General features: G+C 42.2%; 2 protein-coding genes across 2 annotated transcripts in view; one reads left to right on the forward strand and one right to left on the reverse strand.

Annotated features, from left to right (window-relative positions):
• Positions 1–30649: 30649 nt before the first annotated feature.
• Positions 30650–57436, forward strand: rgma (repulsive guidance molecule BMP co-receptor a; the record flags this gene model as incomplete). Its single annotated transcript, XM_083894290.1, has 5 exons — positions 30650–31144; positions 42997–43037; positions 49263–49378; positions 52728–53245; positions 56756–57436. The coding sequence occupies 5 exons, from the start codon at positions 30650–30652 to the stop codon at positions 57434–57436; spliced, it is 1851 nt and encodes a 616-aa protein (XP_083750416.1).
• Positions 57437–67940: 10504 nt separating this feature from the next.
• The window catches only part of chd2 (chromodomain helicase DNA binding protein 2), a 22474-nt gene continuing 18325 nt past the window's right edge, over positions 67941–72089 (reverse strand). The window contains exons 27-38 of the mRNA XM_083893257.1: positions 71999–72089; positions 71775–71913; positions 71530–71680; positions 71010–71132; positions 70798–70917; positions 70325–70465; positions 70020–70136; positions 69767–69945; positions 69576–69675; positions 69304–69496; positions 68934–69180; positions 67941–68852 (exon numbers count right to left, since the gene is read on the reverse strand). The exon at positions 71999–72089 is cut by the window's right edge and continues 49 nt beyond it. Of these exons, the coding sequence (XP_083749383.1) occupies positions 68567–68852; positions 68934–69180; positions 69304–69496; positions 69576–69675; positions 69767–69945; positions 70020–70136; positions 70325–70465; positions 70798–70917; positions 71010–71132; positions 71530–71680; positions 71775–71913; positions 71999–72089 (1887 nt within the window). The 3' untranslated portion in view covers positions 67941–68566. The remainder of the gene's footprint in view (positions 68853–68933; positions 69181–69303; positions 69497–69575; positions 69676–69766; positions 69946–70019; positions 70137–70324; positions 70466–70797; positions 70918–71009; positions 71133–71529; positions 71681–71774; positions 71914–71998) is intronic.

Below are 72089 nucleotides of genomic sequence, written 5' to 3' on the forward strand. Positions count from 1 at the left end.
CCTAGTTCCAGTCAGTATCCGTGCTGCTGCATTCTGGACGATTTGAAGGCTTCTCAGGGACTTGCTAGGACATCCAGACAGTAAGGAGTTACAGTAATCCAGCCTAAACTAATCTGCCCAGACACAATCTTTCATGCTCCAGGTTTCCTGCTCTGTTCTCTTTTCTTTGAAGCAATCAGCAAAGGCGAGGAGAAATGCTCCGCTAAATATCTTTTCAAGCAATTAGCGGAGAAGCCAAGCGGGCGCGTTCCTTAGCGTGCAGCTTGCAGGGGCACAGCAGTCGACTAGAGTAGAAGTATGCGTAATCGTTCTCCAGTTCTGCAGGTAAAGGTGGAATAACTCCAGCAACTGCAGCACAAAAACAAAACGAACAGGGATGGACAAAGGAAAAATCTTCAGTTCGGCCAGCAAGGATTAGACGATTCTTGAGGTGGTGATCACCTCCATTAACACAGACGGAGTCAGGTTGGAAGGGAAAACATTACGTGTGTTCATTGCTTTTATTGTCTTCACAGACAGGGGGCGCAGCATCCTGTGACTTCCACCAATGGGTGAACAGTTGCCTGCTGTTGATGTCATGCTCCGTGGCTTGTGGGGAATGAGTCCATCACAGACTGGACCCCCTGGTGGGTCAGGATTTTCCTTTCAGTTTTCCAGTCGGCCTAAACTGTCTATGGCTGGGCCCAACATAATGCCCAACATCTCTATAATCTGTTCTTGTGAAGATGTCTCTAATTGAACATTTTTTTAATCAAACATGAACTGTGTTGTTGGGAGCTGTGAAGGGTTAATCTGCTACAGTCATGTGCTGTCTGTATTTCACCTACATTACAGCAGTCTCCCTCTGGCTGTATCGAGTGTCTGCTGCTCAGGATGTGGTGCAACAATAAATCCTCAGATTGATTCACTTCTTATTGAATTGCCCCCAAACTCAAGCTGTAATTCAACCTGTCTGTGACGGTCATGGCATGACCACACAGAGCAGCCCTCCCCGCGGACTGTAACACACACACACGCACACACACACATACTCATTCACAAAAAGAAAGACGTTGACAGCCCGCTCCGGAAGGGAATGCGGGGCTGCCGCTTGAGCAGGTGCAGTGAGCACCTAGTGACGAAGAGACACCGGGGATTATCCGCGATGCCGCGGACCTTAATGTGCTCAAGCAGGGGCGCAAGCTTGAGCACAAAACAAGCATTAAGCCGGATACAACTTACCGCGTATGCCGCGAGTGTTTGGTTGTGGGCCGCCGTCTGGGCGTGTCTGTCCGGCAGCGAAAGGGAGCCGTCCAGAAACAAGAACGCATTTATTTGATTCCGACCCTAATTGGCCTAGTCCACGGCGATTATGACCATGGGGAGGAATGAGGTGGGTCTGTGCAGTGTCATTCCTACAACTTAGGAAAACAAACTGTATTGTGTTTATATTGTAAATCTGCGTATATGGATATTTAAGAACGTGTACGGTTGTTTCCGAGTCTGTCCTGTTATATATTTGTTAATTGATTGTTCCATGTTCCCTCTATTTGTAAATGGCCACCTGATATATGTTTGCTCGTCCAGTCTATGTAGTTAGTCTCGTCTATGTTGCGTGTCAAGCACTGTGACTCTGGGTACTATGTGGCTAGTAGATTGTCAATTTGGCCGACATTTGAATTTTTGTGACATTTTGATTTCTTTTGTTCCTTTTGTTTTTTTTCTGCTATTGCCTTATTTGAGTTTTGCCATGGACACCTAATGCTTGTTTTCACCTTTCAAGCCAGAAATTAAATTTTATTGTCCATCAATTCACTCTGACTCTGATGTTTTTGGCTAAACCCACTTCCACTTGACAGCGCACCCTCGGCTACCTTCACACTGTCCTTGTTAATTCTAGACCCTGCCTCACACACAACTGCAAAATGTAGCTACTGTTCATCAGTCAATTTTAAGTCACATTTGTTACAGCTGTGAGTCACTTCCTCTTATGTATAGTCAGTGGAACATTTTGTATTTTGAAGCCACCACAATGGCCACTGTATGGCTGTAGTGGGGCCACCAAACTGTGTTATGTCAGATTCATGTAAATTAACAAATGTTTGTTCCTGGAAGTATATTTCCTGTTGCCATTAGGTGGAGCAATGACTGGCTTTACAGGTTATCATGGCCCGATTGGCGTTAATAGAATATGAAATGAATAGAAACGGGGGAGGACTGCTGTGTGCTATTCCTGCAAACAATTTTGATCTCTACCATAGTTGACGCAGTAACTCACAAGGTATATAGGGCCCTATGAAATCTGTTTTATTTTTTCCAAATTCTGTTTTTTCCGTTTTAATTTTTTTGAATTCTGTTTTTTTTTTTAAATGTATTCTGTTTTTTACCTTTTATATTTACTTTACCACCAGAGTGTGTGCTTTTTGTGTCAGTGAATAAAATGTCTATTGAAATGCAACTTTCTTCTTGAATCCACTGACTTCTCAATTGTTCAATTGTTTTCACTTAAGTTAAATCCTAATTAATTAAATTACAGTGAATCTTAAAACAAGCCATGCAATGCTGTTCACATTTAAAAGTAAAATAATGAACATACATAAAAAAGTGGTGGTGCCCCCTCATCTGGTGCAGACAGAGTTCTGCGCATCTCCCCTGCGCTGTAATGTTCTCCCTCTCCTTCGCCGTGCGCTTCTCCGTATCCGACTGGATCATTTCTCTACACGCAGTTTTACCCCTACAACGCTGCAATTAAGGGAATAACAGATGCATCAGATGAGCCGATCTCTTTAGTTAACTGCTCAAAGAGAGAGAATGTTCTCTGGTGTGATGTGAATGTCGCGGGGAGTTCATAAGTTTCACATTTGCGTAAGAGACTTTCCAGCATTTAATAGGCGATGTTCCACAGTTTACTCGCTGTGTTTCGGCCGCCGATTTATCGGTGCATTCCTAAATATAACATCTTTATTGACAATAACAATATAACCATAATAATGGCGTATTTGATAGTGTGACTTGAGTTTCAATCGGCAAGGGGACGCTTACATGCAGGCGCATCGCACTTGTTCCCCAGTTTAGAAAAATGTGGTGTATAACAAAAAATGTATAAGTGTATAAAGTAAATAAACAAGCACTGGTTTGTGAGGAGATGCACGGGTGGTGCCACGAATGAGCGGTCCCTGGAACATTTCCCCAGACAAACGTTCCTTCTCCTCAAGATGACAGCATTTCAGTCACATTTTGTCAATTTCCGAGATATTCCGCGTTTAACATTAGATTCCATTTTTATTGGCCAATTCCGTGATTCCGCCTGCGATTCCGTTAATGCGGAAATCATAGGGCCCTAGATATAGGTGACGGCAATGTCTGTCTGGGCAGAAGCCTGCTGTGTGACTAGTAGAAACACAAATGTGTTTTTTAAAACTCAGATCACTCTAAAACTCAGTCAGATTACATTTTTTGCAGGTCGTTTGATAGGTTTTTGTGCATAAAAATGAGCCAAGCAAACTTTGATGCATGAAGCCATGAAATGAACCCTTTTGCAAACCAATTGTCTGGGAGGCATCATCATCCCCGCTCACGTTTGGACCCTAAAAACCCTTACCAAAAAGAAGCATACTTCAAGTACATTTTATTGAGTATACTTAAGTATAGTTAAGTATACTTCCAGAAGTATACTTTTATGTACAAAGAAGTATACTTTTGTGGGACTGAATTGGCCCACTTTTAGTTTATGAAAGTACACTTTGAAGTATATAGAAAGTTGTCTTATAAGTGCACTATTAGTTTACACTTCTAGTCCACTTTTAAGTGCATACAAGTACACTTTGAAGTATACTGAAAGTAACCTTTTATTTATCCTATTAGTTTACTAGTAATAAACTTCTCGTCCACTGTTTAATGTATAAAATCACATTTTCAAGTGTAGCCTACTGTTAGTAACCCTTGAGGCATCCTATTCTGTTAGTACTATACTTCAACCCCACTTTCAATGCTGAGTAAGGAAATGTTAAAGAAAGATGACAAAATAAATGATCCAAGTATTTTATTTGGCTCCACCAATTAAAACAGTTCCAACAGGATTAAAACTGCTTGGTCAGAACTTACCGTTGTACAGTTCATACTACTGCACCAACCTTCAACTGAAACAAAAGTGGTGCAAAATAACAAATTGGCAGGATCTTACAATTTATGTCATGTTTATATGTCCACATTTCTGTCCATGGTCTTTGCAGCATTGCAGCAGCCTGCTTTGTGTAGCTTTCGCTGTTGCATTTTTTTCGTATGATTCTCCTGACATCTTGCATGCTTATGGCAGGGAACTTCGACAGAGCATGGCCTGAGAGTTAAAAACACATACACACAAAAACAAAGACAATATTAAACATTTTATTCTACCCACAGCTGCACGAAAAGTCAAAAATGGAAAGCTGTAAACTATTTTATATCTTTACTAGAGCTGCAACTAACAATTTTTTTGTAATCTATTGATCTGTCAATTGTTTTATAGATTAATTGTTAAAATGTTAAAAAACGTTGATCAATGTTCAACATGGAAATGACAATATACTCGAATGTCGTTTTGTCCACAAACCAAAATTTTTTTTGTGAAGCAAAGAAACAAAGAACATATTCACATTTAAGAAGCTAAAACAATCAGAAATCGTGTTTTAATCATAAAAAAAAGCATCAAATCGATTACCAAAATAGTTGACGATTAATTTAGTAATCTATTAATAATCGATTCATTGTTTCAGCTTTAATCTTTATGTTATTAAATTTCATATGGCTTTTCAGTATCAGACATGCAATGTCGCACTCCGAGGTGCCTCTTATTTTCACATTGGATTTCAAATTATTTGAAATTGATGACAGTGATTCAGCTCAGTCACTTTCACATCCAACATACATCATTCTGTAAAAACTAGAGATTATGTATAGGAATTTATTTTAGAATTAAAAATAATTAAATACACTCACCAAGAATGGCATCGTTTTGTGCCATGGAGTTGTGGTTTTGATTCCACGTCTTTGTGTGCTCCTAACTATCTCCCTGTCAAACTTGAACCAGACAGTGTCCCTGTCGTAAACAAGCACAGCAAGGTCTCCGATGTAAACTGAAGCATTTGTCATTCGCAGAGAGTTAAGCTTATGTCTGGGGACTTTGACATGAGAGCATGGCACAAGAGACACCTGCGAAACAATTGAGTGATCAGTCATTTGTCATAAAAACACTACTAATGAGTCTTGATTTTACAGTCCTGGAAAATATTACATTGCTCCTATTTCAGGTTTTCTCTTCTGTATTCCAATTTCCCTTTGATTGTTACAATTAACAAATTTGCTGATTAATGCCTATGAGATTGGGAGGCATTTTAATTAGGTCAGTCCCACCTAGTTATGGCACATATGTAGCCAAAATCCACCTCAAATGGTTTAACAGTTAAACAAAATTATTTGTTATTATTATTATTTATCCCGTGGACATTTTTGTAAACTTTACCACCTCTCGTTGTTAGACACAAACAAAGAGTTATTATTCAAATCATATTCATACTACTCATAATAATATTCAGGTACCCTTTGCATTCTCTTCTTCTTGGCCATATTATGAATCTACCTGTCGTAAACTCTTGGGTCAAGGATTCTAAACCGAGGATAATTCTTATCAGCCACCACATTTATCAACACTATTGCTGTCAAACTGTCGTACATTTGTATCTATTCTCAGTCCCTTGATTTCGCTTTGTCCCATTAATTTTTCCCATTTTAATGCTCTTATGATTGTGTGTTATAGGCATTGGTGGCAGATTTTGAGGATTTCAGGATGGGGTAAGGGGTTGACATCTTTGAAACAGAAAAATGCTATGATTAATGTATGCATGGCCAGGATATAAAATCTAAATCTAAAATTAAATATTACAATTTAAAGTAGCCTCTTGACTAAAATGGAATATGCAACAATGAAACTGTATTTACTACAAACTGCAAATTGTTATAACACACATTTCAACAGAATAACCCACTCCCCCTTTCGATTTAGTTTTAAAGTTATTTAATTTGAAATGTTAAGAGGTTATCATGTCCTGTTTTTCATGTATTGTATATGTAGTGTTCTGTGTATCAGTGTAGCTCACAAAATAGTATTTGTGCTCCAGATTCTGTGATGAGAATTAGCCATAATGAGGTGTTTTTTTCCTTTTGGCCACAAGGTGGAGTATCAACTAAAGTGAGCACTGCTCAGGAGTTAGTTAAGAACAGTTTCCTCCTGGTTCCATGTGATAGCGGTGCACAAGAGAAATTTAAATTATATATTTTTTTCAGCGTGATCAATACAATGTGTGGTGGGAGTGCGCGACAAAAGACCGAAAAATGTGACTGTCACTTTCCACGCTTGTTTGATAAATGAAGGCCAATGCCGATTTAGTGTGAGTTTTGCAGGACCAAAACATAGATAAACACATAAATTCTTTCATAAAAAACTTTCTGTACCATGTCATCAGACTCCACTTGAGGAGAGGCATGTGCAGAATCTGGCAAGTCTACAGATCGTGTGCGTGTTGATACAGCAGATGCATGGCTTGAGGTTGAAGTGATTTCCTCAATAATGTTTTTTAACATCGTCACAACTCCTGGAAGTTCTGTTAAGAAGTTCCAAATATCATGATCATTGATTTGCGGTTCGGCATTGTGTTTACAAGATGGCGGGAAGCAGACGCAGAGCTGGAAAGCATAACTCTTGAAAACTTAAAAAGCGTTGTGTGGAAAAATGTTGGATTTCCATCAGGAGAAATGGGAAGCTGTAAATCGTTAAAGTACCACTCGACTAAGAGCAACATGAGCGCACACCTACATTCAATGCATTAACGTACAGACAATAACGTCTGTACGTTATTGTCTGTATTGTCATTTACCAACACATTTCTGGCCATGTGTTGGTAAAACTTCTTGCAAAAGTTACATAACAGATGTGGTTGAAGTGCCCTCTAGTGGAGGCAGAAGGTATTGCCTAATAATAAGCTGGTATCAGTGTATATAATGATGTAATTAAAAAAAAATATGAAAAAAATGTATTATTCAAATATTTAACATAAGAAACATTAGAAATTCAATTATGATTTGAGGGGAGGATTGACAGCCCTACAAGGCACACATTTACAATCATAAAACATGAAATAGTCTGCAGGCGATGTGGCATAAGTCAAGCTATTAGTTCAATTCAAAATGACTGACTTAAACACTAAATCTTGTAAACATTTAAAAAAAAATGTACCTCTAAAGATAGTTGTTGCACCATCAGATCCTTTTTCAAGCCTTCAATCATTCGGTCTGCAGCCGGGTTAGGGTTACAGTTATAGATTAATAGCAAGGACGTACATCAACGTTGGGGTTTTACTTTACATTATGACATGAATGATGTGACAAATGAGTACAAAAAAGTAATTTCTACATTGAATTATATGCTTTTCTTTTCTGGAATCACTTCAAGAGCTTTCATACAATCTTCTCCAAACTGTTTATATTTACCTGTTTTTGTTGTCTTTGAGTCTCCCCTTCCACATTCTCCATCAACCTGCTGTTGGGCTATACCTTCCTCTTTACTGTTTTTTCCAGATATCTTCACCCTTTATAAATTCTTCCCACTTTTTGCAGAGGTAGGTGTAGCTGTCTATGGAAAAGATTTTTGGTAGAATGAGTGCATAAAAAGTTACATGGGAAAAGTTACACAATGCATTCTTCCATTCAAAAATAACATTTTACATGCTAGAACAGTCCAGCTATCCCCACAACCTTGATAAGACTGATACGTTTTGCTGCTATAAAATATTATGTTATTCTCAAAATGTAGGTCAGAACCCACATATGTGTTCTTATACAGATTTTATTTGGATCAATTAAAAAAGCTCATTGTTCTGCTTTACTTATTCAAGTTAATATATGCTAATGTGATATGGAATAGTAACGTCAACAAACATTCTACATTCGGATATAGAGTATGTGAGAGAGAGAGAGAGAGAGAGAGAGAGAGAGAAAGAGAGAGAGAGAGAGAGAGAGAGAGAGAGAGAGAGAGAGAGAGAGAGAGAGAGAGAGAGAGAGAGAGAGAGAGAGAGAGAGGGGGGGGGGGTGGCTTGGTCGAGAGGTAAACCGATAGAGTGAGCAGCATAGGGCAGCAAATTGGGACCATGGATGTATTATAAAATCTGGATAGAGCACCGCCCCTTTGGCTCCGTTCATTCCTACGGAGTTGCTCATTCAGCGCATTCTGCCAAAAACGTTTTGGACTTCCTGGTTTATTCCCAGATTGAGTGGCCCATAGAGCATGCGCAGTAGTGTTACTCCCATAAAAACTTGCAGACTAATGATCATATTATTAGGATCAGTAACAACGTGTTAGTAGTTTTATAACTCTAGATTATTTCACTCAATCTTCAACTCTAATTCATGTGTTCATCACATTTATCAGTAACTTTATGAAGTGAAGATAAGACAAACAGCCTCCCCGGGAATCAGTGGTCAAGTGAGCGCAGGTCTCAGTGCATCACACGGTCACAGCTCCCCAGTCCCAGACCGTCATCAGTGTCACGATGTCAGTATCTTCTCCTCAATAAATCTACACAGCAGCTCGTTAATACATCGATAATACATAATAATAAATAACTAAAACCTGCTTTGTCGTAATAGTTTTCCAAAAGAAAGCTCCTCATTACCTTCATTTATTCACATTTCTCATAAAGCTTTCACATCCACATGACCACGCTTTTGTGTGCTCGTACACAGCTGTGACGTCACCGGTAAAAATGATTTTTTCGGGGCTTTTTATGGCCTTTAGAAAGGTTTTACAAATATTTCTGTCTATGCTCTATCCACTTCTTATAATAAAACCATGAGTGGGACCAACATAAAACTTTGAGAGACACTGAATGTCATTATCTGCAATGAGTTCCCTTTTGAACCAACTTTGAATTTGACAATTTTCCAAAGCACACCTGACAATATCTCAATGGTTATAGTATTCGGTTAGGCACGACGCTGAAGTTAGCCTCCGATTCGGCACTTCGGGGAAGTTAAGGGGAAATAAACTTGATGTGCAGTGCGACTGTTTGCACACTGGTTCTCTGTTTTTTGTGACACTTTTTGATGTGAAACCATTTTAGACATGTTAGGTAAGACATTAACCTTGCATGACATCCACTGTTGTATTTGTGAAACTTTTATTTTATTTGTGAAAATGCTAAAGGGGAGATTTCACCGTTTTTGTTTTATACCAAGACCTCATTAGAACAGGTCTGGATCCGAAACTACTGTACCTAGACTTCTCAAATGTGGACTAGATTAATCTACAGACCCTGGAGATTCATAAAAACACAGTCTAATTTGTGAAACCTTTATTCTATTTGTGAAAATGCAATAGGCACATTTCAACATTTTTTCAGCATAAAGACCACTTTGGACTAGGTCCTGATCCAAAACCACTGTACCTAGACTTCTCAAATGTGGACTAGATTTAGATTATCCTACAGACCCTGAAGATTCATAAAAACACACTCTCTGATTTGTGAAACCTTTATTCTATTTGTGAAAATAGAATAGTGGGCAACCATAACCCCTCCCACTCCAAAAAAAAGAAAGGGGGTAAAAAAAAGAAGAATGTTGCCAGGAAAATCCTAAAATCCATCAAATGACATATCCCATGGATATAAAGTAACATATCTTTGAAATTATTTTAATAAAATAGAGCTGTTTTGCTCTGGTATGCATTTTCAGCAGTGCATAAGTGGAATATGTGATATTAAACAGGTTATTAGGTTATTACTAATCAGGTTATTATAGAATAGAAATATTGCCTAGTCAAAATTAAAAATTAAAACAGCAAATTATGTTAATTTAAATATACATTTTTACTTGTACTGTCCAATAAAGATTTAGGTCTGTAGGATAATCTAGTCCACATTTGAGTACAGTGGTTTTGGATCAGGACTAGTCCAAAGTGGTCTATATGCTGAAAAAACGTTGAAATGTGCCTTTATTGCATTTTCACAAATAGAATAAAGGTTTCACAAATCAGAGACTGTGTTTATATGAATCTGAGTATGCAGATGATGTGTGCCAGCCCTTGCTTCTGATTGGTTCTTCTGGTTCCTGCTTGGTCTTCGTCCACCATTCACCTGCCTGCCTCGGTCTACTTGCTCTTCTGCGCCGTGATTGGGTTGCCCTGCTCCTGCTCACCTGCCCAATCCTCTCCTTCACTCGTCACCCTCACACCTGTATAAAAATCAACAGTAGACAGTCACCTGTGGGCACTGTGCTTCACTTGAGCAGTTGACCCCATTGTCGCTCTGTGGGGGCTCGTCCGGGATTTGAAAAATTAATCCTAAAAATCTAAATTAAATAAATTAATAGGTAGGTAAATGTATTGTGAGTAACCATGGCAACTGAGACTCGCTACAATTTCAGTTTAGAGAGCTTTGTGGTCGATCCCTCTCACGAACAGATTGATAAATGTCGCAAGTGTGACTTGCTGCAAATTGCGAATCATTATAACCTCAACCCCCCCAAGCAAATTGTTAAAGGAGCTTAAGGCTCAGGTTGTGGATCACCTGGTGAAGTTGGAGGTGATCAGCTTATCCGATACCTCTGGTGCGTTGGCCTTGTCTTCTGAGCTTTGTGGTGGCGCCCAGTCAGTCAGTGAGGGTAGCCCGGTGGGAAAAGTACCACCTACTCCTGAGGCCGCAGGGAGTGATGACGAAGGTGCGCGGATGAAAAGTCCGTTCACGCTTCCTCGTTTTGATGCTTTCACCCCCAGTGGTGGCTCTAGCTCCCACGATGCGGCGCGGCTAAAGGTACGCCTTGCCCCCCTGCAGATCGAAGCCTAGGAAAGAAAGGAAGCTCAAGACAGACAGCTGGAAATTAGAAAGTTAGAGATTGAAGCTGACAAAGCCATACAGTTGCGTCAATTAGAGTTGCAATCTCAAGCTCAGGTCACACCTGTTGGTTGTGTAGCAGCGCCTCCATCTTCTCTCCGATCATCCACTGATAGTTTTGACATCACTAAGCATGTGTCCTTAGTGCCAACATTTCGGGAAAGTGAGGTCGATTCATACTTTTCAGCATTTGAACGCATTGCTATGGCGTTACGGTGGCCGTCTGAAGTTTGGACTCTGTTACTCCAATGTAGATTACACGGAAAAGCTCAAGAGATTGTGGCTGCCCTTCCCCTTGAACAGAGTCTAAATTATGAAAGTTTCAAAACTGCCATTCTGCAAGCATATGAGCTGGTTCCTGAGGCATATCGCCAAAGGTTTCGACAGAAAAGGAAAGTAGTCTCCCAGACTTATGTTGAATTTGCTCGGGAGAAGTCTATTTTATTAGTGGTGTACGGCATGTAAAATAGATACGTTTAATTCTTTACGTGAACTAGTTCTGTTAGAAGAGTTCAAAACCTGTCTACCTGAGCGTATTGTGGTTTATCTAAATGAACAAAAAGTCACGTCACTCACCTCAGCAGCAGTTCTAGCTGATGAATATGTGTTAATCCACAAAACATCTTCCACTGCAGCCAGTGAAAGATCTAATGCTGTATCAGCTGAGGCCCAGATGACTGTTAGAAACTCCAGTCCTAAGAAGGAAAATAGAGAATGCTTTTATTGTCACCGCACTGGACATGTCATGGCAGATTGTTTGACCTTAAAAAGAAAAAACCAAGAAAGTCCTGCCCCATCTAATGGGAGTGGTTTAATCCAGGCAGAGACTCCTTGCCATGTCCTCACTCCCTGCGCCGTCGAAAAGCCCGATAGGTGCTTCCGACCTTTCATTTTTAAAGGTTATGTGTCACTGACAGGAGAGTCCACTGACAAGAGCCAAATATCCATCTTGCGTGATACTGGTGCTTCACAGTCAGTGATGTTGACTAGTGCGTTGCTGTTCTCAGAGAAATCCTTGTGTGGATACAGTATTGCATTGCGTGGCATAGAAATGGGTTATATCCCTAGGCCAATGCATCGTATTTATATTCAATCACCTTTAATAACAGGTACCTTTCCTGTTGCTGTTTGTCCTGCTTTGCCCATAAAAGGTGTTGTCATGTTAATAGGAATTGATGTGGCTGGTGGTAAAGTGACACCTGCCTTGGAGCTGCTGGATATTCCTGACGTAGTCGAGGAGCCCACTTCCTCCGCTGGTCTGTATCCCGCGTGTGTAGTCACTTGTGCACAATCGCAAAAATGTCCTGAAATTTCTCTGAATGACACTGTGATGATGTCGGCTTTTTCAGATGACGCCCAGCTAACTCAACGGGTGGATGTTGACGCACCTCGCGCTCTGCAGGAGGAATCGTTAAAGCCCCCTGCTCCTCAACCTCCATCCGCTGACGGTACAGTTCTTCTTGTCACCCGTAATCGGCTGTGTGCTGCGCAAAAGACTGACCCAACATTGCAGAAGTGTTTCGCTAGTGTGGTAAGTACAGAGCAGGTTAACAGGGATAAAGTAGCTTATTTTGTGAATCAAGGCATACTGATGCGTAAATAGTCACCTTCCAGTGATGATACCTCAGATTGGGACATCGTAAACCAAATCGTTATTCCAGGTGGTTACCGACAGCAAGTCTTGTCATTAGCACATGAGAGCCAGTGGTCCGGACACCTTGGCGTTACAAAAACTTATCGGCTCCTGTTACAACATTTCTTCTAGCCAGGATTAAAACAGGATGTCTTGCTTCTGTCGTAGCTGTCACCTCTGTCAAATCACTGGGAAACCTAATCAGAAAATACCACCTGCCCCACTGCAGCCTATTCCTGTAACCGCCCCCTTTGACCGCGTCATCATCGACTGTGTTGGCCCTCTCCCCAAGTCAAAGTCTGGTAATCAATATTTGTTGACCATTATGTGTGCTGCAACCAGATTTCCCGAAGCTGTCCCATTGCGCCAAATAACCACTAACCATGTTATCAAGGCGCTAACTAAGTTTTTTTTTTCTACGTTCGGACTCCAAAAAGTTTTTCAGACTGATCAGGGCACATATTTTCAGTCGCGAATCTTTAAAGAGGTGGTTAAAACATTAAATGTCCAACATGTCCTGTCGAGCGCTTACCATCCAGAGTCGCAGGGCGCGCTGGATCGGTGGCATCAGACGTTAAAGTCCATGCTGCGGAAGTATTGTTTAGAGATGGGGAAGAGCTGGGATGAGGGTGTCCCATTATGTTGTTCGCTGCTAGAGAGGCTGTGCAGGAATCCCTCGGTTTTAGTCCGGCTGAGCTTGTTTTTGGTCACACTCCGCGTGGTCTGCTCAGAGCACTAAAGGAGCGCTTCCTGTTGCTGCCTGCAGAGTCGTCGGATAAAACGGTGGCAAAATATGTCAGTCATTTCCGGGATCGTTTGCTTCGAGCTAATGCGGTTTCCAAACAATGTCTGACCCGTTCGCAAATGGACATGAAAAAACACTATGATCAGACCGCTATAAAGTCGGGGATAAAGTCCTTTGTTTTACTCCCTGTATTAGGTTCAGCTCTCTCTGAAAAATGTTCAGGTCCCTATGATGTCCTCAATCGTCTTAACGAGTATGACTATGTTATCGGTACACCTGACAGACGGCGTTAATCCCGTGTCTGTCGAATTAACATGTTGAAACTGTATAATTCCCGAGAGAACGCATCGCATGAGTCTGTTAAACCATCACCTTCGGTTGTTTCCTGTGCGTCAGCAGTAGTGAGAAGCCCACCTGAGTCTGATGGTGCACCTGTTAATGCGGAAGGGTTGCGTCCATTTCACCCTGTTGCGCAAAATGCTCGCTTTCCAAATACAGAAATGTTAGAAGTCTTGCCGACAAAACTCCATCACCTGTCTCCCGACCAGCAGGATGATGTGGTCAATTTAGTGACAGAGTTCATATGTCTGCTTAATAATGTTCCCACACAGACCACTCTCATACAGCATGACATAGATGTGAGGGATACGAAACCCATAAAACAGCATCCCTACCGCAGCAACCCAGTAAAACGCGTGCTAATGAAAACAGAAACTGATTATCTTTTACAGCATGGGTTGGCAAAACCCAGTTCAAGCGGGTGGAGCTCACCCTGCCTGTTGGAGACTAAATCTGATGGTTCGTCTCGCTTTGTGACTGATTTCCGTAAAGTTAATTCTGTGACATTCCCTGACTCATATCCTTTACCTAGGATGGAGGACTGTGTGGATAATGTGGGGAATGCAAATTATGTCAGTAAATTAGATTTGTTGAAAGGATAGTCCCTCTCACTAAACGCGCTTCTGAAATATCTGCTTTTGTGACACCCGATCAGGTTTTACAATATAACGTCATGGCATTTGGCCTATGTAATGCTCCTGCCACCTTCCAGCGACTAGTAAACCAGGTCCTGGATGGCATTACTAACTGCAGCTTGTATTTGGATGACCTTGTTGTGTATACTTCCACTTGGAAGGAACATATGAAAGTTTTAAGACAAGTACTCACACGACTAGCTCAAGCCTCTCTCACTCTCAATCTGGCAAAGTGCGAGTTTGGGAAAGCAACCATGATTTATTTGGGACATCAAGTGGGCCAGGGCCAAGTACGACCTGTAGATGCAAAGGTAAAAGCCATCACTCAATACCCGATTCCCACCACCAGGCGCGAGCTGCGCAGGTTTTTAGGAATGGTGGGTTACTACAGAAATTTTTGTCGCAATTTCTCCACAGTCGTTTACCCTCTTACCTCCCTACTCAGCCCGAAGGTTGATTTTAAATGGACTCCGGAGTGTCAAAATGCATTCAACAATGTTTTGTCACTCCTCTGCCATGCTCCGGTCCTCGCCGCTCCTGATCTCTCTCGTCCGTTCAAACTTGAAGTTGACGCTAGCCCTGTTGGGGCTGGTGCTGTACTGCTCCAGGAAGATACGCAGGGAATAGATCACCCTGTCAGTTATTATTCAAGAAAATTCAATAGATACCAAGCTAACTATTCCACCATTGAAAAAGAAACCCTCGCTCTGCTACTCGCACTGCAACATTTCGAGGTATATGTTGGGTCCAGTTCTTTGCCAATTCTTGTTTACACCGATCATAACCCACTTGTGTTTTCGTCACGCATGTATAACCATAACCAGCGTCTCATGCGGTGGGCTCTCCTGGTCCAAGATTTCCCCTTAGAGATCCATCATAAAAAAGGGTCTGAAAACATATTCGCAGATGCCCTGTCCAGAGCATGAGTATGTATATATGTCATATTTTGGTTTGTGTCAAACTTGCAGTGTTGGGGAGTAACGAATCACATGGAATGACGTTACGTAATTTAATTACAAAATTTACGTAATTGTAATCAGTTACATTACTGGGAGAATATATGTAATTGAATTACAGTTGCTTTTGGTAATTTCAATGATTACAACTTAAGTTACATTTGAAAAAAAAATCACCACAAAAGCTCAGATTTATCAGTTTTTTCTTCCCCATGGATTCATGTTTGTTTTTAGTTTTTTTCAAAACAACATCCCCCTTCCAAAACTGACTCTTGTGATTGGCTCTCTCTGGTCATGTGCCATTCGACTCAACCGACAAACCGTACGGCGGCAGTCAGACTCAGCAGTGATAATGTCGGCAGCGCACAAGATGTTCCTGGGCTGGAAATACAAAAAATACTTCATACAGACAGAGCAGAACCTGGTCCCGACCAGTTTAATCATAACATCGGCTATAAAAGCGCCGCTGTGTCACTATTTAACTCATTTACAGCTGGTGTCACCAAAGTCCAGTGGAGCTGGATCAGAACGGAGCATTTGTACGGAGGGAGAGAACGCGCTGATCAGCTGCTGTTTACTTTCTCTCTGAGCGCGTCTGCCTACAGATGTTCAGCTGAGGGGATACGCTGCTCAGCATCAGGAGGTCATTTATTAGGCTATAGCCTATTTACCTTTATATACAGTCACCACTGAAAGAAGTTGTGCGCTCGCAGCAGGACAGATAATTTAACTTAATGTTGCCATGAATAAATGAATTGTTTCGCCTGTTATGTGTTGCCCAAACACAAATCTTGAGTAGGTCTACTCTGTTTTCTCACATTTAAAAAGGTCTTTGTACAGAGACAACATGAGATTTGCTTGTAGCTACAGCACCGAAAAACCCACCGTAACCTATTTTCATACGCACACCCAGCCTCGATTTCAATAAAACACACACTGGCATTTTATAATTGTGATCAGTGAAATATATGAAAACAATATAAAACACAGTTTAAAACAACAGTTGTTGTTGCTCTAAAGGTTCATATTTAAAAGCAGCTCAATGTACAGCTGTCAGAAGTTAAAATCAGCCTCTTGTCATATTTGCAGCAACACTGTTGCTTCAGGCTTTTTTGTATTGCTCATACTCTCTCCATTAAAACAATCTGCTCGGCTGTAATGCCCATCCTGCTATTTATGTATGTTTTTATATTTTTTATTGATTTATATATTTATTAGGTGGTGTGGGAGGACCGGGCCGCACATGGGGGTGGGAGTGAGGGTGGGTAGACCGACAGGGGAGGTGTGAGAGAGATGGGGGGAAAGAGAGGGAGGGAGAGAGAGAGGGAGAGAGCGAGAGAGACACTAGATAGAAGTTAGTAGCATAACACAATAAGGCAAAAATAACATAACATTAACATCACTGATATGCGTTTGTATAAGTACAGTACCATTAGTATTTGTTAACAACCACATATAGAAAAGGTGATCTTGTTTACAACAGCTGCATCAGTTTATATTGGTTCCAGGGGTCGCGTTAACCGAATATTTTCCGTCATTGACCGTTTTTTTAAAACGGCAACGGAAAAATCTGAGGGCCATCCGTTATTTTGACAGATTGCAAAATTCACACCCTTGACCACTTGGTGGCGAAGAGCATATTGCAGTAATTGGCTCTAGTAGAAGAAGAAAAGTAGAAAAGAAGAAAAATGTCACGGCAGTTGAGTGTCAGAAGTTTCTTTAAAAAGCCCAATAACGATGTTGATAAAAGAGGTGAAAAAAGAGGGATAGATGCAGATGAAGATGAAGGACAAACTCAGCCCTTGGCCTCGGAGGAACCCTGATGCCAGTATGTACTTGTGTGACAGGATGGGGTATGTGACCTCCATTGAAATATTGAAATTATTATACAGAAATCACTCAGCCATCAGTGCGTAATGACTGTGCAGCGCCGCCCACCGCTATGTATATGGGCAGGAGACTGCGCTTCAGATGCGCGCTACACCCTCTTTCCCTAATCAGCGTCATGCTGTGATCGCCGTTTGGTGTGACTGACCGTGGCTGTTTGGCGTGGCGTGACTGCTCCATCTGTGATCAACACGATAATATTGCATGGTAGTGTGACGGCACGAGTACTATTATGACTATTATTATTATTATTATTATTATACACCAATTACTGACAACGCCACCTTGGGTTAGGGCCCAAGGACCCGGACTAAAGGTCAATTATTACTTTTGAATGAAAAGGACACTCAGGTTCATTACTCAGGGAGGGAAGGAGACAGCGTTCAATGATCACATACAAAATGTATTATTTAAAATAGCAACAGGTTTGGCACTAACAAAAAAAGAGGGAGCCCAACTGAAAAAAGGGAGAAACAGTCTGAGGCTTACCGGCTGGAGGAGGGGTTTGGTAGGGGAAGTGACATCCAAAATAAAAAGAACACCCCACGCACACAGCAAAAAGTGATGTGTAAACAAAGAAAATCTAAAAAAGGGAGATCACACAGCACACAGGGGACCACCACCACCCAGGAGAACCACCACCACCACCACCGTCAACCTTCAGCACTAGGGGAAAAGGAGAACACAGTTAACAGGGCTCGCAAAATAAAGAAAAACAACCAATATTTAATAATGCGTGCCAACCAAATAAATGTAAAATTGAATTAATAAATCAACCAGGCAAAAGAAACAAGAGTCTCTGGGCAGAGATATCAAATCAACAATTAACCAATTTTAACATTTTTAACACAATTTGACCAGATTAACAATAGAAGTTCAACCATTAGACAGAAAGTAAATAAATAAACAATTAGACCAAACCTCGACACCTTGCATTTAAAACACACAAACACACATACACCCAGTCTCAATGAGCGGCTGAGAGTCTAGGCAATACGCCTCCAGCCAGATGACTGACACACACACACACACAAACACACACAGCAGCGCTGCACGTAACGTCATTAGCGTTAGCTTTACAGTCAGTTATAGGTCCGGGTGCTTTAGCAGCCCGTCCAAAGAGGGAGAGGGGTGAAGAGAATCGCATGCAGCAGAGAATACAGCCGCCATGCAACACACGACCAGCAGACTGTTAGAGGGAGAAGAGCGGAAGTGGAGCTCAGCACCTGGCTACAGCAGTTAACAACAAAAGCATGTCGTCACTCACCAATGCAATGGTCGGCAGCGGTACGCAATCCCCAAATAGCGACTCGACCGCAGTGAAGATCTATTAAGGAGCGACGGTTTTAATTAACTGGAACACGGAGGAATATACACAAAACAACGCGGCAAGGTACGCTTACCCGTGCTCGGATGCCAGCGGCAGATGCAACGACCCTGAAGTGGGCGGGCCGAAGAGGCAGGAAGCGAGAGGTCAGGCAGAGGGACACGGCCTACATTTATCGCCTTGGCAAGAGCAGTGATTGGCTAATAAGCCAAAGGGGCTGTGGTGCAGCCAAACTAGGTTTAATATGGCAGTGATATACTCATACCACTACAGTAGGTTATGCTTCAGGATTCTTTCGAACGTCTATGAAGTTACGGCGAGTGTTAGTGGCGTTACACATGCCTCCAGTCTGTTTGCAGAGTCAGCTGTGTGTTGGCTGCGTGCGTCCTCTTGCAGAGCCGAAGTGTGCTCCCTGCATTGTAGGTGGATACATCTGCATTGGAAGGTAAGCTGGCTACATTGTGCTTTAGCCGCCGGTAGCTCTTGTTGGGCCGGTAACTGAATGGCTTTTTGGTCTCTAGCTGCCGTGGACGGCAATTGAGCCGTGCACTCTCTCTCTCTCTCTCGCTCGCTCTCCTCACGGGTTGGGAAAACTGCGTTGCTGCACTCCGGTATGTATATGCAGGCCGATTTTTGTGTGTTTTTAGATGTTGACACATTTATATTATTATAGTATTCTGAGTATTTTTGCTCTCTGCTCGCTTGGCAGGTGATTGGGCCAGCACGTGAATTACAGTCCTGCGGCCCTATGTGAATCTCAGCCTCCCTCTCTTTTAATTATTCAAACTCGTGTTACCGCTACTAATATCACCGATATTATTATAATAGATATTTTCTGTGATCGTTTGAATTATGGTTATTGTTTTTGTTTGCTAATTTGTTTAATTTTGTTTGTGTGTTGTGTGTATTTTGAAGTATTTGATTTGAACTAATGCATGTTTTGTTTGAATATTTTGTTTTGTGTTTTTTCAGATTACTTTATCAAAAATAATTAGATTGTGTTATTGCATGTTGTTTTGTTTCTTTGTAAACTTTTAATAGTATGTTATTTTGATCTATTGTATTCCACTTGCTGGGAGGCGTGTGTGCAGTTTAGAGCCATTCTTCAGTCAACTAAGTCGACCATTTCTGTTTTTTTGCAGGGCAGAGCTGTGGGGCAGATCGCGGCTGGTCCCCCTGGTGGTGGTATCCGTCATTGGTCCCTCAACAGCATTTGGGTGTCATCTGGATGGTTATGGTAATCACTGTGGTGTACATTAGGACCCCTCCCTTTCTCTTATCATATTTTCCCAGCCGCATTAGGCCCCCAGCCCTAGCCCAGGTATTTGTGGGCGTGTAGAATAGGTTGAGTGTGCAGGTACAGTAATAAAAGAAAAGTGAATGATCTTATTATAATTTTAGCCATATTGTGAAAATAAAATAATTGTTTAATTGTGGAATCACGTCTCATCTCTAGTGCTTTTTGAATCTGTGTCCTTAATCTGGGGTGAGCCCTGACGTGGGCGGAATTATTCTAATTAGTTACTCCCTCGGGGTGAAATTCCCTGAGGTGGCGTTGTCAGTTTTCTCTCACCTGTTGCCACTTTGCCACACTTGCTTAATTGGAAAGTACATACTTGAGAAGTACGACTGAAGAACATACCTTCCAAGCATGGGAGTACACGAGCACGATTCTTCAATTGGAACAGCAGCGTACTTCCTTGTTCAACTGTTTGAATGGCGGGTGGCGCGAAGCACTTAAGCCTCATTACCGCCACCTACAGTGTCGATCAATGAACATATAAAATACTTTTAATAAATACATATATTGTTGTTATTTTCACATTTTAAATATTTTATACACTATAAAATAGTGTCCATTATATGTAAATACATATATAATGACAGTGCGACTTTAATATAAATCTAAAATTCAAAGTTACAATAAGTTCAACATTAATGTTATCCAAAAGTTCACACTGTCAGGTCAAAACATTTGCATTAAAAACAAAACATGTCAACAACAAATCTATCGATCACACCAAGTATGTAATGACGGAGCCGCCTGAGCCAGCGGATCATTTCATCAGGACAGGCCGAGGTAACGCTGCCCTCTACTGGGCACTGTGAGCACCGAGCGTCCGCAGAGGCGGAGCTGATCACCTCCAACAGCGCCGCTGTCAAACTATAAATACATCATATCTTATTACACAAACCACATGTTTAGACTCTAAATGACTAATTTCTCGCCTCAAATGATTTCGAAACTGCGTTCCGGGACACAGAAAAATATTTATTTCAGGATTATATTTGTATTTTATCCTGCTATGTTCCGCCGAAATGCATTCTGGGATATATAATAATAATAATGCATTATATTTAAGGCGCCTTTTAAGACACCCAAGGTCATGTACAACAACAAAATAAAAATAAAAATAAAAAATAACAAAAGGTAAGAGCAACGGGTAGAGAGTTAGAGAGTTAGAGGGAGTAGGCCTGTTAAAAAATGTGGGTTTTCAGATGGGATTTGAAGATGGCGAACGAGACAATGTTCCTGATGCCGGGGGGGAGGGAGTTCCATGGCCCCGATGGTGGTCAGACGGGCAGGAGTCGCAATGAGGCTGATAGATGAGCCAGATCAGTTTGACAGACGAGATCTTCCAGGTCCTCCTCTTCCGGTGAGACGGGGCTGACTGGAGTAAACAAACCCAGGTGGTGTAGCTTCATTGAGCTGAGAGAAATCATTAAGTTGTTGCCACGTCTCGGTTAGATATAAAAAGTCATACTTGCGGTCGAGGAGCAGGTCATGGAGCAGACGTCCTTTGCTTTTGAGAGAACGGATATTAATTAAACCTACTTTGATGTTGCAACGGTCGTTGGATAAGCTAACGTTAGCCGCCGCTCTGGGAATGAGCGCTAACACACTGTGGTCCACTTATATGGCTTTCCCAAGTACGCTCAAGTCACCACTAGTGATGGGATCGGCAGTTCATTTGAGTGTACTGAATCACTTGAATCAGTTCATTAAAATGATTCATTCAAAAGATTTGTTCACCGAATCGTTCAGTTCTAAGTAGGAGCCCAGTGCCCAGTGCAGTACGTGCGCGCCACGGGTCATAGAGTGAGTGAGTGACAGCGCGGACGAGATTCATGTCCTCAGCGTCAGTTCACCTCCTCTCTGTGTGTCAGTTCGTCTCTCAGCGTCAGTTCACCTCCTCTCTGTGTGTCAGTTCATCCCTCAGCGTCAGTTCACCTCCTCTCTGTGTGTCAGTTCGTCTCTCAGCGTCAGTTCGCCAGCGATGTGTACCAGTTCGTCTCTCAGCGTCAGTTCACCTGCGCTGTGTCAGTTCGTCTCTCGGCGTCAGTTCACCTCCTCTGTGTTTCAGTTCGTCTCTCAGCGTCAGTTCACCAGCGCTGTCAGTTCATCCCTCAGCGTCAGTTCACCTCCTCCTGTGTGTCAGTTCGTCTCTCAGCGTCAGTTCACCTCCTCTCTGTGTGTCAGTTTGTCTCTCAGCGTCAGTTCACCTCCTCTCTGTGTCAGTTCGTCTCTCAGCGTCAGTTCACCTCCTCTATGTGTGTCAGTTCATCCCTCAGCGTCAGTTCACCAGCGATGTGTCAGTTCGTTCACTCAAATGATTCGTACTTTCGAATGAATCACTCCTGACCGACACAACACTAGTCACCACCCGATGCATACTTGGTAAAATGGGCGGAGCGAGAACACTTCCGGGTATGAGAACCGTACTCGCTGCTCGCGTTCTTGAGAAATGGAACAGAACTTGGACTGAGGCTGATGACGTTTTCACAAGTACGGGAGTACACGGACAAGTACGCACAAGTTTGGATATTGAGAAACGGCCTCTGTATTTTCATTGAAGTGCATGCCTGCCAGGTAAAGTGTTGGGAAACAAAAGAATAAAATGCTAAATCAGAATAAGAACACATTGTTCATATTGACTTCCGGTTGAGCGTACGCTGGCGCAGTTGGCTGCCGCTGCTCTCCGGCCCCCCCTTTCTGATCTTAACTGCTATCTGAACTTTTCTCGTCCTGACTCAGACAAAAATGTTGGTTTTATAGTCTACACTGGTTCTTCTCCAAACGATTTGCTGTTAGCACCGTGTGTGTTTATCTTTATGGACGTCTTTTACCTGTTCGTGGAGCTCTTACTCCTCCCGACCGTTATCTCCTGGTGCCTCTCACTCGCTCATCATGCGGCTTTACTTGCCTGTGAGGATTGTTCTCCTCTGGACTATTATGTCCATCTTATTAAATCCATCTTCAGCCCTACTCCAATACACAGCTGCTGAGCTCCTCCAGGTTCTGTTTCATCCAACTGTTTCCCCGCCGATGCTGCGTTTCTATCCGGACATCGCCCGCCTGCCATATCGGAAATACATTCACCGTGGTTCCCGACGAAACTTCCACATTGATGACTCCACTGCCATTAACTCCATTTGGTCCATGAAACGCCGTCGACCGAGAATCTCTGCCCGCAAAGTGGACCACAGTGTGTTAGCTCGCATAGCCAGAGCGGCGGCTAACATTAGCTTATCCAACGACCGTTGCGACATCAAAGTAGGTTTAATTAACATCCGGTACCTCACAAGCAAAGGTCGTCTGCTGCATGACCTGCTCCTCGACCGCAAGTATGACTTTTTATGTCTAACTGAGACGTGGCAACAACTTAATGATTTCTCTCAGCTCAATGAAGCTACACCACCTGGGTTTGTTTACTCCAGCCAGCCCCGTCTCACCGGAAGAGGAGGAGGGCGAGACCTGGAAGATCTCGTCTGTCAAACTGACGACATACTCATCTTTTGAAGCCATGGCTATTCAACTGAATGGTCCAACTCCCACTATTTTAGTCACTGTCTATCGTCCACCTAAGCCAAATAAGGATTTTATTGATGACTTCTCTGCTCTTTTCACCCACCTTACCTCACTATGTCCCAATATAATTCTGCTTGGTGATTTTAACATCCATATGGACAAACCCAACGACTCACTCTCCAAGGATTTTACATCCTGCCTGGATAGTTTTGATTTTAAACAGTATGTTGATTTCCCCACCCACTCTAAAGGCCATATCCTAGATCTCGTATGCTGCTCTGGCATCACTCCCTTTAGCTGTTCTGCCAATGACCTTACCATTTCTGATCACTTGTAAATATCTTTTATCGCAACCTTAAGACTAAAGAAAGTTAAGCAGTCTCGGCTTATTTCTTTTCGTTACATCAAAAATATTAATTTAGCTGATCTCACCACAGGCATTAACAGCCTCCCCAGCCTCAGTTCTTCATCTACTCCTGATCAACTGGTTACCCACTATAATCATGGCCTCCATTCCCTGCTGAATTCACTTGCTCCTGTTAAAACTAGGACTGTGTCATTTACCAACTCTGCTCCCTGGTTCACACCGCATCTACGACAACTTAACAGTTGAAAACCTTCACATCCCAACCGTCTCCCCTCTCCTCTGGTGTTCCCCAAGGCTCTGTACTTGGCCCCATCCTGTTCATTATCTATCTCCTCCCCCTTGGTCAGATCTTCCGCAAATTCAATATCCACTTCCACTGTTATGCGGACGACACCCAGCTCTACCTTTCTTCCAAACCCACCTCCCCGCCCTCCTCCCTCTGTAACTGTCTACAAGAAATCAAAACCTGGTTCTCTTCATAGGTTCCAAATCCACTCTCGCCAACACTCCAAGTTTCACCATCACCATCGATAACTCCTCTGTTTCCCCCTCCCTACAGGTTAAGAGTCTGGGTGTCGTCCTTGACGGCACTCTCTCATTCCAGACCCACATCAATAACACCACTCGGTCTGCCTATTACCACCTACGCAGCATCAACCGTCTCCGCCCATCCCTTACTCCCAACTCTACTGCTATCCTGGTCCACTCCCTGGTCACATCCCGCCTGGACTATTGTAATTCCCTTCTTATTGGTCTTCCCCACAAGTCCATTTATAAACTCCAATTGGTTCAGAACTCTGCTGCCCGGATCATCACCAGGATCCCTTCTATCAATCACATCACACCTGTTCTGCAACAGCTTCACTGGCTTCCGGTTAAATTCCGCATCGATTTCAAAATTCTGCTTCTCACCTTCAAGGCCATCTATAACCTCTCTCCCCCATACCCCTCTGACCTCCTTCACACCAACACCCCTTCCCGGACACTAAGATTTGGCTCATCTATCAGCCTCATTGTGCCTCCTGCCCGTCTGACCACCATGGGGGCCAGAGCCTTCAGCCGTTCTGCCCCCCGCCTCTGGAACTCCCTCCCCCCCAGCATCAGGAACATTGTTTCATTCACCATCTTCAAATCACATCTGAAAACCCACCTTTTTAAACAGGCCTACTCTCTCTAACTCTCTACCCGTTGCTCTTACCTTTTGTTATTTTTTTATTTTGTTGTTGTACGGTGACCTTGAGTGCCTTGAAAGGTGCCTTAAATATGATGCATTATTATTATTATTATATTCCCAAAATATTCATACAATTTTCAAATGTAGGACTTCTTTTATCACCTCTTTGTATTTAACAGGTAAACAGTCGGTTTCTTTTAAATTAATGATTTACATTACATTATTTAGCTGCATAACTGGCTAACTTTGGTGTGGCTGTATGTCCATACGTAATAACAATTTTTTTTAATTTGATTGATATTGAAATCCTGATTAATAGACACAGCATTGTAAAGAGTGTCGTTAATAGAGGACTGTGTTGTGGTGTCGTTGACTGACTGAGTTTGTCGTGTTTCCGACAGCGCGAGAAACTTTGCAAACAATTTACTTTTGCTCGACGTCCGTCACATTGAAGCCTAAATGTTTGCAGTTAACTGATATTTTCCTACCTTTATTACCTTTCTGCAGTGCTTTCAAACGCGTGCTGTTCATATTATTGATCCACACGTCACTCGCTAACTGCAGCGGCACGCAACTGGTGCGTTCAAGGTGTTTTTCTAGCATAGGAATTTACATACACGATCAACAACAAAGGGCTTGTGAAGCTAACCACATTTAGCCTTAGCTGCCATTACACGAACAATGACAAAGTAAACATACCTTTTTAGAAGTTATTACTGTTTGTTAGGCCGGAGGCCACGTCTCTGCTCGTGCTAGCAGTGAAGCATACAAACATGATACTTGATAAGCATACGAACCTAAAGCCAATTTCCCCGAGCACAAAAATACACCACAGTACATTTCACGAGTCAGCCTACTGCAGTGACATGGGAACACTTTCATTGCTCGCGTTAGGGGAACAATGACAAACTAAGCATGCTTTTTTAAAGAATACTTACAGTTAGTTCCACTGCAGTCTCCCCACGGACAGTTGGTCCTGCTCCACGTCTTCTGCTCAGTCCAGAATTGTACTGACCGAGGTTCACAAAACAGTCTGATCTGCGAACACACAAACACACGTTTGCTGACTTTATCCGTCACATTTTTTTCATAAATAAAATATATCCACTGGACACACAAATCCTCTGAGGCTGGAAGTTTGTGTAAAACACTGTGCTCCGCTGTGCAGCCACTCTTCCTCCCTCGCCTGCACTCTCGTATTTCACAGGGACAAGGAGGAGCTACGGTGTCGTAACTGTGCGGGAGGTTTAAACATTGCATGTTTTATCGCCTATACTTACACTAAGTGGAACCACTAAAACATGACTGAGTCTTGTTATTTCACATTTTGGGGACTGGTATGGCCCCCTGAGTCCCCAATATAAGTACTAAAATGATTAAAAAGTTGATTTTGCACAATATGGGCCCTTGGTGACCGGTAAAAATAGCTTATGACAGGATTTTTATGACCCTGTCAGTCAAAATGACAGACAACAAAAAGTCTAGCGCAACCTCTGATTGGTTCTATCATGAACCAGAATGTGTATCTGTATGTCTGTGTATTCGCACATCCATGTATATGTATGTGTGGAGGTTGTCACTTGGTGTGGTCGGGAATCCGTGGTGAAAACCGTGTCGCCGCCCTTCAGCCCCCCGGGAGAAGACCGCCAGTAACCCAGGGGCACATGGAACATCCACCGGCCACCTGGGTCTATCCTGGCCCGGGTGGTCCAAGCAGGTCTTGAGGCCCCAGGCCCCCGCACCAGGGGCCCACCCAGGCCCCCAGGGCAGCCCAGCCCACCACCAGAGACAGCGGAGCCTCCCCCAGACCACCCCCCAGGAGGCAGGTCGGAGCCCGCCACAGCTACCACTGACGCTTACCCTGGAGCCAACCACACATCTCCCCCAGAGGGAAGCAGGCAGAGGCTCACATAGGGATCCCAGCCAGGGGCCCCCTAGAAACAAGAGACGGCAGGACCCCGGACCCGCCCCGGGCAAGCTCCCCAGCACAGGCATGGGTCAGAGGCCAAATGGTCAATTTATATAGATAGAATGTTGACTGTGAAAACACTTTGATATCACTAACTAGATATCACCTGATTTATCATGATCAACATTTTTGTCATATCGCTCCAGGTCTTATCCTCAAAGTTTTCCAGACTAAAATAAGTCTTGTGTTTCAAACTTGTTGGAGAAATTAAGAGAAGAGGTGTTGAGCTGCTCCCAAGGCCTCTTCATCGAGAGGTTTCTGAGGTGTTCTCTAAGCCTCATCAGGTCAGACCATCAAACCTACTCTCAGCACAGCAATGAGTGAGTGACAACAGGCTCCCAGAGATAAGAGCAGAACCAGAGAAAGACCTCTGGACAGTGTGTGTGTGTGTGTGTGTGTGTGTGTGTGTGTGTGTGTGTGTGTGTGTGTGTGTGTGTGCCCGTGTGTGTGTGTCTGTGTGTGTGTGTGTTTATGCATGCGTGTATGCTCAGGTTTGCTATATCTTTGTGTGGAGGTGACGAGTGAGAATCAGGCCCAAGGGGGAATCACGTCACCACAGAGATAGCCAACATCGCCTAGCAACCTCAGCCCTCAGGCCCACTGACGGAAGTGGAAAGCGAAAGCTGATCCTCTTTAAAAATGTGCTAATAATGGATCTTTTCAGGCAGACAAAAAGACTGAAATGTAGTTAACATTTTGCCTTTGTATGATGTCTTTAAGGCAGGGGTTCTCAAAGCTTTGATACCTGAGGGCCAATTTAGGAACCCAACATTGGACTGAGGGCCGCCAAAGGAAAAAAAAAAAGGGAAAAAAAAAAAACAGAAAGAAATCCCATTTGCAATCATTTTAATGGCCAGATTTCAGTTCCACAGTTTACACTTATTGGTCTGTATCCAGTAATGTCCAATAAACACATTTTAATTAATAAATGAGGCTAAACCTGGCAAAACTTGAGAAAACCATACAGAACAATTGTAATGCACACAAAATCCCTTGGGTTATCTGCCCTCTGCAGTCAAATCTGTGATATAACAATCCTGTGTGCAGGTCATGTAAACACTTATTTAGAACAAACAGTCTCAGTGTGCTTGCTTCCTGTCTTATCAGCATTGATCAGGAGCAATTTCAGCTACCAAAGCACCACAGGAAAGCCTGCACAGACAGACAGACATACAGACACACACACACAGGGAGAGAGAGAGATACTTTTAAAATGGAAACTTAACAAACAAGTCATCATCATCAATATCTATCATTGCCTGTCATTAATAAGCATGTCATTAAGTCACACTGAATATCTGTTACTAGTTCAACATACCATTTTTTATTGGCATGGGATCTGTGGTGCTGTTTTCGGTTGACCACAATTCCTATGATGTCCGGCTCCATCTCTGTCGTTGCAATACGAAGGACAGCATGTAGATGACCATCTGTCAGCCTGGATCTCAGATTGGATTTGTTGATGGCCATGGTGGAGAAGGTCTTCTCACAAATGTATGTGCTTCGGAATAAAGATACCATTCTGATAGCATGCTGGCGAAGTGCAGGGTATGTGGATGGGGAAAGTCCCCTGTAAAACTCGATGAGGTTCTTGTCACGATATGCTGCTCTGGCCTCGGAGCTCTCCTGCAGGTCGATGAGCTCAAACTGCATTTCTGCAGGCTCTTCCTCAGGGAGACATGAAAAGGGATTTTGGAAGAGGTTGAATGACTTCTCGCGGTCTCTGAAGTCAGAGAGGCGGTGGTCAAATTCCATCAGGTTATGGTTCTTGTCTGAACACAGGTGACGTAAAACATGGCGCCCATCTGTGTCCGTGTCATCTACCAGTGCCTTGCAGGCGGGAAAATGGGCTAGATCTCCCTGTTTGAGCAGTCCCTGCAGCAATTCAAGTTTGCGCTGGAAAGTGTGCGTGTGCCTCTGCCTCTGATTGTTCCAAAAAAGTCTTAAATTGGCGGTGGTTCAGACCCCTGGACTTCAGGACATTAACTGTCTTCACAACAATGTCCAATGCATGTTTCATTTCAAACGTTTGAGCTGCGAGGGCTTCTTGGTGTATTATACAGTGATATTTGATTAGTTTCTCACCTCCGTTGTTGATCCGTTGCTCCGGACATACAATGTCGGCCACTTTCAACATGCAGTCTCGCACAAATTCTCCGTCACTGAACGGCTTGCTCCACCTGGTGATTTCTTGAGCTACCACGTAGCTAGCCTGTGTCACAGCTTCACCGGATTTGGTCAGATTTGTGAAAACTGACTGCTGTGCAGTGTAACCTCTTTTAAGTTGTTGAAGCTTATTGGTGCGCACATCACCGGTGAATTTGTTGTAGGTTTTATGATTGGTATCATAATGGCGTTTTATATTAAAGTCCTTGAGCATTGCATTAACCTGCTTGCAGATTAGGTACATGACTTTATCCGCCCTGTGAGGTACGACAAAGTACGCGTTTGTCCACTTATCTTGGAACCGCCTTTTCTCCTCGCTGACACAACGTTTTTTTCTCGAGGGGCCCGGCTCCGGCTCCTGCTCCGACTCCATCGTCACAGCTGCGGTCACTGTCTCCTCCCTTCCCCGAGGCAGAGAGAGACGCCGTCAGCACCCTAGTGGTGAAAAAAAACATTGCACCCTGGACCTCTGGGAGTGAGGTCTAAACCACACCTGTAATTGTCACTTATCCCTATAGATGTCGCTAAAGACCATGAAACAGAGATTCATCCTTTGAAAGCAATGTACAATTGGATTAAAAGAATTCATTGCGGCCGCCAGAAATGTTTTTGAGGGCCGCCATTGGCCCGCGGGCTGCACTTTCGGAACCAATGCTTTAAGGGATCCAGGCTAGTGATATACTATATTTTTTTCATTTTAAATAAATCAAATGGAGAAAAGACCAAAACTAAGTGGGTTTATCTAAGTAAATAACTTGGACTGTTTCGTCAAAACCTGATACAGCTATATACAGACCTCGTATACAGACCATGAGGTGACATCTAAAGATTATGGTAAGTGGTCATATCTCGTTGACAACACATTCAGGAGAGCACTCATTGTTCTCCTTACTTTGAATTTAGTATATCCAACAATTTCAAAAAATACCTAGCCCAAATAATTATATATTTTGTGTATTGTGTAACGAAGTAAATTACATCATCATTGAATTTGGGTACATTTCGTACTGATTGGTGTTGGTACTGCTATTAAATAACTGATTCAAGTTTGTTTTTTATTTGATTTATTGATGATTAATAAATAAAACATTACCACACCCAACATTAAGTAAACTCTCATCAAGTAATTTCTAATAATAATGGTAATAGTGTGCTAATAAGGAGATCATATTATTGAAAAACAACATGATAAGTGACTAAGATACAATCAATAACTTGTCACTTTAACTTCACCGTAAGCTTGGAATTGTTTCATCCTTTTACAAAATTATTAGCCCACATTATCATATTGTTGTGTTGTTGCTGCATGTGATGTAAAATATTACCTTTAAATCAGTTGCTGATTAAAAAATGAATAAATATGCAGTGTATAGTATTGTTTCTATGTTTATTCTGACTGGCTCCTCCTAATGTGAGCTGTGTAATTGTCAATTCCAGCCCAACAGTAGTGTCCAGAGTAGACCTTGAGCTCATTAATTTTTGGCCATGTTACTATACAAATTATTGTCTTGCTGTGAGACACGCCTGGCAAGGCATGTCAATACGGCAGATGCAGTTGGGCCTGAAATTGCTTTGTTTAAACTTGTCAGGTTGGAATGGAGATTCTTTTAGAATAAGGTTCTGTCCTCTTTTGTATAGCCAACATGCTCTGCAAGCCTTCACTGCAAAAATGTAAACGTCAGACCCCATTTCTTGTTAATGTTTCTGGCTGGGAAGAGAAAGCAGAGAAGCCGAAGTGGGGAAATGGCTATAATAGGCACGATAGCAGCGTTTGATCCAAAGAACCAGGCGTGGGATGAGTACACTGAAATACTCGAGCAGTTTTTCACGGCTAATGGGATCGTTGAGGCAGAAAAACAAAGAGCTATACTAATAAGTGTCGTCGGAGCAGCAACCTACAGCCTGATGCGAAACCTTCTCAGCCCCGCCAAGCCCAAGGACAAAACTTTCCAAGAGCTGGTACTTCTGATGAAAAATCACTTTGATCCAAAGCCCAGTGAAATTGTGCAAAGGTATAAATTCGACTCGCACTCCCACAAGCCGAATGAAACTGTCATGGAATACGTAGCTGAGCTGCATCGTCTGGCGCAAGATTGTAACTATGGCAACACGTTGCAACAGATGTTGAGGGACAGGATCGTCTGTGGAATCAACGACGACCGAATCCAGAGGCGTCTCTTGTCAGAAACAGACCTCACATATGACAAGGCTCTGTCAATCGCAGAATCTCTGGAGACTGTAAAAAAAAACGCGCAGGACCAGCAGATCTCGGGGGCCACAGCAAAATTCTTCAGCCTCACCAAAGGGCAGCAAGAGACTCGGCTTTTTAAAGGAGAAAACCGAGAGTGTTATCGATGTAAAGGAACCCAGCACACAGCCGCAGATTGTAAGTACAAACAAGAAAAATGTCATGCTTTTGGCAAAGTGGGACATTTAGCAAGAGCTTGTAGAAGCAAGGCTAAACTGTACCAGAAAATGTATGGATCGGCAAATGTAAAGACTGACAAAAAGCAGAGTTCATACTACCGTTCTCACAATGTATATGAAACAGAGGACACTGGTAAAAGTGTTAGCTCTGAAGAGGACTCGTTCACGTTGAACTGTGTTAAATGCAGTCGAGAGCATGAGAGCAAAGTGTACAGATTAGGGTGTCGGAGTGTGGTGCACCTGAGGAAAGTAGACCCCTACACTGTAGAGATGCAACTTGATGGAAAAAATATAAACTTTGAAATAGACAATGGATGTTGTCTAACCGTCATGAATGAAGCAATGTTCAAAGCAACATGGAGACACACCAAAATCCCTAGTCTGCAGTCCATCAAAATTAAGCTGGAAACATATACAGGAGATCCTGTTAAGGTGCTTGGCGCGACACGTGTCAGCATCAGATACAAGCAGCAGAAAAGAAATCTGCCTCTGGTGGTGGTCGAAGGAGACGGCCCCAGCTTGCTAGGACGAGGCTGGCTCGAGGAGATACATCTGGACTGGAGAGAGAGGTGTTGGTTCATTATTCTGCTGACCGAGAGTTAGTGCTCTCATGTGAAGCGTCACCGCACGGCGTAGGAGCACACGATGGACGACGGAAGTGATAGACCCCTTGGGTTCATGTCACGCACACTCTCTCCTGCCGAGAAGAGGTATTCTCAGCTTGACAAAGAAGGCTTAGCTGTCATATTTAGCATCAAGAAATTATGAAGCCCTGACGGTTCGAAACAAACAGTTCAGCCACTGCTGAGAACGTTGTGTTTTATTGTAATCTCGGGGCTCAACGAGATCACTGAAAATCCCGTAATAGTTACGTAAGCAGCGGTTCTCCTGAACAACCGACTGTCCTGCTCCGGGCGGTAGTCCGGGCACATACGGTTGCGTACATTGAACCACAGAAGAAGAATAACGTCCGTTGTGGAGGTGTTTCACGAGCAACAGTGTCTTCTGACTCTGGGTCTGACTCTGGTTTAAAGTTATAAAAGGGACTGCGGCGGGGAGTCGTGACGAAGCTATTTTTAAACACTGTTAAAACAATGTTTTGATAATGAGGAGCAGTGCATCCACCCTTCCAGAGGGGGGCGCTGCGCTTCTGAGAACGGATGTGCTGGATAGTACTGGCCAATCACAAGACTCTGTCTTCGGGGGGTGAAAGTTCACTCTGAAATCTCGCAGCAGAAAAACACCGTCAGAAAAGAGGATTTCTATCGGCTCGTTTACAGGAACTAGGAGGTTTTTGACCATAAAAACAAATTAATATATGTAAGTAGACCTCCATAACTAACATTTATGTGCAACAGGACCACTCTATGTGACCTTTAAGGAGGGGATGAAGAAAGTAAAAGGTGACACACTGCAAACCAAATTGTCGAGATTCTTGTTCGGTTATCGCATCACGCCACATGCGACCACAGGCTTGTCACCTGTCAAATTGATGATGTCACGGAGACTCAGGTCAGCTTTAGACTTGCTCATGCCTGATGTGAAATCTAAAGTGCAGCACTTCTACAAACGGTTCAGTAAAGCTACGTGAAGACAGTTAAATGGTGTGGACTCTCAACTCTTTTGTGCGCAGATGCAACAATTTTCAACTTCAGGACTGCTTATTCTGTGTCTTAATTAAAATGATAGAGAAATTTACATTTAAGATAATTAATTTTGAAAAACATCCTACAGCAAAAGGTAACAAAATCCAATTTGAAATGTCAAATTTGAAAATTAAAATGCATTAGATGAAATGCTTTTTCATTTTCAAAAAGCAGCAATGCATTTTTTGACTCATAAATAAAATTAATAATCAATATTCCAAACTGCATTTTAATTTTTAACATCAAAACTGCTTATTCTGTGCCTGAACCCATTGATGCCGGGAAAGGGTTGCCGCATTTCTACCATTAGAGCCGGGAGAGCGGATGCGCGTTTTATTCTACCATAGACACTGGTAAAATGGATACGTTAATTGTTGGGGGGTATAAGGGTTCCTCGCGACATTGTTTTGAAATTACTTCCCGCAAACATGGAGGACTTTGACAGCGGAAAGATTTCTGAAGGCAGTGATTTTGAGGAGTTTCTCGTCTTCAATGACGTCATCGCTGATAACCGAACGCGTTAAACAAATCGACTGGGATTTATGGTTAAGACATAATTATGTTTGAAGAAGACGAGGTCAGCGATAATGACGATAATTACCACCGTAATCAAGTGTTTACAACCGCGCACCAGGGCTGACAGTGGATTTACCTGCAGATGCCACAGCGCTGTAAGCACTGTCACCATCACATGTGAAGCAGACTGTTATAGTCATTACACGCTGTTCTTGTTCTTCACACTCCATCAGGACTAAATCAACGCACTAGCACAAGTTGATATTACTTTATTTTCTTACTGTTTTTTAATTGAAAATAGTTATTTACTTTACTTTTACATTTTTGTGTATAAATAAACTCAATTTCACAGGAAAGCCACAGGTGTAAGCTCTCAAATACTTTTTGAATTGTGTTCCTATTTCTGCTACAGAGGCTGAGAAATCAGTAATTTAGTAGCCATTGAAGCTCAGGTTTTAGAGACATATTTGCCAGGCGCTTCAGGCCTTAATGGGTTAATTAAAAGACAAAGCAAACAGAGAAATGCTTTTTCGTTTTCATGTTAGCGATGGTCCTCTGCATTTCTCTGTTTGCTTTGTCTTTTAATTAAGGCACAGAATAAGCAGTCTTGAAGTTGAAAATTAAAATGCAGTTTGGAATATTGATTATTAATATTATTTATGAGTCAAAAAATGCAGCTGCATTTTGCAAATGAAAAAGCGTTTCATCTAATGCATTCAAATTTTCAAATTTGACATTTCAAATCAGATTTTGTTACTTTTTTGCTTTTTTGAAAAGTAATTCTTAAATGTAATTTTCTTTATAATTTTAATTAACCTCTCCTTCAAGGTTGCGTCAGACGCAGTGACAAAAGTGTCATAAAACCATATCTAACTTTAACAAACACAGACATGCTGCATACCCACAGAAAGGTCAGAAACTCAGCTAAAAGCTCATATAAACCATTCAGGAAACACAGTTAAAACACAGATGGATCAAACCAGCAGGAGCAAAAAAAAAAGCTACATTGCACACTGAAAAGTGGCATCGGATTATGTAAACAAAAATAACATGTGTCGACTGGACAGTGGAGAATCTACAGATTCCATCGGTACCATTTTATCACTCTACGACCAAGATTCACGGATCCAGCCCCAAAATAAGAGCAAAACAACAACTGACTTTCAAGGAATACAAGCAGAAATGTTGTCTTACCTTTGCTGTTTATCAATCAATCAATCAATCAATCAATCAATCTTTATTTATATAGCCCACAGTTTACAAAACATAGATTGTCTCACGGGACTTCACAGGGTTGGTAACATCCTCTGTCCTTAGACCTTCGACCAGGGTAAGGAAAAACTACCAGGGAAAAAACCCTTGTAACAGGGAAAAGGGTAGAAACCTTAGGGAGAACCACAGGTGAGGGATCCACTCCCTGGACGGACAGACGTGCAGTAGATGTTACCCAAAACATACAATACACAATGACAAAGAATACAAAGTAAAAAGTCTTTAAATGCCAGGATCCATCTGGATCACTGGGTTTGTCACAGCCTGTAGTGAAGGCTGTGGTAAGAGATTTGGGGATGACGGAGTCCTCTTTCCTGTCCTGACCTCATGTCGTTCACTGGTGTCAGCAGAACTGTAAGAGATTAAAAATCAGTTAGAGATGTGCTACATGTGGATTTATGTGCTACATCTCATGGGGGGACATCAGGTAAGTGGTGAGGGTTGAGAAATCGAGGACGGGGTAGAGAAAGTGCGGCTCGTGCAATGTCTGTGTGCTCATTCTAAGTGCATGATGGGAAATTCCTCCAGCAGTCTAAGCCTATGGCAGAATAAGATAGGCTATTCTAATGAGGACATACCTGATCTAGTTTTGACTATAGGCTATGTTAAAGAGGTAGGTTTTCAGTCTCACCTTAAAGGCGGAGACCGAGTCAGACTGTCTGACTGAAAGCGGAAGTTGTTTCCACAGGAGAGGAGCCTGGTAGCTAAATGTTCTACCACCGATTCTACTTCAATTTATTTTCGGAATAACCAGTAGACCTGAGTTCAGGGAGCGCAGCGGTCTATTCGGTTGATATAAAGTGATTAAGTCACAAATATAAGAAGGTGCCTGATTATTCAGGCCGTGTTTTTCATTCTGGAGTGTTACTGCTTAGGTTTAGAACTCCACTTGAAAGTGGTGCTTTTATATCTTTTGGCCCGAGGACCATGACCTCAGTTTTTTCTGTGTTAAGCATCAGAAAGTTCCGAGTCATCCACGTCTGTATGTCTATGAGACAATCCTGGAGTTTAATTGATGGGTTTGGGTCGTTCGGCCATACAGATACATAGCTGGGTGTCGTCTGCATAACAATGGAAATTTATGTTGTGCTTCCTGATAATGTTGCCTAATGGCAGCATGTACAGGGTAAAAAGAATAGGGCCGATCACGGAACCCTGAGGAACTCCATAGTTAACCTTAGTGAATATGGAGGATTCCTCGTTTACACTAACAAACTGAAATCTGTCCGATCAATAGGACTTGAACCAGACAAGTGCAGATCCTCTAATCCCAACATCTTGTTCTAGTCTATGTAGCAGGATCTCATGATCTATAGTATCAAATGCTGCACTGAGATCCAGCAGGACCAGTATAGAAGCCAGTAGGCCATAAGAATATCATCTTTTACTCTAAGTAGTGCAGTCTCTGTACTATGGTGGGTTCTAAACACAAATTGGAACTTTTCAAATACATTATTGCCACACAGGTGATAGCACAACTGGGTGACTACAGCTTTTTCTAAAATCTTTGAAATAAAAGGGAGGTTTGAGATCGGTCTATAGTTACTCAGAATGCTAGTATCGAGAGAAGGCTTTTTAAGTAATGGCTTAATTGCTGCCATTTGGCCTTTCAGGCCTTTGGGACGCAGCCGCTCAGTAAAGACATATTTATTTGATCTAGTAAGATATTACCAACTTGTGGTAGAGCCTCTATAAGGAGTCTAGCTGGTATAGGGTCCAACTGACATATTGTAAGTTTAGAGGAGGAGACCAGTGAGGTCAGCTCCGGGAGGCTTATAGGAGTAAAATTATTTAGTACGTGTATAGCTGGAGCCGCTATTAAGTCTAGGCTCGCTGTACTAAACTGGTCGTTAATTCTATCTCTGATTGTTTCTATTTTATCGTTAAAAAATGTTAAAAAGTCATTACTACTCAGCGATAGAGGGATCGATGGATTGCATCGTTGCATCTCTGTCAGCGTGGCTACAGTGCTGAAGAGGAACCTGGGGTTGCTCTTATTTTTCTCTATTAACTCTGAGTAATAATAGGTTCTTGCATGTCTCAGAGTTTTTTTTTATATCGAAACTGTTCCTCCACAAGACATAGTAACTGTTATTATGTGTGGAACGCCACGTTCTTTCTTACTTCTGCGTATTGAGCTTTAACGCTCAAGTTTGGGCAGCGTACCACGGGGCAGACTTATCAAGGGTGATAACCTTTCTCTTAAGAGGAGCAACAGTGTTTAGAACTGTTTGCAGGGTTGAATTTGTGTTGTCCACTATTCCATTAAAAGGGACACTGTGAAGTATTTTTGGGTTTATATGACCCAAAATCCACTTTTGTATACATATTATGTGCTCCTGCATTGTCTAGTCGCTGTATAATTATTCTTTGTTTCATTTTCGTAGTGTTTCAAAAAGTCATGTAAAATAACATGGTCGCGGGCCGCTACTGCATTGCCACGAAGCCATGTTTATACGGGAGCCTGTATAGACAAACGCGAGAGAACAAATCAAGCGCCGCTTTACTTTACACTCTCTCCGCTTCGTCTGCTACGGCCGCGGTAGCTCGCCCTCTCCATCGCCTCACGAACCTCATCTGCTGACATGGAGAAAGACGACGAGGACCGGCTGAGGATACCGTATCGCTCAGGGAAGGGAGGGGGTGAGCAGAGGAGCAGTTCTTTGTTGTAAATGTCAGCCTCTCCTTTAGATGGCACTATAAACTACTTACTTCACCTTTAAGTTCCGTGGGAGAGATGTTTCTATAGTCTTCCTCTGTGATAAAACATGGCTGGAGGGCAGACGAGAGCTGTTCAGTGAATTTTTCAACTGAACTGTCAGATAAACAGCGACTGTAATAATGCTGCTGTTTAGGGTCAGTAGCATTAGTAAGTACAACTTCAAATGAGATCAGACAGTGGTCCGATATCAAGGGATTCTCATTAAATACTGCCAAGTTATGTATGTCAATCGACAACATTATAATGTTCACAGTTGGTATATGTTGCTGAAAGGTTTGTTTTCCTGAAAAAAAGTAAAATCTTCATTCATATTTTATGTGTAAATGTATTCATTGTCCTTTACAGTTGAAGCATGGTTTAATCAAGTCTTGGAGAAACTCTTCACAGCATCCAGCTCTGCTCCTATTCGTCACTGTGACTCCTCCAGCTGTCCCACATCAGATTCTGACACTGCTCTACGTTTCATTTTCATGTTTCATTATTTATTTTTTGTTTGCATATTGTGTTAGACATGCTTTTAGATTCGGCTCCTGGTTTATTTTAATTTGTACTCTTGAATATGATGGTAAAACTTTTTCCTTTGTGAATAATAAAGTTTTTTTTTTCACCTTCACACCCTGCATGCATTTGTACACTTGTGTAGAGTAAAGACTTGTGGAAGGAAGACAAGTTAGATTTACACAATAAAAATGTTGAAAAAAATCTCTAATTCTGAAGTGTTTATCAACCCTTTTCTCCAAATTAAATCACTTTTCATCTAATAACACTGTAATGGAGGAACACTAAGGGCTAGAAAATAAACCACAACATATGAATTTACATTTTTAATATTAATAGTCATAAAAAAAAGAAAAATCAGACTTATTATCAACAGTCTTCATAGACACAGTACTGTTTTCATGAGCTGCGTATGTTCTTCTGAACAACAAAGGCAGGTAAAACAAGACGATCTTCTTTCTCCAGTCTGTGGATCCACTCCAGTGACGGTAAGCTGTTCGGTGATATTACTGTCTGTAAAACAATGTTTATAAAGTTAGCAAATCGAAGTATCTGTTCTTACATTAGCATAGATGTAAATGAACTGTAAATATGCTAACGTTAGCTCAGCTGGTGTTACATATAAACATGGATAAATGTGGTGGTAAAAATAAATATAAAACAAAATACTAACTTTATACGGAGGCGGCCGTTTATCCTGTTTCCTTCATCCACCGGGCCGGTGCCCTCTACCCCCGTTGCCTGTCCGGCCGAGTTGGAGCGAGCGGCGGCTCCAGGCGCTGCCACTCGCTGCGGCCGGAACAAGTTGCTCCAGATCCGGCCAGTGCCAGGCCGAAGTGCGTGCAGCTCCGCTCCACTGCAGCGGCACATTCAAGTGCCCACAAAAAACGACGACTTGCTCGGCGCGTACATGAACAGCGAAAGGCATGATGGGAGTATGCTAATGACGTGCGCTAGCGGATTTCATGAATACCAACGTCACATTAACTTCGGCTTTTAACCATGGATTTGTAAATAAATGAAAAACCAACGATAGCGAAGTCAATATAGTAAGCTGAAAAGTACAATGACGTAGTTAAAGATTAAAACGATCAATAAAAATTGTTTATTTTGGTTAGGACCGTGACTATTACGTTATGTGTTACAGGAATCATGTTGTTTTTGTCTGATTTCCCTTATATAATTGTATAATTATTATTACGAACAATAACAACGTGTTAAAGTAGTTTTATAACTCCCGATTATTTCACTCAACACGTTTATATTCAACTATAATTCACGTGTTCGTCACATTTAACAATAACTTTATGAACCGACAGTGACGATAAGACAAACAGCCTCCCCGGGAATCAGTGGTGAAGTGACCGCAGGTCTCAGTGCATCACACCGTCACAGTTCCGTAGTCCACACCGTCATCAGTGTCACGATGTCCGGGACTGAACACAGTGATAAGGTGCAGCATGTCAGTCTCCTCTCCTCAATGAACCCACAAAGCAGCTCGTTAATACATCGATAATACTTTTTGAAAATAAATGTTAATGAGCGCCGAATAAAAAACTAAAACCTGCATTGTCAAAATATTTTACAAATGTAAACGGAAAACCCCTCATTGTCTTAATTTATTCACATTTCTCATGACGTTTTCATATCGTACGGTTCACTGACAGCAGCGCTGTTCCCGAGACGCCACATGACCGCGCTTGGCTGTGCTCGTACACAGCTGTGACGTCACTCTGAGAAATACGATTTGTCTGGGCTTTTTGTGGCTTTTATGAATTTTTTTTCAAACATGAAACTCCATGAACAAAAAAATAATAATATAAAGATTTATAAAAGCCCGTGTCCATGTCTCGAGGTGTCCTGTGGACACTTTTACACGCGTCTCTTTTACGATTGTGGTCAATGGGAAAATTGCTTTTTGGACTCCAAGGGATTTTTTGTTGCAGTACCCACAGTGGCCACCATGCAAAAATTGTCTTCAAGGCAGAGGGGGCGGAGCTCTATCCAGTTCATATTATACATCCATGGAATGAAGTCTCGTCCATTCTGGGAAGTCTCGTCCCCATATGGGTGAGTCTAAAAAGTGCAGAACTAGTGTTGTAGTTTCAACACTGAACCGCTTGGAAAAGAGAGAACGGATTTTTTACAGCTCAGTGAAAAACTGAGGGAGGGAAGCACAGTTTTTTTGTTTTATTTTAATTACTGCTTTTCTAGCAACACAAAGCCACATGCAAATCAGTGAAGTATTCCTTTAAATGTTCATTTCAGGCTAATACAGTTATTTAGTTCATCAGCTTGAAAATGTCTCAGTAATCATTAAAACCCTAACCCTAACATTTAATGTTACTTCAAAACATCTGCAACTGACAATTAAAAATAAAACACCTTTATTATCATGACATGATATATAAAATCCATGTCAAGATCATAAAGGTTTTTTATTTGTTTGATTTGCATAATTCTTTTTTTTGTATAGCACTTCACAGAGCATAAATTGGTTAAAGAGGTTTTTTTTCCTTAAAAAAGAAAAACGCCATGGGGCTGAAATACTGAAAAAGTCTGTTTTTGTTCAAAATTTAATGCAAAACTCAAAAATTCTCAGTTTTTTTCCACACAATGAAAAGAAAAGCCTGACAACTGGGAAGATCTAATAAAGAATATTTCATATTTTTGCCAGTCCACCACACATGACAATTTAGAGTAATGCTGGCAGGAAATACAATTAACCAAGTGTGGAATCATCAGATTTTGGGATTGTCACATTTATTTCAATAATTGGTTGGTTGGTCTAAACATGGGATTGTGTCATGGTTAGCTCTATTGCCTTTGCAGCAAGAAAACCCGGATTCTTGACCCTGCATAGAGTTCAATCAAATATTAAAACACAGTGTGACACCTCAGAAATTAGAAACTATGAGAGACTGTGATAAACTTGCAGTTCAGAAGTTCAGAGGTCAGCATTATGTCTAGACGTTCACTATTCTGTGTCTGACTCAGAAATATGACCATAATTTCCCACATCTCTGCCATAATATTATCCACCGACTTCCCACATGTGGTCATTTATTCAGGCATTTGTGAATTTAATTGGATATAAAATAATAAATCAAATTCAACTTCTGAATGTATGTGTTCTTAGTAGAGAAACTATGTGAACTCTGAGCAGATTAAATTATGATTCTCCTTTAACATCATCATTTTGGATCATGTTAAAGGAGAAGTACGACGTGATCATCTGAAGAAATCACCGGAATGTGAAGCAAGATTTAAAAAAGAAGTCTTGTTCAATGTTATGTGACTTATGATTAATAATGATGGAGGAATCTTGCAACAGTTTACTGTAATTTACAACAATGTTACTCCTATTTTTTGCTGAGGCAGCCTGAGCGAAGCAGTTTAATGACCTAAATGGTAGAGCCGCAAAGGCTGACACTACTTCTTTCATTTGTTGCTATAATCCTCAAATAGCTCTCATTGATTTGTTCTGTAAAATGACACACATAGAACTGATACCCTCACTCACTCACACAAATCAGACATTTTTATAAATCTAGTGAGATATAAAGTGGATCAATTATGCTAACGCACCATAATACCTCAGCACAGCTGGGTGTGCAGCAGCTGTGTTTGAGATGGAACCTAAATTCACCACTTCTTTTCCCACTGTGGTGTCGCTCTTTCATGATCCACTGTGTAAAACATGCTGCTTCTCAGTGGCCATGTGCAGAGAGCAGTTCTGAGCTATGAACCAACTGGATTGCAGGATCGGTTTCTCTATGGATGCAAAGAGGGATGATGGGATGTGACAGGTCTGCCCTGCGTAGCTGCATAGACATGAAATGGAAAACTAAAATCAACTACACCTGTGTTAGTGGAAGGCAAAATGACATGGCTCAGGCTTTAACTATTGGCTCTGCGTTTCTGGTGGCTCATTCAGACAGTGAATAGACTGGAAGTGAGCTGCTTATTTCAGATAGCAAGTCTCTTCCCTGGAGTGATGAATTTTCCTGCAGAAATTGGAGCAGAGAGTCAGTTAGCAGGAGTGTGAAAGCTGGAGCGGAAGAGGGGGGAGGTATTTTCCTGCAAGCAGTCTGATCCTAAAACACAGGTGCAAGGCTCCATGCAGCCACACTCCGCTTTAGAGCACATGCCCCCTTCACACTCCCATCTCCTGCCTGTCTGCCTGCCTGCTACAGTGTTTGTGCACCCGATCCTCCATTTAATCCTGATTATTATGGATTTGTCTTTTCACCAACCTGTGATTTGCAAAGATGAGGGATTGCTGCTGCTGCTGCAGCTGCTGGAGGTGAGGGAAGGAGGGAGCACCAATTTGAAAATCTGATTTCGTTTTTAGAATATGAAGATGCAAAATTCACTAATGTAAAATCAAGGGAATTAGGTTTTAATTAAGACTAAATGTGTATATTTTCTACTTTCATGGATAAAAATGCATTTGCAGTTATGCTGCAGTTGAGATTCTGTGAAACCTGTTCTCTCAACGCCTCTGAGGAAATATTAGAAATGATGGGGCCACAGCTGAGATTTCGGGCTTCCCAGCGGTCATGCGGAGTCGATCATTGTCTCTCACACTTTCTTACTAACCATTTCACAACATGGAGACAGCGGATCAGCAGCAGCAGCCTCAGCCTCAGGACTTTTTTCCTCCCCGACGTCGAGAAGAACTGACACCTTGGATTCACCGCGCTCATGAGAGCAAATAACGGACTCGATCTCCAACAATGTCTTCTTTTCCGATTGACTGATAATTAGGCCATAGTTGTTAGTTGAGCCATGGCTGTGGAGATCTAAGTCTTCCAGAGAGAAGAGGAGACAGACTGCGGAACAGATTTCCAGCAGCTGAATGATTATAGGACACCATGTGCAGGCTGGCGGATTTTACGCACAGAGAGCCACAGAGCCTTTGATTTAGAGGGAGATATTTACAAATTGTATATTTGGGGAGTCTCGCTTTCTCTCGCTCCTGATAACGGTCCTCCTGGTTCCTGTAGAATGAACTCAAGAGTCGCACAGAGCTCATGCAGTCGCCAAGGTTGGTTAGTCTCATCTCATCCACACGTAATTTGGATTTTAAACAACAATATGTTTGTTTCCTCCAGGAGTCTCTGGGTTTTTGTTTACTTTGCTTGTTGAGTTGACATAGTCATGTCTCTGTGTTTTCTAAGACCTTCCATTCTGAATTGTTCTATAAAGATCTATTTGAATTAACTGTTTTTAAAACTGCAAGAGATATACTACTGAAGCTGTTTTAACACCTACCTGGGCGGCTATGAGGCGCCGATTGTAAAGTTGCGCATGCTAAAGTAAACAGCAACTTTTTGCCACATTTAGCAAAAAAACATGTATAAAAAACATGTGAATTTTTTTAATGTTAGTTTTGACCAGATTTACAGCAATTTTTGTGAATTTTGTGATATTTACTTCTCTTGTGAAAATATAATTTCAATGTTTAATCTGAAAAAAAATCTAAATATACATTTTAAATATAAATATAAATGTTAAATCTAAATGCTAAATATGAATTGAAATATACATTTTTATCTAATATGCAAATTCACACTGCCGGTAACCGGATGTACCAAAATAAAAGCTCGAGGAGGTCAGGCTGTGTTTATACAATCAAATAACGAATTAAAACCACCCTAGCGGGGGAAATAAACTTGAACATACTATCATGATAATAACGACCTAAAATAACAAAAAAACATGTTCAGAAGTGTTTTCGCTCTGCCGGTTTTACCAAGTATGCATCGGGTCGTGACTTGAGCGTACTTGGGAAAGTCATGTATCCCAGAATGCATTTCCTCGGAACGTCGCAGCAGAGAAAACAAATAAATAAATATTTTTCTGTGTCTTGGAACGCAGTTTTAAAATCATTTGATGCGAGAAATTAGTCATTTAGAATCCAAACATGTGTTTTGTGTATTAAGATAAGATGTATTTATAGTTTGGCAGCAACGTTGTTGGAGGTGATCAGCTCCACCTCTGTGGACGCTCGGTGCGAACAGGTGGCCGGCACAGAGCAGCGTTACCTCGGCCTGTCTTATTGAAATGATCCGCCGTTATCTCGGTTTAGATTTAGATTTAACATCTATATTTAGCATTTAGATTTAGATGTAGCATGGATTAGCATTAGCTAAAGCTAATCATAAATAATATTAGTTCGACTCACCAATTCCCGCAATTCGATCAGCGTACGGCTCCGTTTCAGACACTCATAGGCCCCGGTAATCGGCTGCTATGTTTCGACAGTAATTTCGCTTAGTTGCGGAGTGGTTTGATGAGATATTAAGTGCCAATGATACAACGTACCTGCAGCAAACATTTTCCCTGGCGCGCTCCTCTTGCTACTCCCGGCAACAAGCCACACTATAATACGTCAGCCGACGCTCCGTCACGTGACGGCGCAACATGACGGCGTAACGTGATGACGTAACGGTGTGACGTAATGACGCACATTATTAGAAAAGGGAATAAAATAAGGGCTTTTTCACCCGGGTTACACTTGGAACGCAGTTTTAAAATCATTTGATGCGAGAAATTAGTCATTTAGAATCCAAACATGTGTTTTGTGTATTAAGATAAGATGTATTTATAGTTTGGCAGCGACGTTGTTGGAGGTGATCAGCTCCAACTCTGTGGACGCTCGGTGCGAACAGGTGGCCGGCACAGAGCAGCGTTACCTCGGCCTGTCTTATTGAAATGATCCGCCGTTATCTCGGTTTAGATTTAGATTTAACATCTATATTTAGCATTTATATTTAACATTTATATTTATATTTATATTTAACATTAATATTTAACATTTAACTTTTATATTTAATATTTAACATTTAACATTTAGATTTAGATTTTTTATTCAGATTAAACATTGAAATTATATTTTCACAAGAGAAGTAAATATCACAAAATTCACAAATATTGCTGTATATCTGGTCAAAACTAACATTAAAAAAACTCAAATGTTTTTTATACATGTTTTTTTGCTAAATGTGGCAAAAAGTTGCTGTTTATTTTAGCATGCGCAACTTTACAATCGGCGCCTCATAGGTGGCTGACATGAGACCTAGAAGTACCTGGCCATTAAGTTCAATAGTAATGACAGGTTTGGTTGTCCTCATTATACCATGTCCATCTGTGAAATGATTTGAAGTTTCATATCAGAGGTCACATCAAGCGCCATCTATCGGGAAAAAAAACAGTTAAATGTAGGTTGGTGTAAAGAGATGTAACTGTTCATCAATATATTACCTTCATTAGACCATATGTCAAAATATAAGTTGTAGTCATGTTAAACAACAGGTATGACAGGGGAAATGTAAAGCTGCACATCTATAAAATAGAACTTGATTATCTTAATGGATTTATGGACACATTTTACTAACTTAACCTGTTAAGATGGAAGATGGGAAGATGGACTCTGCCTCAATATTTATGTAAACACTCATACTCACATCAAGTAAAAACAAAATGATTTGTTGACCAAACAGTCACAAGTATTATTAACATTAATACTATGATACTAATGCCAAATATTAACAGCAGCAGAAGAACCTAGAAGATGAGGTGAAGCCCAATTAAGAATGGAATTGTTGTCTAATTGTAAATAGGTCTCAATATGAGACATCTAAAAAATGTAAAATGGTCAACCCAAATGATCATGTCTCAAATAGAGACGTGACAAACAGTCCAAATCAAAGGCAACAACTGTGCAGTGATGGAAGGAATGATATATAGAAACTGGAACCACACCATGTTGTTGAGAATGGGGAATTGACATGGCTCTCCTGAACATGCTTAGTTGATTTTGAAAAAGAATCCATTATCCACTGGTATTCACAAATTAAATACTTTGTTTGGCCAGTTCATTGTCACTCATTTAGCTTATAGGCTACTCACAGATGTTTAAGCAACCAAGTCATTTATTTGTCAGAAAAAGGCCAATTCATGTTAAAATCAGGGTGTCTATACATACGTACTGTATATACTGTACTGTATTTATGATGAGAATAAGGAATACACCACCTGAATACACACACACACACTGAATGTCTGTGTGAGTGTGTGTATATATATATATACATCAACACTGCCTCTGCTAAAACAGCAATGTTCAACAAGAAGAAAATCACAGCAGCTTACACCTTTAACCAGCATTCATCATTTCATAGTTAGTTGTACACAGAGCCACCCTTGTTGAAAACATGCATCGACTCAGACCTCATTGTCCAAAAACGTATCCATCCTCCACGACAGGGACGGCAATTACAAAGACACTTCACTGTTCTGTGGAAAACTGGTGTACAACCCCGCACAACCTGATCGTACCCTGCCATCTGTCTGGTGGTTTTGCTGTAAAATACACCAGTAATGTGCCATTTGTACAAAGGCAATGAAAAAAGGGTGTGTCGTTCCTTTGAGAGGTGGGGATCACTGCCTGCTGGTGGGAATGTGTTCAAATAATTTAAAACATTTACATATATGGAACTCAGGTATTATCAGAAATATAGCAATAAAGCAAGGATCACAGCTCTTCTTGTGGTCCTTTTCTCATTGATGTTATGTTTGGCTTTAAACAGTACCTTGGTTTTTGACTGCCAGGTGATGTTTTTTGATTTGTCTCTGGATGTTCCTCATTTAGCACCCTGATGACAAATTTACATGTTATAATTACAGGCAAAATATTTTTCATTGGGCTTAGTTTCTTTAATTGTTTAGTTATTTTTTGGTAATACAGATCATAATGTTGTGCGATAACATTTACATAAAATCAAACTTAATGCTGAATGATATAATAAAAGCGAGAGAAATATTGACCGTAAATGATTGCAACCAATATCTTTCTGTAAGGAATACAGTTAAAGAAATTCAATATTATGTTTATATCATTTAAGTGGTGGTGTTTTAGACATGTAATCCCCTAATGGCCCTTTAAAATCCACTTCCTCTCACCTTACATACCATAATGTCTAACAGAATAATAAATATTTGTCAAAAATTTAGTCATAGGCAGATTAGTCACTTAAATAACTCCTGAAGCATAAATGGAAACTGCTACTGTATCATTTGGATTTGATGCTTTCTTTATGATACTGAACTGGAAATCAGTGTTAGATACACACAAATTGTTACACATCATCTTGAACCAAAAGAATGGAAATCACTAATTAAGAAAACAACTGGCAATTACATTTTTTGTGAAAATAATTATTACTCCCATGTTTTAATGGCTGTACCTATAGTACAAAAGTGTATGGCCACAAATCTGAGTGTAGTAACTGTTTTTGGCCACATTCTTACATATGGCGCCTTTAATGAACAATTGAGAAAATCTCAAAACAATAAATAAACACTTCTCAAATCTCAAAAACATTTGTCTTACCGCAAACTATTTTTGTGCAATACATAAACATTACATTACTAGCTAAATATTACCAAACCACTTTATCTAATAAAACATTCATGATCACTTTGTATTAGCATATCATAACATACATATTTGGACTCTTAGAAAACGTTGAGAGGTGAATTTTAAATACATTTATACAAGTTTGAATTCGTAGTGGGTTGGCAAAGTTAAGGTTAAGCTTGGCAAAGTTAAGGTTAAGCTTGGCTTGTAGCCTACAGGTTCATTTGATAGTGATTGAATAGTGATATCAGTGGCGTCCGGTGTATAGGGACGATTTGGGCGACGCACTCCCAACTAGGAGGAGAAAGAGAATTTTTTTTCCTCAGCAATTCCAAAGATCCTAAGTGCTAATATTCCTTTCAGCCGTCTCTGCCAGCAAAGTTAGTTAGTGTTCTAGACATAATTATCCGTCATTGTCCAATCAGAATCGTCAGATTCAAGTCACGTTTTATGGTTCCGCCTCTTCTGGGGCGATTTGACTGACGTGGAGAATCGCCCGAAAATCTCCCATTGACTGTCATGTTAAAAAAATATTTTTCGAAAAACAAACCCTCCAATGCATTTTTAATGAGGATTTATGTGCATGCACTAACGTGCTTGCGTCATATGTAAATTGAGCAAAGAGAGGAGGGATAACTTCTCTTCTCTTCACTTCATGTCTCTCGATAAGTTGCTTGTCTTTCTGCTCGCGGCTCTCTGACTCTGAGCGAAGCGAAGCTCACTGTTTTAAAAATACACGGAGGATTGTGCTCGTTTAATCGGTCCCAGCACGAACTGATAAGTACATGTAGTTTGACCAGTGCCACGGTGTTCACGCTTTCATACATGTTAGCTGTTTATGGCTCGTAGCAGCGGACAGCAGTCATTTGAAGCTACGTTCGGTAGCTTGTTTGCTAAAATTGTTGATGTTTGTATTGCTCTGCTCAGGGTTTAACTGCAGGTTAAAACTTCACACAAATCAGACAATCGGACTGTTTTGTGTAAGAGAGTATTGTAAGATGCATTTAGCAACACATCTAAAGATCAAATTCTGCACTTTCCTTTACACTTAATGAATCATTTGACTGCACTATCTTGTCATGTATGTTTGTTGTATGTATCTGGTAAAGGTTGTGAAAGCTCTTGATCCTTGGTCAGTTAATAAATACTTGACTCAATATTCTCTCTGTCTTTAGGTGGTTGCTGGACACATCTTGTGTCCTGTTTAGCTGTTTTACATCATACATTAGATTCATGTAAATAATATTTGTTTATCAAGTTGCCATCTAGTGGACACAAGAAGGACTGTTAATCACCTAACCAACAAATTGATACTGTCTTGCTTTATGCACTTATTGAATGGGTCACCTTATCATTATCAGAAAAAATCCCCCCCCCCCCCCCCCTCACTCAGGAGCCGCCACTGAGTGATATGAATAAGAAATGTGTATGTTTTTTATTGTTGTTGGTCCTGTAAGTCACGTTGTGCTTATTGTTGTGATCTCAGAAACAATGTGGTCAATTTGTGGCTCGTGAAGAGTCAGTTGGAGCAGCACTTTGAGATGTAATTTGAAACTTCAGGAGTTGGGGGATTTAGGGGCAGTGGCAGGAGCTGTGATTGGGTCTGCGTGTCCTACAGAGGCTACACTTTCCCGACAGTCCCTAAAAGGAAGCTCGCTTCCCTGTGAATGTGTGCGCGTGTTCCCCTTGAGTTTGAAACCAGCGAACCTCATACTTTAGTGAACACAATCAACAACGTGTTAACTGTCAGTGATGAGAGAACGGTTCACACTTATTTTATGGACTTTTCTATGTTTTCTCAACCACGTCTCGGCGTTTATAACTCCTTCCCTCCTTCGCTTTGACCAGGGAGAGAAGTGAAGTGCGACCCCGAGCTGGATGGATGGTTATGGGGAAAAGAGGAAGAGTCTCGGCGCTTGACGTGTGCAGAGTCCTCGCCCTGTTTCTCTCACTCTTCCCTCACGGTAAGATTTTTATTTTATTTTTTTTAACATCGTTTACATCAGCACGGTAAACTTTCAGCTTCATTTATTTGTAACGAGGTATGTGAATATGTTAACTATACCTAAAAGATTAGCTATTTTTAACGTTCAGCAATTAAGTATCTCGGGTCACCGTTTATTAGACGAATAATTCTTGTGATATTTTTCAACTACACTTGTTGACTTAGTACTCCTATAATACGAAGTGATTGCTCAACACCTTAAATAGTCATAAATATAACCACATGGTTACGTCTCGCTGCAGTAATCAGTCAAATGATCAAATGATTGAAATGTATTAGACTATAGAGATTGAGGGCAAAGTGCTGACGTACGTGTGGAAAAGAGATGAAGGTTTGGAAAATATGACAACTGGCTTAAAAGTGAACACACTGATGATTATAGTTCAACATGTGACAAATTAAGTTTTTTTTTTGTATTTTTATTTCAATTTGTTAGAGAAAGGCTAAAGACACAGATATGTCTTCCTGGAGCTGCCCACAAACCTTGTTTTGTTTGGGGGATGGGACATGTCTCAGGATTTCACATTCGCTCTTTGAAAGTCACTTTTGTTCACTCCTCTGGTTCACTCAAGGGTGGAATTGGAATTAGATTTTTTGGTATGATCTGTAGAGGTTGAGTTGGGTTTGAATGTGCCTGCTGACATGTTTTAGAAGCCCCTTGTAAGTGCTGTGTTTGAGAAAATGGCCATCCATGTATCAGGTGAAAAATCTAAAAGGAAGTTCAACATCCATTTAACACTGGAACATTATATTATATAACACAATACAAGTGAATGAATCCCAGAGGCACCTTATGTTCAGGTAATAGACATGCAAACATCCACAATCACACAGAATCAAAGCTTTTCATCTTAAGGCTGCTACAATGAATCTATTAATCGGCTAATAAATTAATCACCAACTATTTTGATTATCTCCTAACTGATTTAAGGGGGATTTTTTTTATACAGAACAACAGTTGTCAGATTGTATCTTCTTAAATGTGAATAAGTCCTGCCTTCGTTGCTTCGGTTTGTGGGGAAAAAACTTTTGATGTTTGGAAAACAACAGTCAACATTATTTAATCAAAGAATCAATTGATAAATCAAGAACATATTTGACACCCACATTGTTGTTTGAGTAGACTGAAAGAGTGGGTCATTTTTTGCAGTGGAAACACATCATTCCCTCAACCTGCAGGTTTACCAAACCCTTATCAATTTTCCTTTAAGTCACTAATCATTTAAAAACAACAACATGATAAGGCAGTGGCACTGATAGTGGGTATCAGCATGCGTTTATTGTCATCTTTCCTAGGCAGAGACACCTCACAGCCCATTCACTTGCTGTTTGAGTCAAGGGTAACACGATTCAAACATCCTGACGTATATTTTAAGAATGTATCAGCAAAGAATTGTGGCATTAAAACAGGAGACACAAATCTATAGTCATGCAGAATTTATTTCATAGGGCGTAGAGTAGAAAAAAAGGTGTACATTTTTAACAATTGGCTAATAAATGAAATAATAAATATTTAGTGGATGTGCGGTAAAACATTCAAAGGTGATTCCATGCATTATACCTCTATGAACTTGTATAGACATTGATTAAACCTTTGATATTGTGATTTGTCAATTTTTTGCCTGTAGCTTTAAATATGCAAATGAGGAGGTGTGTGGCAGGTCACGCTGGAAGGTGGGGGTGTGGCCTTGACCAGCTTGTGCCTCGGTACCATGGGCGCTAATGTTTACAGTGTATATATCGCGATGGCTCGTAGACCCACAGTTCTTCAACCGTTCCAGTTTGACCCAGAATCTGATCCAGATGTTGAAGCAGCTGAAGAGGTAGAAACTCAGTGCAACCTGTTTTTGTGTGTGTTTTTAGTAATTGTTGGTTTGGAGAGTAGTGCTCATTGTTACTATTACACAGCAACAGTTCAGTGACATTTTTATTTGTGTATGGTAGAAAGCAATACTGATACTGACATAATAGCATGCAATACATTTAACTACATGGTTGCATAACAGTTGGTTGGTTGTCACCGGGATGCAGAGCCAGACAGCTACAGGACTGAAGTAGAGCTGAAACGATTAATCGATGAATCGATGATGATTCGATTACTTAATTAATCGCCAACTATTTTGATAATCGATTTATCGGTTTGAAGCTTTTTTCATGATTAAAACAAGATCTCTGATTGTTTCAGCTTCTTAAATGTGAATATTTTCTTAGTCTTTGCTCCACATAGCAAATAAATCATTAAAACTGAAACAATTTGGTTTGTGGACAAAACAAGACATTCAAGAACGTCATCATTTCCAGGTTTGACAAAATGTTTTTTTTTTTAATTTTCTGACATTTTATGGACCAACCCATTCATCGATTAATCGAGAAAATAATCGACAGATTAATTGCAGCTCTAGACTGAAGCTTCCTCTCAACCTGCTGGTTCGGGTGTGGAGAGACCTGTAACGCCTCCCGGAGGGGTGTGGGGTGAGAAGTCTGTGGTTGGGGGCTGCGTTCGCCTCAGCTTCACGGTGCCTTATCTGACGTGCAGCCCGCTTATCCTCTGCGTTCGCTGGCTGCCTCAGCTTCACATGAAGCAGATGGCAGAGAGAACTTTTCCTGTCCCCGGATCCTCAGTGCGCTTCTTCGACCGGGAATATAGTGAATAAAAACACATCGGCACTGGCCTCTTCACATGTGAACTCAGGGTAAAAGTTTGTTGTGGTCACATTTCTCAGAATTGTGTACCCTATTTTATTTAACCCATTAAGGCCTGAAGCGCCTGGAAAAATAGCCTGTAAAAATGCCTGTAAAAGCTATGGGTGATTTCAGAAAGGACCTCTAAAACCTGAGGTTCAAATTCAGCAATTGTGTCAATGCCTACTAAGTGATTGATAATATATAATATATATAATATATGCAAATATAGATATTCGAATGGTTCGAACCTATGGTGTATTTTTTTTTAGAGGGAATATTCATTCAGTCATTTTGGAACAATATTGACAGCCATAGCACTCTCACAGTCGTAGATCGTTTTCACATGGGTGAGGTGGTGAACCAAATCACCTGGGCAGACGCATATGGTCGCAGATATGACGACATAAAGGGAAAGATTCCAGATTGGCCCATCTGAGCTTTCATTTTCTCAAAGGTGGAGGATGATACCCACCGCTTGCTTTACACATCGCCATTTCTATCCACTGGCGAATCAAAGGCAGGCTTGGGGAACTCATCTTAATGTTAAAATACCTCTGAAAGTGAAAATTTCATGCCATGGGACCTTTAACATTGATAGCCAGTGTCTTGTTTTTCCCTGACAGTGAGTCTGCAGTGCAAGATCCTCAAGTGTAATTCAGAATTCTGGGCATCCACATCAAACTCTGGACCGGAGGAGGAGTTCTGCACAGCGCTGCAAGTGTATAACAACTGCGTACGCCGGACTGCACGAACCTGCAGAGGCGACTTGGCCTACCACTCTGCCCAGCATGGCGTAGAAGATCTAATGAGCCAACACAACTGCTCCAAAGAGGGGCTGGCATCCCAACCACTTGCCTGGACCCCACTTCCCCCTCCACCTCCTCCACTCCTGCCTGACAGCCAGGAGCGCTCTGATGGCCCAGAAGTGTGCCACTATGAGCGCAGTTTTCCACGCAACACTTTGTCGCCTAACTACACCCACTGTGGCTTCTTCGGAGATCCACACCTCAGAACTTTTGGAGATGACTTCCAAACATGCAAGGTGGAAGGGGCGTGGCCGCTTATTCATAACAAATACCTGTCTGTCCAGGTGACCAACACTCCCGTGGTGCCAGGGTCTTTGGCCACAGCTACAAGCAAGGTGAGGATATTGTGTCATGTTTTGTCTAAGCAACTATCCAAACCTTAAATGTTGAATTTATCATCTTATAAGTCATAGAAAAATTGTGAGTCTCGACTCCGAACGGACCAAACTCAATTTTGTGACATTTTGTGCACAGACAAGAATGTAAAGGATTGTGAAAAACTTTAGGAATGGTTAAATGCACATCTCTCTGTACAAACTGGTGAAGCATTTATGTGAAATTTACAGGTTCTGGATTGTATTGGATGTCATGATTTTAATTGTTTTTTTCCCCATATTCAATCCTGTGATTTTGACCAGTATCAGACCAATACTGATACTGAATGTCATACAGTATATCGGCTCATCCCTTAAAAATTGTAGATGATTTGCAACAACAATCAATCGGCATATGTCATCTTGTCCTCACGTAAATCATGTTCATAATTCAAGTGATTCAAACATCTTGTGCATACAATTAGCAATAAGTTATATAAGCTGGGCTGAAATTGTAAGCTGCGCAAACTAACGCACAATCGTTCTTGACAAAGGGATGATGTTCTTAAAATGTCTTGTTTTGTCCACAAACGTATTCATTAATTTTGGTGATATCGGAAACCAGAACACACAGTGAACCATGAGCAAAATAATTTAAGATTCATTTTGTAATCGATTAATCGTTATGGTCTTATGTGTACCCATTACATGTCGGAGCACTGGTGGGTGACGGCAGTGTGAAATATGTATATGTATGATATAAAAAGGGCTGTCAAATATAAATAGGTGTAAATGATTGAATGACAAAACCTTAGTGTTAAACAGCTTTGAGTGATCACCTAGACTAGAAAAGTGCTAAATATGCTTTTTAAGCAGTGCATTCCCCTGTGTTGTTTTCTCTGGTTATATTCTGGTTTAGTTTGGACAAATGTCCCTAATAAGATTTGAAGAAACAAATACATGAGCTTTGGTTTAGGCTAATTCACTTACATTTAGTCCAGTTTGGCACACAATCTGACAGCAGTGATTGTGGCATTTACAGAGAATTGTAAGCATTTAGAGAGCGAGTTTCATGGACTTTGTCCTTTATCACATTTGTAAAGAGTATAATTTGCAGTAATCTGGGTTGCTTTATGAGACACTAAAAAGCACTCATGTGGTTTTTAGCTTTTAGACTAATGACATTTTTATATTGTTGGTCTTGGAAGCAAATAAGAGAAAATATATGTATATATATATATATCATAAAAGCTCTTGATTCTGGACAAAGGAAAAACAAGGCAGCTGCCACCTGTGCAAACATGGCCTTCTGGTAAGAGATCTGTGTTGGTAAATTGCTCTTGCTACAGCAAATAAATTTGTCTGGTTATTTCAGCCTTTATTCTGATCAAGGAAAAATACTCCAATTTTTTTTTAATTAAAAGATGTAGAAAACAAAAAATGTATCCAGGTGGGGATAAAGGAAATGAAGACAGAACTGAAGCAACAGATTGATTGCCCAGCTAAGGTTATTCTGTAGACTTGTCCTGTCCTGAGCCAATAGACATCAGAATCTTTGCTCTGTCCTGGTATCGCAGCTCTGACAACCGCTCATTGGTGTCCTGGTGAAACCAAGCTCAGAGTGCTGATCAGTCTCATTTAAGTAGCTACTAAGTACATTAATGTGTCCTGGCCTGAAGGCATTCCCTGGAGCATAGTTCTGGGGTTCACAGGCAGGTTTTTCAGGGCTATGAATAGATCGTCTTTGTGTCTGCAAACTGGAGTCTAATTTAACATGGCCCAGACTCATGTTATTTGAGGGCATTTACCTTGGCCTCCCCTGTGTTGAGCCAATGCTGAATTGTGACACTAAAGTAGGGTAGATGGCACATGCTGCACAAACATGTTCTTAATGCTGAAGTATAAGCACTTTGCTTTTGGAATCTGGTTTCCTCGGATTCATTTCCACCAAGCAGTATAGTTTGGTCCAGTTTAGTTGTTGTGCAATTGTTTGTTTACTGTTTTGTAAAATGTTGAGAAAAGCACGAAAATAATAGTGTTGTCCTTCATTAGACAGCAAATCATCACGACCATGCAAAGGTAGAGAAAAACATAGAAAGTGGCACAACCTTCGTAACCTCTTCTTCACGATTGCCCCCCGGGATAGGGGGCAACCGTGCAGCGACAAAAGTGTCATAAAACCATATCTAACTTTAACAAACACAGACATGCTGCATACCCACAGAAAGAAACTCAGCTAAAAGCTCATATAAACCATTCTTAGGTTCACAAAACGCAGTTAAAACACCGATGGATCACATAGCAGGAGCGGAAAAAACCGTCACAGTAAACAAAAAAAACATGTGTCGACTGGACAGGAGAGAATCTACAACGGTACCATTTTTATCACTCTATGACCATGATTCACTGATCCAGCCCCAAAATAAGAGCAAAACAACAACTGACTTTCAAGAAATACAAGCAGAAATGTCATCTTACCTTTGCTGTTTATCAAAACAAGTTATTTCCACTGGAACAAACCACTTCTAATGAAGAACTACACTTTCCAGCATGCTTTGGGAACAAATCCCGGTCTGATTGATCATTACAGAGCGACATTAGATCGTTCTGATTAGAGAAGGGCGAATGTCCGCACAAATGCGTCATATGCATTTAGGTCCTTTTGACTCGCTAATGAAGTAATTCACACGCATTTGGAGACCGGGGTCTGATTCTACCAGTTTAGAGGTTTAAAACGAGCTGTCAATCACCCTAATTGACCAAGGTAAGCCAGAGCTATGGCGCTGCGTAACTGAAGACGCTACAGAGCCACAGAGTTGTCATTACGCACCACACAGGAAGCATCGATTTACAGCGAGTTATCATACTTTTTTCTTTTTTTTTTCAAAACAAGTTCTTTTTAGATCTGTAGTGACGTATAGATAAAATTAAATTGGTTTTTAATAATTTGGTACCTAGAAATCTCAAATGGCACAGATGGCGCCAAACTGTGCCAAAAGTGAGAACGCACAGACATCTCTTTAATAAAACCTTTGTAATTTCACTCTGCTTCATATCAGCAGCATCAGACTTTGCACAGCTCATGTCCACATGTTGTATAACCTCCATGTGTTTTTAAGCTTTTACTGCAAATTTTAAAGGTGATATTTGTTATAATAATAATGCAATATTTTTTTAGGCGAGAGAAAAAAATCCTTCAGTTATGCTGTGTTCCATGTACATTTACTCGGACACAGTGGCATCTACAGTGAAACTTACACCTCTGGTGGAATCTCACAAGTGTTATCTTCATTTTGATAACAAGACAATCCACATAGAGCTTGTAACTGCAGAGGTTTATTCTATTTAGTTTGGGCATGTAATTTTCGAGCAGGGACTACAAAAAGAGGGTCAGGGAAGAAGTGGTTATTACCCTGAACAACACTGAACCGCTTGGTGGACACTGGCCTTTGCAGCAGGTAATGCATAGCTGCATAGCTACAAGTGTCTCCCAGGTTTTCTGATATTTCTCTTGTTTCTTTTTTTCTGCAGCTGACAATCATCTTTAAGAATTTCCAGGAATGTGTGGACCAGAAGATGTACCATGCAGAGACAGGTGAGCTGCCTGCTGCATTTGCCGATGGCTCAAAGAATGGAGGTGATCGTCACGGAGCGAACACCCTGCGTGTGGTGGAGAAGGTTCTTGGGCAGCATGTGGAGATTCAGGCCAGGTACATTGGAACAACCATAGTAGTGCGGCAGGTGGGCCACTACCTAACATTTGCTGTACGGATGCCAGAGGAAGTTGTGAACTCTGTGGAGAATGATGATAACCAGGACTTGTACCTTTGTCTTCATGGCTGTCCTGCAAACCAGCGCATTGACTTCAGGAATTTCAGGGTTCGAGAAGCAGAGCCACACAGTGCAGCCAGAACCAGTAGTAGCAGCACCAGAGCACAAGGCTTCACCTACCAGTCTGCCAAGGCAAGGTGTAAAGAGCGGCTCCCAGTGGAGGATCTATATTTTCAGTCCTGCGTATTTGACCTCCTCTCCTCTGGTGACATTAATTTCACCATGGCAGCCTACTATGCCTTTGAGGATGTAAAAATGCTCCATTCAAACAGCAAGCGGTACCACATCTTTGAAAAGGATACATTGAAGGGCAATGCAGCAGAGAGAGGCAAATGTTTACTTTCTCTCCTCTTCATCAACCGCCTCGCTGTCTTATTGTAGACTGAGTTTTGCACAATTTCTCAATAACTGTGTTCTGACAATATCCTCATATGTGTAAGTCATTGAGTGAGAAACATCGCTGTGTTGCTCATAGGTTTCTCTGATGTGACTAGTCTCATTGTAGTTTGTATTGTCACGTCTTGACTTCATTCTAAAGACACTGGGTGTCCACCTACCATCACATGTGTTATCTGCTTTAGAGATAAATCAGTCATAGTGTTGGGTTATGTGTGCGTGTGCATTAGAACAATGTGTGTGCAGAAATGAGTGTCTGTGGTTAATTTAGGGTGTTTGTATTGGACTGTTCTCTGATCAGCCATGTCGAAAAACCCAAAATGGAACTGTTAAGAATAATCTCTTTTCATCGCTACATCATATCCAGTGTCATTGTTGGAGCTGATGCATTTATCAGATAATGTTTATGTTTTTAAGCATTTACAGGTTTTCTCGATTGTTGACACACATTTTCTGAAAGCATGCCTCTCCAAAAACACTCGCACAAAATGGGCAAAACCCCTCAATTCTCCTGCAAAATTAAACTTTTCGTATGTCAGCTGAGATAGGCACAGCACTCCCCGCAACCCTCCGGTGGAGGATGAAGCGATAGATAAGGGATGGATGGATTGTTTTTGTACTCAAAACACATAAATACACGGTAACAAATATATCTTTTCTTTCCCACAAATACAATGTACACAGTTTACATCCCAACCAACACAAAGTTGCACATACAGTGGTCTACATACAAAACAACAGAAGAAATACTGTATAGTTACAGTTAAAAAAACAATGCTGCGTCCTCTCTTCTGTTTCGGTCTGGCCACAGCACCTCATCCTCATCACATGTTTTCTCTGGCCAAGCAGCAGGAGAAATATCGCCTAGCATGGCGAATCCAGCCATGAATAGCATCAACTGCTATATCTCCACATGTGTCTTCCATAGATTGGAGAAGGGGTATATGCATTGTCATACATTTTCCATCTCCAGGCAGAAAAAAAATCCTCAGTAGGATTGAGGAATGGAGACTTCAACGATGGCACGCTGGCCGATGATATTCCTTCCCATTTTTGTGAGGTTGAATCCAACCTCAACAGTGAAGATTAACTGGTGCTCCACTGCAGCCACCTCTAGCTCAAGGACTCTCTGAAGCACATGACAATATCAGAAATAGACATGGTCACTATTGTCATGATTACAATACTGTATATGTATAATTTATACAGTGTTGAGAGTATGCATCAAGTGTGGGATTGTATAGGACTTACTTGTACATAAATATGTCGCAATTCTTTGACTCTTTCTGAATTGCATTCAAATGGCACCCTGTAGACCTGCTTCATCCTCAGATTATTTCTGCGCAAGACACAATCCAGTGTTCATAGGCATACCCTATCAATATTTTGAAATATCTCATTGTTTTCTATTATTTTTCTTTGTAATTGCTGTAAAGTTATGGTGTTATTTTTCAAGTACCATGTTCATGATTTCAGTTTCCTGTTCAGGAGACAGAAGATGTTCCCAGCCACCTTGCGTTGGGAATCTTTCAGTTTTGCAATACAAATATTAAAATACTGTAAATAATATGTAGGATTACAAAGTAGGAATACATTTCCCATATACTTGAAATATACTTTATTTTTACAGTCCACAAGCAACACTGTACTACTGTACTCATTGAGTCCTGTATTGATATGCAGTACTGCAATTTTCTAGTGAGAGTAGATTTCTTACCTATTCTCATTTCGGAAAGTCCGGATGATGGATGCTACAGTGTACCTGCTCAAATTTGGCTGTACTCTTTGCCCAGCTTCCCTCATTGTTAGACCATGGTTGAGCACATGGTCAACCAAAGTAGCTCGGATCTCATCAGAGTTTACAGTCCTTGGCCTTCCTCGCCTTCCCCGTCCTCCCCGCCCTCCCCCTACTCTCACTCCTCTGTCTTTCGGTTTTCCCTCTGTTTCCTATGTTGGCATCCATTTCTCCAAAACAGAAGAGTTCACCTGTTGCCCTTTTATGTGAACACGCTGATTTCAAATTGTAAAACTGTTTTCCCATGTGATGAGTCAGTGTGCATAGCAGGGAAATTGACTTTAGAATTTTGAATGACAGTGTGTTCCTTGTGAAAACTACAGATTTTCTTCATGAAACTGGTGCCAAATGCAGAGAATTGTGTGTAGTGTTTTGGGGAAAAAAAGTGTGTTTTAGAACTGCAATTTGAGTGTAATTGTGCTTGTAGTTTAGCAGAGTTGGTTCAGGGGGTTGGTGCATTAGTTTCACGTAGTGGTCATTGTGTCTCAAGTACCAGAATTTGTGTGTAAACAGTTGAGAGAAACTGTAACGTAAAAAATGAAGCAAACACGATGTAGATCAAGCAAACAATCTATGACACGAACCCAGCCCTTCATTTCAAGTAACAGTGGTGTAGATCCTGTTTGTACTATTAGCTGTAAAGAGGTCACCTCTAGTCAGTTTTAGTGTTTTGTAGCTGGGCCAGTGTGCTGTGACCTGACTGTGGTTTTTACTGATACTAAATGGTAAGCATATGTTTGTAGACGTAATTTTGTGGCTTTAATCTTTGCCAAAGAACGAGCCTTTGTGCCAACCTTTCCACACTAACAACTTCTCACCTTATAGTCTTTAACTGTTCACACTAGGGTAGGGAGATGCAGTATTTAATGGTATATAATTAGTATTTGTGTGGGAATTTACAAGCACGCATGAAAGTGACAGTTACGCTGTAAAACGAAAGTTACGTATGTAACTACGGTTCTATGAATCCTGGATGACCGCCAGAGGCGGTGCTTTAGCACTGAATGTATACATCTTGCGCATGCGCAGGTCGAGTGTTTATACCAACAAAGTCACCCATGACCCCTGATGACGCCGGCTAGCCTATATCTTCCGGTGACATCAGAGGATCTGTTCCTGTAGAATCTTCTCGCGAAACCACGAGGATTCTGAGTGACGGAACGCTCTGGCGGTCATCCAGGATTCATAGAACCGTAGTTACATACGTAACTTTCGTTCTATTTCATCCTTACTGACCGCCAGAGGCGGTGCTTTAGCACTGGATGACCATAACAACAAAGTCACGAGGAATGCCAGTACGTACCTCAGTGGGAGGGAACGTTAGAGGCGGGCAGCAGGGCCACACCCAGTGGGTGGGGGGTGGCCACATTCACCCGATAGAATCTGGAGAAGGTAGTTGGTGATGCCCACGATGCCGCATCACAGATGTCTCCCAGGGGCACGCTGCGCAGCGCCGCCCATGATGTAACAACGGCCCTCGTAGAGTGGCACCTCACCCCAGCTGGCAGGGGGCGACCGCTGTTTTTATACGCCCGGGTGATGACATCCACGATCCAATGCGAGAGTCGCTGTTTGGAAAGAGCATGGCCTTTCTTAGGGCCTCCGTAACAGAGGAACAGCTGTTCTGAACTTCTTATGCTTGTGGTCAGATCTATATAGATTCTTAAGGCCCTGACAGGACACAGAAGTCCTGACCTTTCCTCCCCTGCTGGGGGAATAAACTGCGCCAGGTGAATAGGTCGGTTAAGGTTTGACGCTGACAGAACCTTAGGAAGAAAAGCCGTATTCGGCCACAGAGTGACCCCTGAGCCATCTGGGTTCCACCTCAGACACAAGTCGCTCACAGAGAGAGCATGTAGCTCCCCGACACACTTTGCTGAAGTGATAGCAAGGAGAAAGGCAGTCTTAGTAGACACCCACTTCAAGTCCGCCTGCGCCAGGGGCTCAAAGGGGGGCAGGCACAGGGCATCCAGCACCAGGGGCAGATCCCAGGCTGGGATTCTCTTTGCCCTTGGGGGTTGTAATCTCAGGGCTCCCTTTAGGAAGAGGGACACAAGTCTGTGGCACCCCACGGTGTCGTCACCGATTTGAGTGTGTCTAGAGGAAATGGCCGCCACGTAGACCCTCAGAGTAGCAGGGGACCGTCCGCTGTCCAGGAGTGACTGTAGGAACTCGAGAATTCTTGTAATTGGACAGTGCACAGGGTCTTCACCCCTGTCTGAACACCAGGCAGAAAACAGTTTCCACCTATTCTCGTACTGTGCTCGGGTAGAAGGCGCCCTCGCATTTAGTATGGTGTGTTGGACGGTTTCTGGACGCTCTGCCAGCAGCGGGTCGGGCCCTGCAGTGGCCAAACCCAGAGCTGGAGGCGATGAGGTTCGGGATGCCAGACCTGGCCCCCGAGCTGAGACAGGAGATCCAACCTGTCGGGGAGACGCCACGGTGAGCCGTGGCAGAGCCTGTGCAGCAGAGGAAACCATGCCCTCCCTGGTCAGAAGGGGGCCACCAGTAGCAGCCTGTGGCCCTGCTGGAGGACCCTCTGCAAAATTTGAAGGATCAGAGGCACTGGTGGAAAAGCATAGAGTAGACTCTCTGGCCAATCGTGGCCGAGAGCGTCCTGACCCAGAGGGAGACGGTTGAGACGTTGTCTGACCGCACCAGCACATGCCTCCCTCCTAGGAACGGGAGAAAAAACTGCAGCGCCATGTGCACTGCCCGCAGCTCCAGGACATTGATATGTTCCAAGCGGTCCTGTGCGTTCCACAGGCCTCGAGCTGTCCTGTTCTGCCACACAGCGCCCCACCCTGTGAGGGAGGCATCTGTTGTGACAGTCTCTCGACGGGATGCGATGGAGCCCATGGGCATGCCCTGGAGGAGAAATGATCTTTCCCTCCATGGGGCCAGAGCGATGAGAAAGCGCCGTGACGGCCTGAGTATCCTGTGTCGGTGTCGCTTGGCGTCTAAATGGAAACTGTTCAGCCACCTCTGAAGGGGGCGTAGTGACAGCAACCCTAGGGGAACCACAGTGGCAGCAGCGGTCAGCATGCCTAAGAGGCGCATATACTGGACGTAGCGCAAGCAGCGGCCCTTCTGAAAGAGGAGAAGGAGGCGGAGGACATCGTCTACACGCCGAGGTGATGGATAGGCCCTCATGGCAACAGCATCTAGGGTCATCCCCAGGAAAAGTGTTCTCTGTGAGGGAACCAGGCAGCTCTTTGTGAAGTTCACTCTGAGCCCGAGCTGGGCCACATGTGAGAGGAGAGTCGCCATGTCTCTGGTCACCTGAGACCGGGATGGTGCACAGACCAGCCAGTCGTCCAGATATGGCAGGATCTTCATGCCCTGCGACTGCAGGGCTGAGAGGGCTGCTGCCACACATCTGGTGAACACCCGTGGCGAAAGGGAGAGGCCGAACGGGAGCACCTTGAACTGATAATGGCAACCCTGAAAAGCAAACCGCAGAAATTGCCTGTGGTGTGGTGCTATGGGGACATGAAAGTATGCATCCTTCAGGTCTATTAAGGTAAACCATTCCCCTCTGGCCACAGTACGCAGAACCTCTGTGGTACTGAGCATATGGAACCTCAGGACCTTCAGAAACCTGTTGAGTCCCCTTAGGTCGAGGACAGGGCGGAGTCCACCATCTTTCTTCTCCACTAGAAAGTAGGTCGAGTAGAAACCCCCCGATGACAGGGGGTCTACTGGTTCGATGGCACCCTTGTTCAGGTCGCCTATGATTGTCATCTTGACCCGGCCATGGTTTGGGGGCCGGCGTCGGAACTGAAGTTTGTACCCGTAGGTTAGGGTAGAAATCACCCAGGGGTCCGAGGTGGAAGCAGCCTCAGTAGCTGAGCTGCTGCTGGAAAAAACTGCCGACGACCGGCCCCAGACTCTCAGCGCCTGGTCCCCCGGCCTCTAGGGGCCCTGGGGGGACGACGGGCAGCGTCGAAGGTCTGAGGATATCTAGGGGGCAATCGTTCGGGGGCTCGAAAGGCCTGAGGCCCTCGTTGAGCTGGCTGTTGAACCGGTCGCTGAGACCTGGGGTAGCCACTGGGTAGAGTCTGTGGATGGGAGTGGCGCCTGGGGGGAGCTGGAGAGACCCTAGGCCTGTCTGGAGGAGGCATACTTCTGTGAAGCCCAGAGAGCTGCTGTCGAGTCTGCCTGGCCTGAACTGTACGCTCGAGCGCCTGTACGGCAGCTGACCCAAAGACCTCACCAGGTTCCACTGGGATGCTGCGGAGGGTTCTCCGGCACGCCTCAGTGAGAGGTGACTGTGCCAGCCACACCTGGCGGCGAGCCTGAACTAGTGTGGACATTAGGCGCCCCAGCTCTCTGGACACCAGGGCTAACGCCTGTAGAGAAGCATCGCTAAGGCTGTGGATGGAAGAGTCCAGCGTAGCCTCCTGGAGGGATGCTGAGAGAGCCAGCATCAGATGGGACAGGGAATTGCTAATGCGTCCCATGCGTGCTGCTGCTTCGTAGGCCCTAGAGAGCAGGTCATCTGTAGCCCGACACTGGGGACGTGGGCATCTGGCGTCCGGTCTCAGAGCCTCATCGGGTGAAACGATGAGAGCCGCTATAGCTGGCTCGACCGCAGGCATGTGGGCCAAGCCGAACTTGGCTGCGTCCTGCATGGCTGCCAGGGCCCGGGCATCGGCTGTTGCATGGGAGTGCGCTCTGGTATATCTCCAGCATGCATGCAGCTCCCTCAGGTATTCATCCGACGGAGGCACAGTAAAGGTGGTAGGGGCTGGTTCACGCCTGAAAAAGGCACTGGCGGGAGCCGGTTGAGCCTGCGGGATATCCACCTGCAGGCGGGCAAGGGCCATGCGAATGATGGCACCCATGGAGTCATCCCCTGACCCAGCACCGCGACTGCGAGCTGAGGAACAGGAGCTCCCCCCAGAGGCATGAGAGGCAGCATCCTGGGGAACCAGGTCTGCCCCATAGTCTGTGAACTCGGTGGCTGAAGCTGCCACAGAGAGCACGTCCTCATCTGGTTCGAACATTGTGTGGGGAGCGGGAACATCCACGTCCGCTGCACTGGTCCCAGACTGGATGGCTAGGAAGAGGGTCTTCATCTGGTTTAACTCCTCTGTCAACTGGTCCACCTTGGAGGCCAGTCTAGACTCCTTAGCCCTCTTCCCAGAGGAGGCGCCCACAGCCTCTGCAGCCCGACGCTTAGGTCGGTTAGGCTGTGCTGGTGGCAGTCGCTGGGCTGGGGTCAGCTGGTCCGGTTCCGGAGCATGACCCAGCAGGTGTTCAACCTCAGCCAGTCTGGCAACCCGCACTGCCCTAGGGAGGCCATACAGGTCACACAGGAGTGGTCCCCAAGCATGGTGACAGTCGGCGGCTGTAGAGTGGGAGAAGCAACAGATGCTGGGAGAGGGAGCGAGAACACTGCCTTCACCAACAGGTGTCGCACGGCCGAATGTAGGTAGGGTTAGTGGCTCTTCACACTAACTATGAGGCCAACGGCGTCCGCCTATGCTGGGAGAGGGAGCGAGAACACTGCCTTCACCAGCAAAGGTCAGCTTGCTGCGCCGAATACGGACTGTCACCACCGAGCAGACGCAGCTCGATATGCTGCTGTTACTGCTCTTTCTCTTCGGGTAGTGTATACACCTGTGATGGGAGAGGGAGCGAACACACTGCCTTCACCAACAGGCGTTTAGTACGGTTAGCTTATTGGTTGTTCAAGGCTAACGGTCAAAACCGTAGAAAACACACCGGTAATGTACGTTTATTCACGGGTAGCGGTAGTACTAACTGAAGACGGGTACCCCCGGCGGTGTACCGATTACACAGGCGATAAGTCAGGTAATCAACCTTTAGCGCCGTAAAGCCTTAATGTCGGGAGAGAGAGTGCACACTGTCTTCACCGACCTGGTAAAAGTAAACAAAAAAAGCCGTAAGCGCTTGTAAGATTACTCACGGATACGGCAGGAGTACTGATGTCGGGAGAGGCAGCGAGTACGCTGGCTTCACCGACGTACAGAACGCCCGTGATTTATAACTACAACACAAAGCGGGTACTGTGTACCGGTTATACAGACGCTAGCTCAAGCAGGCAATGCTAAACCGCTAGCGCCCGTGACAACAGAAAATGTCGGGAGCGTACAACGCCGTCACCGATTATATTAACAAATTAGATCTCAGTATACTCAGCCAGTAGTAGCGTTGGCTGATCCAAACTTCTTTTTTCGGAGTGTCCGCGGCGAACCGGGACGAACCTTCCGTCTCCGCTCGTCGCAGCCCTTTGGAGGGCGAGCAGCTCGCAGCTCCGACAGATTGTCGCAAGGCTACCAGCGACGAAGCGGCAATGAACGCTGTAATTCAGCTAGAGTTCGCTGACATGCGTCTACCTGCAACGCGAGAAGATGAAAAGGAACAGATCCTCTGATGTCACCGGAAGATATAGGCTAGCCGGCGTCATCAGGGGTCATGGGTGACTTTGTTGGTATAAACACTCGACCTGCGCATGCGCAAGATGGATACATTCAGTGCTAAAGCACCGCCTCTGGCGGTCAGTAAGGATGAAATAGAAGCAGAATTTGATTCTATTTTTGCAGTCTCACCTTTTCTCGTGTTTTCTTGTGATTCTCCCCGACACTCCTTGCTATGAGAGGTTTCTACATTCACTTGTAATGCCAATTTGTAAGTCATCCCTACAGATACTGTTACTACTGGAACACAGTTTGACCATCATTTATCATTTATTTTTGAAGTATCTGGCAGTCTGTTCTACTGCTGTTTGGAATGTCTGGTGCAGAAACAAAAAATCATGAAGAAATGATTGTAAAATTGAATCTTGTGTTAATAGATGCGATTTGTATTGTGAGTTTTACAGTATGTGGTTCAAAATGTGTAGTGTAAGATTGTACGTATGTTTTTGTGAGTTACTGAGTTTTAAATGTTGTATATTACCAGTTGTGATCTAAATTTATCACCCCAGTTTTTGTACATCTGAATTTTTGGTGAATATGGACCTTCCACAGAACAGGTTAATCAAACACAGCACACATTTTTGGGCACCCTCAATTTTTGCTTATATGTTTGCAGATAAAGTAAAACATACAGTGCAGCCTACCTTAAGGTAGAAAAGGCAAAAATATTTTTAATACCGTGTTCATGTTTTTGAGTTTAATGCACTTTATTTTTTTTTCATTTATTAACACTTATCTGTTTGAAATTGTTCATATTTTAATGGTTTGAAACAATGGGCAGAAACACACTTCACTATGCGAAATGCCAGAAAGATCAAACTGTTTATATGTTTGTAAAGTTAATGTGGTGCTACACCAGGTGTTTATAATGCAAATTATTTATTGAATAAAATAAAAATGTGTTAAATGATGACGTGCCTGGTTGCTGAGTGTATTTTAAAAAATGTTATTTTAAATTTATGAAACGTTTTTTTTTGCAGCGTGACTGCCCCCTGTTGTAGAGATGATGACATTGAAAATGATTAATGAGATAAAACTTCAATGTTGAATGTGGATTTAACTATGAATGTTTAAGTATAATGAATGTTACTTTGACCTTCTTTATACACAAATTTAAAGATTTAAACTTATTTGTAATTAAGGATGTTTATTGTATATTATGACTCTACTGGGATTACTATGATCTCTGTAGCATTTCTTCCCCTAACAGTTTAGCAACATAAATCACTCATCTAATTTTTTCTGTATTTTTGTCAGTTGATGGGTCAAGAATAACACAAATTCAGCAAAATGAAAACCTTTGATTGTGTAACAAATTTTATTACATATGTCCAAACATTTCTCATGAAGAGTGGTTTTGTCACAAATATAAATTATTTAGACTTTTTTAAAGAACATATGATACAGGAACTATAGCTTGCTGAACATGGAAGAAGAGATGTGCTGGCCAATCACTGTAACATCACTCGAGCGCCCCAGACACACAGGACTGAGACTGGAGTAATTTTTTAATAATATATTTTAAAGCATATTTTCCGTTCATATTGTCATCTTTTCTTAGTCATAGAATCACATTAGAAATTACCAGAATATGTGGTCCCTTCACCAGCATTCACTGAAATATGATTCACCCTTCGAGAGCAATGACTGTTTTAATACTACATCCTGCCTGTTCTTGAGCCCAGTGCTGTCAATAACCAATGAACCAACAAACACAATAGTAATACATACATAAATAAGGCACAAATGGAGAAGCATAAAAGAACGACCAGAGAAGGGCCACATTTGGCACAGATTCGGAAAATAACATCAAATGTCATCATCTATGTCCTGACAACACTCAAACAAGCAACAGCACAAGCGTCTGTGAACAAAAATTTGTTTTATCAAGTTATTATTTCAGATATAACCGAGTTGTTAAAATGGCAGAACATGACTGAATGAAACAACACTGCATTACTTTTCTTATCATAACACTGAAAGGACATTCATCTAAGTCATAGTGTTAAGAACCTTTCAATAAGTTGTAATAAATACTGCCTTCTTTCATTTCATTGGGCCTATTGAGAGGAAAGTGAATAAAGTGAACAAAGCAAGAGGACTTTGTTTTTACGGATAAAGAAATAATGATTTGTACACGAGTCATGTGAATTTACTTAAAACCTACTACCTGTCGAATGTTTCAAGGAAATATACTTGCTTGACTGATCAGAGAACCTTTTATTTTCATATATTTATTAAAAAAAAAAAAAAAAAAAAAAAAAGCCGTCTGACTGCCATTTTCAAACATGGTGATACACTCCATGAGTTGGTTTAGCTACATGTTCAAGATAAACATTTAATTCAAAGGTGCAAATGATATCATATTTAAACATTTGTTTGTACAGAAATCTTCCATGACATCATTTGCAACACTTAAAGCTTAACACAAAATATTGTTATTGTTATTATCATTATTACTATTCACAATAATAACAATAATAATAATAATAATAATAATAATAACGTCTGTGTCATGGAATAATCCCATACACTCACTGTTCAAAAAGGCCAAAACCTTCAGGCACTTTTAGGATTGAGATCAGTCATCCGTTTATGTATCCTAAACTCTCCTTACATTTAGTCCATGGGACTAAGCATCCATGCGCACCGCACTCGGTCAGGCCATGGCTGACTGACCGAGTCAATACATTTAAATAAAGATGCTTGTAGTATTGAGTCATTGTGAAGATGAAAGGAGGAAGGTAACACGAAGACTGAGACGGAGTCTGGTTCTGCTGGAAAAGAGGGTTTGTGTTAATTCCCTTTCCAACTGTGAGCTTATGATTGGCAAGTCCACACTTGTCCATCAGCAGCTTTGACCCAGATCAGACTTTATGTTTTCCTGTTGCTCCAATTTGGGTCTGCCACAGCATTCAGCTCTGCCGGTCGCTCCAGTGGTGATCGGGAGTCCTGTGGAGACTTCTGAGCCTGTGGGGAGCAAGGGTCTAAAAGGGGAGGAGGTTTGTCAGGGTGAAATGGCCTGCTGTAATGATCTGATCCAGGTGGACCTGCCGGCCTGTGCTCTGGCATCCTCCTGAAGTCCTGAAGAGGGCCTTCTCGTCCCTGATGGTAGTTGGGACGGAATTCATCAGGACGCCTTCTTTTGGGGTCTGGATGCCTGAAACATTAATGGTAGCAAAATTATTTTAAACAACAACAACAAAGTCCAAACCTGCAAGCAGCTGTGAAGAAGCCTGACCTATCGTAGTAGGGTCTGTGACCTCGGTGGTCCCGGTCATTGCTGTACTGCTCATACGGCCTTTTCCGTGGAGAGCTGTTGTTGCGGTAACTGTTAGAGCTGCGATACATGTCTCCATGTGGACGCCGATCACCATAGGAATCCTTGTAACGATGCGAGTCATACGGATGATGTCGGTCTCCCTGCCATGACTGGTTGCTGTTGCCAGGATAACTATATTTGCGGTCTCTCTGCCAGTCTCCTCGATCTGTCCATGGTCATGTAAAATGAAAGATGTCTATTTTGTCTTACTGAAAATGTTTAACAGTGCTTCTTATACAATGATGTACATAATGTTATTTATGTAATATGTACTAGTATTTTCATATACCGTCGTTGCCAAAGTGCCGTTTACTAGATGAATTGTATGGCTCTCTGTGGTGTCCATGGGGCCCCGACTGAGACGGGTGAGATGCACCTTTGGAGGACAGCTGTGTGCCCATGGATTCTCGACTGGAACCGGAAGGTTCTGGCCTGAAAGATTTGACCCTCCCTCCAGAATCATCCTTCTTCTTCTGCTCCTTCTGTCAAACAACAGGATTATTTCCATGTTGATTTCAAACAAAGGAATCTTGAACAAACGTGTGATCAGGACAAACTTGCCTCTTCCTCATGCAATCGTTTCTTCTGTGCCATTTTATAAAGCTTGTGAAGCTTCCTTGCACCAAACTCTGTAAACTTCGACACAAATATCCAGAGGTTTCTGCCCAAAAATGCAAAAAATAATAATTAGCCAATTCGAACAGTTTTGCTATCATGATTCACCACGAAAAGATCATATTAAATCATGTAACCTGCGCCATATCTTGACATGCTCGGGATCACTGTAGACTTTAAGGCACTCTGTAATTCGGTCTCCAATCTTCAATAGACACGTGCGTGTGTGCTGGAGCTGCTCCTGGTCAGACAGTCCCTCATCTGGTTTATCCAGCTGTTTCAGGGCCTTTTTCACTGGCCTCATGCGCTCCTTACACTAAAAAACATACTCACATGATGTTAAACAATACACACACACCGAAACAGACTGGCATGAGAGCAGAAACTCACAATACTGAAGGTTTCCTGATCAAGCTCATCATCCTCCTTTCCTTCAATAGGAATGGGTTCACAGCCAGCTGTAATGTGAACTGGACCTTGTGTTTTCTTCCCTTTGACTCCTTTAGCCTGACAACAAAAGCAATGCAGATTTGTGTTACTGACATATAAAAATGTAACTCAGAGGGTTTAAGATACAAAGGCAGAATACATTGACTTTCTATTAATTATTATTATGTTGCTGTGCAGCATACAAAGAACTTAGCAACCATGTAAATGTGAAACCAATACATCAGGGTCACACTATTCTCAAATACCTTATCTTTTCTGACCTTGGTGCCCTTCTTTTCTTTGTCCCCATCCTTCTCCTTTTTGAACATTGCCTGTCTTTCTTTGTTTTCTTTGTTATCCTTTTTCTTCTGTCTCTTTTTGGTTGGTGACTTATCCTTCCCATCATCCTGCTCAAACACAACAAAGACAGCGTACATTCAACAACACAATCTAATGTACAAACAAAAATAAGACAGAGTTTAGGGTATTGCAGTTATGACTGTTTAAGGATATTATTTATAATTTGGTGCCTGATCCATTTATTGACTGTTTAGGCTACTCTCTTGCACCCAAAGGCAATGTTGAAGATTTAATATACACAGTAGGCATTTTCAGGTGTAGGCATAAGATAGGCATATGTTAGGCATAAGAAATAAAATACATTTTCCACATAGTCCCTATTGGTGTTGGAGACAGAAAAATAACCCTGTGACAGTGCACTGGTCATCTAATGTCTGACCTTGACTTCACCCTCCTCTGAAGGGTTGTCAGACAGGCGGGGGGAGGAGATGTTGCCCTGCTCATCCTTTAGTGCCTTGTTCTCCTTTTTCGTCCGGGGTTTTCTCTTTTTTACTTTGATCTTAGGAAGAACAGAAGACATGAGTTTTGTCGAAGACAGGTGACAAACGTGATGTGGTGCAAAATGTCATCACTAACAGCAGGATACTATACCTCCTGCCCTGTTTTAGATGCATCTGTGTTGTCTTGTTCTTTTTTCAGCAGTTTCAGAAGATACTCAGCTCTTGCTTGCAACTGCTTGGCCTGAGGTTTCTTGCTTGGGTCGCCTGGGAGAATCTGCACAGAGGCAAGTAAAATTTGATTTGTCATTTGATAGATGGACCAGATTTACAGATTACATTACATGTCATTTAGCAGACACTTTTATCCAAAGCGACTTACAATCGAGTACAACCAGCCAGGGGTGGAGTTGAACTTGTGACCATGATATCTCCTGCACATGGGAGTAACAGTCTTAATCACTGAGCTACTCCACCCCAGATGTACTGAGGAAGACGAAAAACTCAACTGCGATTCACAGTTTTTTTTAGTCCAACATTGAAATCAGTTTGACTTTGAAATATTTTCAGGGTCTTATGCGCATACATTGACTGAATCTGAGAATGTGACTGTGTTTTATTTATTTTTTCTTTCCTTGATTCACGATCATTAGTGTTAGACTTTAAATATTTACCTTCTCAGAAAGTTTAAGGTCAAGGTCTGTCTTAATCAGATCCCAGTTGCCAAAGCCGTGCTCATAGATGCCAAGCAAAAGCTGAATGTCATCCTCCAGATCCCAGTCCACATCAAAGTGGGCCACCTTCACCCTGCATGTCAACCTGAACCTGTGGGAAACCGGGCATCGTCAGATTTTTTTCTGCAATACACCCTTTTCCTGAGCATGCAATAAACACTCTGCCCTCTAACGCAGTATCTTACTTATTTCTCTCAGAGGGGTTGGAGGGCACTGCTTTGTGCAGAGGCTCAAACTCTTCCTCGTGCTGGATGATGGACTTTGCATTGACCTGCACTCCTGAGATCTTGATGTTGATTCCTCTTCTTTTCCCAGGACCTTTGGCTGAAATAAAAACATATGCAATGTTCTTGGCCCTAGAAAAGTACAAAAATCTAAAAACTGCAGTCAACAAGTAATATCAATGAACCTTCAACAGGGTTCTCTTTGAGGTGTTCCTCATGCTCCTGCACTGCATTCACACAGCTACTGTGAATCAGTTCCCCAAGTCTCTTCAGGTC

The sequence above is a fragment of the Microchirus variegatus genome, assembly GCF_963457635.1.
Source record: "Microchirus variegatus genome assembly, chromosome: 8".
In the NCBI taxonomy this organism is placed as follows: domain Eukaryota; kingdom Metazoa; phylum Chordata; class Actinopteri; order Pleuronectiformes; family Soleidae; genus Microchirus; species Microchirus variegatus.